The 72,089-nt window shown below is 44.1% G+C and overlaps 1 protein-coding gene across 1 annotated transcript; it reads right to left on the reverse strand.

Moving 5' to 3' along the window:
* Window positions 1-17,594: 17,594 nt before the first annotated feature.
* LOC141147538 (uncharacterized) lies at window positions 17,595-26,771 on the reverse strand. The gene is made up of 4 exons (XM_073634769.1): window positions 26,579-26,771; window positions 23,498-23,523; window positions 20,822-21,089; window positions 17,595-18,395 (listed from the first exon to the last, which is right to left on the reverse strand). The coding sequence occupies exons 1-4, from the start codon at window positions 26,721-26,723 to the stop codon at window positions 18,184-18,186; spliced, it is 651 nt and encodes a 216-aa protein (XP_073490870.1). The 5' UTR covers window positions 26,724-26,771; the 3' UTR covers window positions 17,595-18,183.
* Between the last annotated feature and the right edge of the window lie 45,318 nt (window positions 26,772-72,089).

Genomic DNA, 72,089 nt, shown 5'->3' on the forward strand with positions numbered 1-72,089 from the left:
GGGAGGACTGGAGATCAGGAGGGATTAAGGGGATAGACTTTGCTCTGGGAGGCTGTAGTGGGGGACAGGCCTTGGGGGGTGGGGTGGTTATTGCATGAGGTGGCGTGTTGACAGTGGGAGAGTTGGTAGGGTTCAGGGGACCCCCCTTTAGGGGATAGCGGGCACACACAGTCAATTGTATTTTTATGCCCAGAATAAATGCATTAGTAGCCTTTGAGGTGCTTTATGCTTTTGTTGTTGTTTGTTCTTACTTGAATTTTTTTGATGCACTTCGCCGAATTGGGTATGGCATTCTGCAGAATCACTACTCCCACCCAGGATTCCATCTTTATTTTTAGAATAGGGAAAATCATGACCCCAACCTTTTTTGGCCTTTCTGGGAGATCAGCAGCTACAATTTGTACACTCAGGTCTGTATTCCTGTTTAGGAGGCCCTGTTTGGTACTGTTCATCGATACACTTCAAAGGGGGTGTCTTCACCCTGAAGTCTTATGCCGCGTACACACGGACGGACTTTATGACGGACTAGGTCCGGTGGACTTTTCGACCGGACTTTCCGATGGACTTTCGAATGAACGGACTTGCCTACACACGTTCAACCAAGATCTGACAGATTTGTACGTGATGAAATACGACCGGACTAAAATAAGGAAGTTCATAGCCAGTAGCCAATAGCTGCCCTAGCGTCGGTTTTTGTCCGTCGGACTAGCATGCAGACGAGCGGATTTCTGGGTCCGGCGGAGTTACGACGTAAAGATTTGAAACATGTTTTATTTCTGGGTCCGTCAGACTTTTGGGGAAAAAAAGTCAGCTGGAGCCCACACACGGTCGAATTGTCCGACGGAGTCCGGTCTGCCGGACCTAGTCCGTCAAAAAGTCCGCTCGTGTGTACACGGCATTAGTGCAGAGTTAGGTGTCTTCATTTTCAAGTTTACAGTTATTGGAGTATCCCTAGGCTCCCCCTCACCCTATCCAAGTTCTATCCAAAATTAAAAAAAAATAAAAATGAGCTGCACAGAGCGTTTACTGACTCAAGTGTGTGGGAAATGCTGTGTGCCTGGCTGTCATGTGCCTATCAGGGAATGGAACCCAGAATCAAACCACCAGACCACCTATCCTGTCTGTGTGCTACAATTGTACATTTATATAACTTTGACATATTCTGCAGTGCTGTACAGAGGACACTGAGCTCACATCAGTATCTGTACCAGAGAAGCTTACACTCTAATGTCCCCCCACAGTCACACACTATTATTATTAACCACTTGCCTACAGGGCACTTTCACCCCCTTCCTGCCCAGGCCAATTTTCAGCTTTCATCGCTGTTACACTGTGAATGACAATTACTCTGTCATGCAACACTGTAACCGTATGAAGTTTGTGTCCTACTGAAAATGTTGTGTAAAAATGTTTTTGTTTCTGTCATAAAATTTAGTAATTTTTCTTCATGAATTTTGGCCAAAATGTATACAGCTTGGTAAAAAAAAAAATCAGTGTATATTATTTGGTCTTTGTGAAAGTTATAGAGTCTACAAGCTATGGTGCCAATTATTGAAAATTGATCACACCTGATGTATTGACGGCCGATCTCATTTCTTGAGACCCTAACAAGTCAGGAAAGTACAAATACCCCCCAAATGACCCCTTTTTGGAAAGTAGCCACTCCAAGGTATTTAGTAAGTCACATGGTGAGTCTCTTGAAGTTGTATTTTTTTTCCCCACAATTCTTGCTTTCACACTGAGGTGCTTGGCAAAGTGCTAAAATTAGCGCCTGCAAAGCGCCCTGAAAGAGTCGCTCAATTCACATTGGGGTTAAAACCGCCCCGCTAGCGGCCGAATAGCGCCGCTAAAACGACGGTAAAGCAGCGCTAAATATAGCGCCGCTTTACAGCCAGTGCCCGCCCGCCTCAGTGTGAAAGCAGCCTAAAGATTTTTTTTTTCTTGGAGTCCAATGTATATAAATAGTGTGGCGGCCATTTTTTTGTAGATACAAGTGGCGGTCTACAACCGCAGCCATTATTTTGTAGTCTTATGGTTTAATTTGACCGCAATGGTTATTGAGCAGTTAAAGAAAAATGAGAAAGATTGATCAAATTATTGGAGAAGTTAGGGGAGAATTAGAAGCCCATAAAGAGAAAAAAGGACGCAAATATCGTTTGGGTACAGCATTTCACGACCGCGTAATTGCCAATTAAAGCGGCGCAGTGCCAAATTATAAAAAGTGCTCTGGTCAGGAATGGGGGTAAATCCTTCCGGGGGCTGAAGTGGCTAAACACTGTGCCCAATTCCATAATAGGGATCCTAGAGGAGCTCAATGTTTGGTGATAGATAAATACACTCAACCGTGGCGGGTGGGTCAATTAAGAGAAGTGTTTCACAACTCGAAACTTATTGGATATATGAGCTCAAGTCTTATTATTCTTATGGTGTGAACCTGGAGTGGGACATCAAGGTGTTTATCAATAGGGCTTGATATGCCCACTCCACTTTCATTAGTACACCTTTTTATTGCAATGTCATTTTTGGTAGTGTCATATTTGTCTATGGTTTATTCATATATTCAGGTATGATATATTAATTTTAAAGCAATCCATTTATTTTATTTATAAACATTGCATTTAGTTTTATCTGTGTATAATTTGTATGCTCCCACTAGATGGTGCTCTAACAGTTGTGATGATTTAACATCATCCATTTATCTGTACTACATTGTTTTGTCAATACAATATTTATATAGTTAGGCTGATATTATGCTGATCTATTTCAATGATATTTAAAGCAAAGTTCCGCCGAAAAAAAAATAAAAATGTAAAAGTCAGCAGCTACAAAAAGTGTAGCTGCTGACTTTTAATAATCAGACATTCAACCTGTCCTACGGTCCAGCGATGCAGGCATACGAAGCTCCTCTCCCCCTCCTCTCCGCGGCGCTGGCATCACTACTGTGGGCGCATGGCTGTGGCTTCACAGTCGGGCACGCACTGCACATGCATAGTTGCCAACATTGCAAAAAAAATTTGTGGGACACTTTTTTGGCTGTAGGCGAAGCCGTATAATAATTAGGAGGTGGGGCATGCGTTTGTAGGCGAGACATAGCAAAAAAAAATGGTGGCGTGGTTTACGTGAAATAGTGGGCGTGGCTTAAACGGGCATGGCTCAAAGGGGGTGTGGTTAGAGTCTGAGATGAATGAGGGATGGAGAGGGAAAGGGGGAGAGAGGAATGAAGGGACAGCAGCCCCAGATCCTACACAACAATAGAAATATGTGTATTCTAGAAAGTTTAACAATCAGCAGATAAAGATACTCCAAACACCTGGTGTTAGCACTTCAATGCATTATTTCTATTATTACATTGTAATATAAAATGAAATCAATCAACTCACCATAATGCCGAATCAGTGGGATCCCTGAGCGTGTCACTAGCCACGTCACCTGCCACCAGCAAAGTCCTTCCTTGCATCAGGTGCCCCCAGCAGAGTCCGCCCTTGCATCAGGTGCCCCCAGCAGAGTCCGCCCTTGCATCAGGTGCCCCCAGCAGAGTCCGTCCTTGCATCAGGTGCCCCCAGCAGAGTCCGTCCTTGCATCAGGTGCCCCCAGCAGAGTCTGTCCTTGCATCAGGTGCCACCAGCAGAGCCCATCCTTGCATCAGGTGCTCCCAGCAGAGTCCATCCTTGCATCAGGTGCCCCCAGCAGAGTCCCTCCTTGCATCAGGTGCCCCCAGCAGAGTCCATCCTTGCATCAGGTGCCCCCAGCAGAGTCCGTCCTTGCATCAGGTGCCCCCAGCAAAGTCCGTCCTTGCATCAGGTGCCCCCAGCAAAGTCCCTCCTTGCATCAGGTGCCCCCAGCAGAGTCCCTCCTTGCATCAGGTGCCCCCAGCAGAGTCCCTCCTTGCATCAGGTGCCCCCAGCAGAGTCCCTCCTTGCATCAGGTGCCCCCAGCAGAGTCCCTCCTTGCATCAGGTACCCCCAGCAGAGTCCCTCCTTGCATCAGGTACCCCCAGCAGAGTCCCTCCTTGCATCAGGTGCCCCCAGAAGAGTCCCTCCTTGCATCAGGTGCCCCCAGCAGAGTCCCTCCTTGCATCAGGTGGCCCCAGCAGAGTCCCTCCTTGCATCAGGTGCCCCCAGCAGAGTCAGTCCTTACACCAGTGTTCCCAGCCTCAGTCCTTACATCAGTGTCCCAGGCAGAGCCATAGTTACCCCCCCTGTACATGGTTACCCCCTCCCCCTGTACAAAGTTTCCCCTCTCCCCCTAGTTACCACCCTGTGCATAGTTACCCCCCTGTGCATAGTTCCCCCCTGTGCATAGTTCCCCCCCTGTACATAGTATCCCCCCTGTACATAGTATCCCCCCTGTATATAGTTACCCCATACATAGTAACCCTTCCTGTACATAGTTACCCCCCTCCTGTACATAGTTACCCCTCTCCTGTACATAGTTACCCCCCTCCTGTAAATAGTCATCCCCCCTCCTGTAAATAGTTAACCCCCCCTCCTGTATATAGTTAACCCCCCTCCTGTACATAGTTAACCCTCCCCCTCCTGTATATAGTTAACCCCCCTCCTCCTGTATATAGCTAACCCCCTCCTCCTGTATATAGCTAACCCCCCTCCTCCTGTATATAGCTAACCCCCCTCCTCCTGTATATCGTCAACCCCCCTCCTCCTGTATATAGTTAACCCCCCTCCTCCTGTATATAACTAACACCCCCTCCTGTATATAGTTAATCTCCCCTCCTCCTGTGTATAGTTAACCCCCCTCCTCCTGTATATAGTTAACCCCTCCTTCTCCTGTATATAGCTAACCCCCTCCTCCTGTATATAGCTACCCCCCCTCCTCCTGTATATAGCTAACCCCCCTCCTCCTGTATATAGCTAACCCCCCTCCTCCTGTATATAGTTAACCCCCCTCCTCCTGTATATACAGTGGGGACGAAAAGTATTCAGACCCCCTTCAATTTTTCACTCTTTGTTATATTGCAGCCATTTGCTAAAATCATTTAAGTTCATTTTTTTCCTCATTAATGTACACACAGCACCCCATATTGTACACACAGCACCCCATATTGACAGAAAAACACAGAATTGTTGACATTTTTGCAGATTTATTAAAAAAGAAAAACTGAAATATCACATGGTCCTAAGTATTCAGACCCTTTTCTCAGTATTTAGTAGAAGCACCCTTTTGATCTAATACAGCCATGAGTCTTTTTGGGAAAGATACAACAAGTTTTTCACACCTGGATTTGAGGATCCTCTGCCATTCCTCCTTGCAGATCCTCTCCAGTTCTGTCAGGTTGGATAGTAAACATTGGTGGACAGACATTTTTATGTCTCTCCAGAGATGCTCAATTAGGTTTAAGTCAGGGCTCTGGCTGGGCCATTTAAGAATAGTCACGGAGTTGTTGTGAAGCCACTCCTTTGTTATTTTAGCTGTGTGCTTAGGGTCATTGTCTTGTTGGAAGGTAAACCTTTGGCCCAGTCTGAGGTCCTGAGCACTACACTACAGGAGTACATTAATGAGGAAAAAAATGAACTTGATGATTTTAGCAAATGACTGCAATATAATAAAGAGTGAAAAATTTTAGGGGGTCTGAATACTTTCTGTCCCCACTGTAGTTAACCCCCCTCCTCCTGTATATAGTTAACCCCCCCTCCTCCTGTATATAGCTAACCCCCCTCCTTTATATACTTAACCCCCCCTCCTGTACATTAAAGTTAAATTGCTGCAGAGACAAGAACAGAAGGAACATGGCATGAGCGGCTGGCGCTGTGTGTTCAGTGGAGAGGGGAGGGGCCAATCCGTGCAGCTAACCCCGGCTTCAGTATTGTGAGAGGAGAAGCCGATTTATTGGCTGCACAGATCGAGCCCCCTTCCTCTCTCCACTGAACACAAGGGGGAATGATCTAGCGGCGGCACCAGCGGCCATTTTGCTGAAGCCAGCTGCTCCAAAAATAAAAAAGTAAACATTCCCGATTTTCCCTGGGCAAAATCCCGAATCGGGACAGCCTCCGATCAGGACGAGGGTCCCAAAATCGGGATTGTCCCGGGAAAATCGGGACTGTTGGCAACTATGCACATGCGCGAGCCATGCTGGGATTGGCTGAGCAATCTTCTGGGACCTGTAAAGTGCCGCAGAAGATTGCAGGGAGGGAGGGGGTAGAGGTGATCCTCCTTCCGGTGCCACGAGGCCCGGGAGGAAGTGGGAGCTGGATGCCTCTAAAAAGAGGGTATCCGCTCCCCCCCAAAAAAAATTACATGCCAAATGTGGCATGTCAGGGGGTCACCGTCACTTGAAGCAGAAGTTCTATTTTTTGGGTGGAACTCCGCTTTAAGATCTACATACAGATACTGTTTATACAATGTACAAATGTCTGTGTTTATAATGAGATTCCGATGATATGCTTTATATATTTTTAAACTTTTTCTCTTTTCGTGTTATTCTTTCCTGTGACCAAAGGGGGCCTGTGAATGTTTTGTTTCCGGTTTTATCACAAGCTCCCTTCTGTTGTCTCATAGTTTGATAGCGAGGCTTGGAATGCAGTGTTTAAGGCATTGCTTTTCCTTTTATTGTATTTTAATGGAGAACGGTAGCGAGGCGTGGAATGCACGCCGCCGGCATCTTGCTGTTTCACATTTTGATAGCGAGGCTTGGAGTGCAATGTTTAAGGCATTGTTATTCCTTTCATTGCATTTCAATGGAGAATTACAGCGAGGTGCAGGAAAGCACGCCGGCGCCATCTTGAAACGCCATTTAGTCCCACTTTCAGGGGTCCCCATCAGCTAATTTGAGGCCATTTGTTATTGGTCTGTTTATCTATATATACTGCCATGTCTGCACACGATCCTTACACCCCAGATGATGTCCAATATGACGAAACGCGTTGGGTGGTGCTCGTGAGTTGTTGCAGTCTTTTTTCTGTAAGTGTAAGTGTACACCTGTTTTTACAATAAAACACTTTTATACAGTTTTACACTATGTGTGGGCCTTCCTTTCTGATGTCTGCTGTTCCTTGGGAGTGTTGTTCGTCTAAAGTGGTACCTCCTAATTTGAACTGGTGATGGTGGTGTACCTAGACCATCCATCTGATACAGCACGACAAGGTTGAGGTGTTACCTCACATATACTTGGTTGACTCATTACAAACCAGTATATGAGTCCATTTTTCTTCTTGGTGGTGGATTGCACAAACTAGTGGCCGGTGTTTTTCTATTGTACCTTCACATAGGTATCTCCATCTTCACTTAAGGATTTAAATTTCTTGGTGGACTTTTTTATTCATTCATTTTTCATTTTACGAACTCTCATTTTGGAGTTATTGAACTTTATTTATTCAGTACCATTTTTGCTTTATTGATTATAGCACGTCATTCCCATTTTTTTTGCTGCTGCCTTTTTTGCTCTGTCATTTGTGCACACATCAACTGTTTTTTTATGTCACATTCTGTGACAAACATAGCCGGAAAAGAGGCTTTTGGAGGGGACTGAATGCCAGCCTCCTGCAAACCAATGTTCTATTATGTTTGTCTGCCTTGGATCACAGGATGTGTATTGCATTGGAGGGTTTGTGTCTGTCTGCCTTGGATCACAGGATGTGTATTGCATTGGAGGGAGGGGGGATTCTTCCAACAGCTCTCCCTGCTAACACTGTGTACTGATGAGACGTTAAACACACCTGACCTGTGTGTCCATTGTCATTGGACAGTTTAACCCGCCCTCTTTTCCAAGGGTGGGGGGGAAAGAGTCTCTGAGTTATTTTATCTGTTGTGTCCATGTGTTATAATAAATGAGTTGATTCCTGCTTGGAACCTGAAGACAGAGCTGTGTCTCGTTTTTGGGGTGGATTATTTGTATGGGTTCCTTGTTCGGCTGATTGGAGTGTTCGGTAGCTGCCTTTGTATTTAGGTATGAAATGTCCTAAACGACTTTAACCCCTTTCATACTCGGGGTGTCGTTACACTGGTGGCAAGCAGCGGGATCATTCCCACAGCCCAGAAGGACAGCTACAACTGGAGACCGTCCAACAACCGTAAGAAGAGGGACATTATCGAAGAACTAGTCGAAATGGATAGAGCGGAAAGACCCAGCATAACAGACAGGACACCCGAAGAGGCAAGTTTTGATCGGGCTGTTAAAATAAGACTGGCACATTATGGCCCTAACCTTACAGCGGAGATCATAGACCGAGTTATAGCGGCTGTGGATGCAAATTGGCTACAGCAAAGAGGTGCTGCAGCAGCGGGAGTCACAACAGCACCTACTGAAAGGAGAAAGGTACATTTTGCTGCTTTTAAAAATTTCATTGAAGCAGAAGGGGAGATTGATGGGTACCTTGCCGATTTTGAACGGCAATATGCCCTACACCGGGTGCCCACAGAGGAATGGGTTACCATTTTGTCTGGGAAATTGTCCAGCTGGGCCAGTGAAGCGTTCAGGGCCATCCCAGACAAGGATATTATGAACTATGGGCTGGTAAAAGAAGCACTTTTGGCCAGGTATGCCGTCACACCGGAGGCATACCGGAGGCGGTTTTGAGAGACAAGCAAGCAAACTGGAGACTCATATACTGAGTGAGCATGCCGCCTACACCACACGGCATCCCACTGGGTCGCTGGATGCCAAGCAGTATCTGGGGAAGAGGTGCTGCAGCTGTTCCTGCTGGAGCACTTCTTTGACAAGCTGTTCCCAGAAGTCAGAGAGTGGGTCCGGGACCGAAAACCTTGCACCTTGTCTGAAGCAGCTTGCCTGGCAGACGAATACACAGACGCCCGCAAACTGGATAACCATGTGGTCAAGACAACAGCTCGGGTGGATTATCAATCAGCGGCACCCCCTCCAGCTGGTGCCTACAAACTACAGTTGTACCGCCCTACAGCACCACCTCCAGTGGCCACTTATTCTCGGCAGCCCAGGTTCAACTCCCAGGACTACTCACAACCACTCAGGTGTTTCGGGTGTAAACAGCTAGGGCACAAAAAGCCAGACTGTCCGTTGAATCCAGCCAGGCAGTCCCACTCATGGAGAAAGCCAGCAGGGGGGAATCCTCGCACATCCATGCCTGCGGCTCACTGCATTGAGGAGGAAGAACGTTGGGGCGTCCTGCATGAGGCAGATCTGGTACAAGCAGCTAACCAGGACAACCGGCAGCAACACAGGCAGACCGTCCGGGTTAATGGAAAGGTAGCCAATGGCCTACGTGATACTGGTGCCACCATGACCCTACTACGGAAGAACCTCATCCCAGAGAGCCAACACACCGGGGACACTGTAGTCGTAAGATTAGCGGGAGGCACCATTTTCCGGCTACCCGTTGCCCGTGTTCACCTGGATTGGGGGGTTGATTCGGGACACGTGAATGTGGGGGTGATGAAGGATTTGCCAGCGGATGTACTACTGGGGAATGATTTGGCCCCCCTCATTTCTGCTTACGCCCCGATAGGCCCCACTGAAGCCAACCCAGTGACTACCCGTGCCCAGATCCCCAACAGCATGATGGCGTGAGCCCAGTCACCCTGTCTTCTCTCCAGTGGCTGAAAAGACTACAGGGAGAAGGGCCAGTCCAGGCCTCTCCCCAGCGGCGGGCGTGTTCTCCGAGAGAGGCAGAGGTCGGCTGGGTAAGTAATGATCTGTTTGGAACAATTTTTGTTTGGGGTACGGTGTGGATACCAGCATTAGAGGACTGGAACTACTGACTAACTTCAGAGTCAACCCGCCTGGGGTCTCCTCCTGTGTTAGTCTCCTGCCGGAAGGGGAGAAATGTGACAAACATAGCCGGAAAAGAGGCTTTTGGAGGGGACTGAATGCCAGCCTCCTGCAAACCAATGTTCTATTATGTTTGTCTGCCTTAGATCACAGGATGTGTATTGCATTGGAGGGTTTGTGTTTGTCTGTCTTGGATCACAGGATGTGTATTGCATTGGAGGGAGGGGGGATTCTTCCAACAGCTCTCCCTGCTAACACTGTGTACTGATGAGACGTTAAACACACCTGACCTGTGTGTCCATTGTCATTGGACAGTTTAACCCGCCCTCTTTTCCAAGGGTGGAGGGGAAAGAGTCTCTGAGTTATTTTATCTGTTGTGTCCATGTGTTATAATAAATGAGTTGATTCCTTCTTGGAACCTGAAGACAGAGCCGTGTCTCGTTTTTGGGGTGGATTATTTGTATGGGTTCCTTGTTCGGCTGATTGGAGTGTTCGGTAGCTGCCTTTGTATTTAGGTATGAAATGTCCTAAACGACTTTAACCCCTTTCATACTCGGGGTGTCGTTACACATTCATTTCATCAATATTTGTTTATTTCACAGTATTATCTTTTACAACTTTAGGACTGCACTATTATTTTATTTACATATTTCTAACACATAGCATGTACATACCAAGAATTACAATATAAAATTCTAGTGAGGAAAGGATAAAAAAAAGCATTACCTGTGGTTTTAGTAGTGCCCACAGAGGAGAGAATTGGTCCAGGCAGCAGGCAGGGATGTGCTTAGCAACAGCAATAGTAATTATCCAGGCAGCAGGCAGGAATATTGTTTACAGTCAGCACAAGGATATTGTCAGCACAGCCAAAGCATTTGTCCATAGGAATTGTCCAGGCAGAGACAGCCAGCATGGCCATATTATTGGTCCTGGTACACTGTTACCTGCAGACACTCATTATTGTACCGCTCTCTAGCCCTTCATAAACATACTGCCTCTTGCTACAGCCAATTATTTCCATAGTCCAGGTAGAAGACAGAGGTGTGGTCAGTTCATGCAGCAGGCATAATGGCAGTAAGTCAACAGCAGGCTGAGGGCCTCAGTCAGGTAAGACTGTCAGGAAGACAATTTGAAGCCTTCGGACTCCAGGCCCTAATCCCGAAATGACAAAACCAAAGAATTTGTTTTCTCCATCCTGAAAAACAATTCTGGAGTCCCTCACATATGTGAGACCCCTGTTTACTACAGTATCAGGGCAACAGATCAGTCCAAGCGGTAGGCAAAAGCATAGTCCATAAAACAGGCCAGGGTCAGTTCACGTGCAAGCAGTTCAATCAGTAGGCAGAAGCTTGGTTGATAAAACAGGCCAGGTTCAGTTCACGTGGAAGCAGTCCAAATGGTAGGTAGTGTCGAGGTACTTTCATAATGCTTCCAGTATAATTGCGTCACTCCATTACAATCATTGTTTTCGGGCCACAATAGTAACTCCATTTCAGTAATATTTTTTGATATATATGCCATTTCTGTTTTTGTTTTTCCTTATTAATACCAATCTGGATTTTATCCATTATCTTTTTTAATATTTATTATTTATTTATTTTTATTCCTTAGTTAGGAATACAAACCATTAATTTTTGCCAGGATGTGGTACAATATGTAAAACTGTGCCCTGTTTATGTTTATTCACCACTGTTTTTTATTATGTTATATTTTCCATTTTATATATAGATGAATGCTTTTTGCATTTATTTGCCCCTCTTGCACTCTGTGAGCATCACCTGATCACTTTGTTTTTGTGCTTTTTTTTTGTTTTTTTTGTTTTGTGTGCAGTTTGTTTTCTTAGGACGCACGCAATCTCTCCCAGCATACTGGCGTGCTCTTCAATGTAGATTCACGTCAGGTGTCATATGAGAGATCCTTTCCCGGTCAGGTGACCGCGGCGCAGGCACGCCCACGTTGTTGCGGACTTCCCTGACATGGCATCACCGTTGCTTGGCAGCATGCACGGATTACCCACGTGTGAGCGACGTTAGGCATCACATGGGGGATAATCAGGTGTCACATGACGGCCGCGCTGACACAAGTTCTGGCTTTCGGGACGCGGCGTGCATGGTTGCTAGGTAACCCTTATGTGCGGCACGCACATTTCCAGGTGCTGGCGTCACACGCTCAGGTTTGGCTCTGTTTCCCGGGCTCCCTACACGTGGACGCCAACTCCGAATTATATCCATCTCCATAGATATGGGTGAAATTTGACACTCTTATTGGTAGAGAGACACAGTAAGATTTAAGTCACAGGTACATTGATTGGGCATATGGAGAGGGTGGGTTATACTCCAACAGGTGACGCTCTCCGGGTCCAATAGGATTCATTGTTGTTCGCATGTTTACAGCCCATTGGTCTTGTATTATCTTTTGATTGCATACATTATTTTATAAAGTTAGGCAGTGTTATGAGGGTCCTTTATGCCCCTGTTGAAGGTCATTGGACCGAAACGCGTAGGACGGATTTTACATACCCTGTACACTGCCTTTTATTCGTGATCACTTTTTATATGTATTGTGGTTTTTTTAGCAATAAAATACCCTGAGTTACACTATGTGGAGGCATTCCTCTTTCTTTCCACATATTTCGGGGAACTGAGAAACCACTTTGATTTTGGAATCCATCTTGCCCTGTTTCCGTGGATAAAGAGGTGACATCTCGGCACTGCAGAGGCTCTACCCTGCCTCCAACATTCTACAACTTTGCCCTGGGTGGCACCAAGCTCCATTGATTCTATGCTCATGGCAGTAGAATCCAACATTTCTGGTAAGCGTATTCCATCTAATTGCCAAGTTTGATGACATCCGAGCTGACAGTTGAGAAGCAGATAGAACTGACACACGGATTATTCACATTCACTGTGGACTATCTTTATTTTGACAACACGTCACTTTGGGACACTATGTTCCCATGCACAGAGACTTTTTATTTATATTTATTTACATTGTGTATGTATATTTTAGCGCTACAATTTATTTAATATTTGTTCACATTTTTGTCACATGGTTTGTAGCAGCTTGTTTTGTTTCTTTAGGGTAGCGCATTAATCATCCCCTTTTTATTGCCTTGTTTATATATATGTATATAGATTATTAGTTGGACCTATTACTTTAAAGTATGTAAATTATTAATAGTGTAATAAATATAGGATACAAATGAATGAAAAAGTGTCTAAATGGGGTAGGTGAGTGGTGATGGTAATGGATGTGAAATAATCGTGTGGGAGTGCACTGTGGAGCATAAAGTGGGAAACAAAATGGTGTAAAAAACTATAACAAACCAAACAGTGGTAAAAACTAAAAATGTGTGTTGAGTGCCAGTGAACAAAAAAAGCCATGTCTCAATTATTAAGTTAGATACCATAAGTGTATGGGGTAAGTGTAAAAAGATGAAGTATGGACTAGGACATGTGTGTGAGTGGGGATGGCAAAAGTGAAACAAGTATGGTATATAGGCATACCTAAAGCCAAAAAGTAGTGAGTTAGTAATGTTAGCTGTAGTAGGTATACGAAACATAGCACTTACCTAGTGCTAGATGCTTCTCAATATAGTGGCAGCTTTCCCGAGATACAACTCAGGATCATCCGGGAACTGCCAATTTATGTAATCTCAGGAGGCTAACCTACGACTTCCAGGTGGTAGACTCCTCCCCGACACACCATCCCCCACACGTCCACGCCGCTGACTGGCGGCGTCTGTGTGGCCCCCTTGGCGTTCCGGAAGGCGGAAGCCCCAGCAATCGCTGTCACCTCCGACGCAATTGCGTGACGTCACGATGCCACGCGTGTGCGCGAGAGGACCCACACGCACGTGACGTCACTGACAGTCCGGCGGTGATCACGGGACGCCGCCGGCACGGGAGAAGCAAGACAAGAGCCTTGCCGTGGAGTCCACAAGCGGGAGAATCGCAAATGTTAAATGCGTCTCCCCCCCACGTGCCGGGAAGTCAGATGGAGAAGGGAATGCCAACCCCGGGACACGGAGCGGACACGGCAGCCCATGGGCAATGAACCTTACATGCCAAAACAAAATATTATAACCACATATAATAGTTCATAAATATTTAAGGTGGTAATATTGATCTGATAATATATATCTAGATGTTAAACAATTCATTGGAAAAGCCAGGGACATACTGTAAAACCAAAAAGGTCAAAGGATGGGGGAGGGGGGGAGAATGTTTTCCTTCGTCCCAGGAGTAATGTTCTCCTATGCTTGAATGGTAGATGCAATCTATACCGGGCAACATTCTTAAACCATTGGAATCGACGTGTGCTGGTCGGGAATCGGTTAATTTCTTAGAGGCCATAAAATTGCCTGAGTTTGCCACATTTTAGAGCACATTGTCACTGTAACTACACCAACTTAACGAATACACTGGTATTTAGCATTAAAAAAAGAAGCCACACGTTGTAGTAAAATGTTTTTTACTAAACAAGCACACTCACATGTGCGTTTTAAGGTTTTAGAACAAACCAACATCTTTCTTTGTGTATAACATGTATGTTTGCCATTATTTGGCCTTTTTTGGGGCTAAACAGGCATATTTGAAACCAGAACATACACATCCCCAACTCAGGAACTTACAAAGTTTGACTTTGTTAAAGTGAAGGCTATATGAGACATTAGTATCCCAAGACTGTGTACATGTTGCCTTCCTCAGATAGGGTGATCTCACCCCTCTAAAAGCCAAAATTTAAAGAGGCATAACTGTTAAATGTCCCTTATGATCCCCTGCCTAAAATGTGTGTAGGTGCAAACAGGTTAGTTTCTGAAGCCCCAAAACACAGTGCGTCAACATGTGCTATCTCCTATCATGGGATATCAATGGATGTGTTTTGGGGGTGCAACCCCTTCCTCAAAACTCAAGTAGGTGAGAGGAAGGGGTTGCACCCCCGAAACACGTCCATTGATACCCCATGATGGGAGATAGCACATGTTGACACAGTGGGGGTTATTTACCAAAGGCCAATCCGCTTTGCACTACAAGTGCACTGAAAGTACATATTCCAGTGCACTTTTCAGTGCACTTGTAGTGCAAAATTGATTGGCCTTTCATAAATAACCACCACTGTGTGTTCTGTGGCTTTAGCAAACTTAATGTATGGAAAGACACACATTTTAGGCATGGGATCATGAGGGAAAAACAATTTTTTGTCCCAATTTGTGTGCATCTTCAATTTTTGGCTTCAAGATTATAAAGAACACATAAGATTCCAAATAACATTACTTAGGACAGGGTTTCCCAACTCTCCTTCTCAAGATGCATTCCCAGGTCCTGTTTTCTCTATTTTTTGCTTTTGGCACAGGTGATAAGGTTACTTTCTAGGTTAGTAATTCACACAGTCATTTTTATACTGTGGAAAATAAATAAAACAGGACCTGGTGGTGCACCTAGAGAAGTGGAGTGGAGAGACACTGACCTCAGACACAAAAAAGCCTAGGTTCACATTGGAGCGATTTGTCATGTGATTTGAGAGATAAAAATCGCATGACAAGTCGCAGCCTATTGGAGGCAATGGCACTGTTCCAATCGGTGCGACACAGATTTAGCAGCGCCGCACCATTTGCAAAAGTAGTTCCTGCACTACTTTTTACAATTTCAGGTGCGACTTCAATAGACATCTGAGCATGAAGCCACACAAATGTCTATCAAGTAGCACCTGAAATTGCGCTGACCTTGCTACTACCAAATTGCGGTAGTTCAAGTGAAGTAGCGCAATTTCAAAGTAGCATCAATGTGAACCAGGGCTTCAAAGTAATAAAAACATGTAAAATAGGAAAAACTGTAAATAACAAATTTCTTCATCAGTTTTGGCTAATATGTATTCTACTACATATTTTTGGTAAAAAAATATCGCAATAAGCATATATTGATTGGTTTGTGCAAAATTTATAGCCTCTACAAAATAGGGAATGGATGTATGGCATTTTTATTATTATTATTTTTTACTAGTAATGGCGGTAATCAGCAGTTTTTAGCGGGACTGCGACATTGCGGCAGACAGATCGGACACTTTTGACACTTTTTTGGGGCCAGTGACAATTATACAGCGATCAGTGCTATAAATAGCCACTGATTACTGTATACATGTCACTGGCAGGGAAGGGGTTAACACTAGGGGGTGATCAAGGGGTTAAATGTGTTCCCATGGAGGTGTTTCTAACTGTGGGGGGGATGGAATGACAGGGAGTACAAAGAGATGTACTGATCACTAGGAACAGAAGATCTCGCTATACTTCCCTGACAGATCCCTGTTCTGGCTCTCTGTGGAGTGATCGCGGGTGGCCGGTAGACATCGCGGGTGGCCGGTGGACATCGCGGCCACCGGCCATGCGCATCTGCTCTGGTGTCGCGGCGTGGGCGCCTTCAATAGCTCTTAAAGCGGCCATCGTACAATGCCGACTGTTCGCACAGCCATGACAATCTGCCGCATTTATAACAGCGGCAGCTGGTCGGCAAAGGAGTTAAATAGAAATATGCATAAATGGGAAGCAATTAAAATACTCAAACCATAATATCGTATGTATGTGCAAACAAATGCATGTCACACAATGCATGAGAAAGTGAAATACAAAAAAGTGATGTCCATGAGGCAGATCCAGGCTTTAAGACACCGTGAGCAGGGAGTGCAAATCCAAGCTTCAGGGCACAGTGAGCAGAAAGTGTTCCTCACAATAGTTCACCATACAGACACTCTGCCTCCTACCAAAAGATGTTGATCTCTAATTATCGAGATAAAAAAGCATTTGATGTGTGTATGCCTTGAAGAGCCTCTCCTGTGAGCCAATGCAGTCCTCTGCCCTTCCCATCAACCCAAACACTCCGGGGGTTAATGGATCATGGAACCATGCATATATTCTCAAAGGAAGCTAAAAGAGCCAACATCACATGAAACTGCCACACAGGTTTATTTCAGCAAAGCTCAGGCAAACACAGAATGATGAGTACAGAGCAGGAAAAGCAAAAACACCTCTACACTGTCCAAGCATAGCTGACATGGTGACCGGCTAGGCCCCGCCCAACATATTTTGCTGTCAACGAGCATTCTCAAGGGAATCGACCAAAGTCAGAATTATTTATGCCTATTCCTTCTGAGTATGTGTGGACCAAATTATCGTCCTTAATTAGCTAAAATAAATACAAAAGGGATTACATATAAAGTGTAAATCTGCACGTAAAAGCTTATCATTAAAAATACCTTAAAACAATATCAAACAATATCAAAATTTTGAATAAAACTTTATTCAGTTATAAACATAAAGAGGAGGACTGATCTTGCACTCCATCTGGCGGTCAAAGAACAAATGGCGCCTACGTATACAATAGATCCTCTTCAAGAGACAAAAAAAAAATCTGTACAAAAAATAAACATACAAATGAAATACAAAATATATTTATCAGAAAGGCCTAAACTATCTAGGTGTCAAGAAGATGCCACATCCCAAAAATTGCTAGAACAAATAGAGAAGATGGGATGAGACTTTGGAGGCACCAAAAGACAGTTGGAATTGGAACAATAAGGTTGAATTAAAGAATTTTTTTGATACAAACATTTAAAATCCATATAGCATTGAAACATGATGCATACAAAAAGTAAGCCATACATGTCAACAACAAGGATTATACATGATGTCATTCCTCAGAAAAAGCAGTGCTACAACACATTACCCCTGGGGTAGCACTGCTTTTTTGAGGAATGACATCATGTATAATTCTTGTTGTTGACATGTATGGCTTACTTTTTGTATGTATCATGTTTCAATGCTATGTGGATTTTAAATGTTTGTATAAAAAAAAAATTCTTTAATGCAACCTTATTGTTCCAATTCTAATTGTCTTTTGGTGCCTCCAAAGTCCAGTCCCATCTTCTCTATTTGTTCTTACAAATGAAATACGGATGGAAAGAATAATTCTCCAATATTATAAAAAATGCCAAGAAATACAGCAAATCTTTCTAAAATTATGCAAGAAGGATGAGCTCCCTTACATTATCATTGTGAAGAAGGTTTACAGGAAAAATTGCAAATTTAGAAAGTATGATGCATATCTAAATGTTATCAATAAAACTGTTGAGATCCCACTCTCTATTATAACCAAAGGGTTGGTATGTTTTAAGTGTGTAGATCCATCTGGTCTCTAACCGTGCAATACCCTTGTATTGAATCTGTCAATTCCAACCAATTTAAAGAATTTGTTTAGACATCTTCTTATGTGAAGATTTGCATTCATTTGCTGGAAGAAGTAACTTAATTTACATGATTTGTTTCCAGTGGCTCGCCAGGCTCCACCATGTGTTCATTGGGCCAATTGACTTTGGCTTTAGCATGAAATGGTAGATGTTTGAAATGTGCTAGCAAAATGAAAAATGCTCATGAACAAATGTCAGCAGCACTCTAAATGGGAAGCAAACTGCCAACCAGCAGTCTACATCGATGTTTAGCAAGTACTTTCTTCTTCCACTGCAGGAGACAAAATGGCCTCTATCAGCTTAGTCCGGAGTTTCTCTTCATTCTTCTTCTCTTCCTCTGTGACAAGAAGCAGATTACGGGCATATTTTGAGATGCTGTACTGAAACTTCAGAATCTGATTCTTTGTCCTCCAGCTGCTGTCATGGAGATCATCTATTACCACCAAAATATTGTATCGTCCTGTGCATGATAGAAGGACAACATCCTATTAATATTTATTACACACACCCTCTACTAGGTGCCATTGGCGTGTCCAGTAATTTATATCTGTACAAATAGTTTTAGCTTTTGCCTAACAACAATTTAAAATTGGAGGCCAATATTGGAAAATCCAGTCTGCCAGTTTTTCAGCAGGGTGAACCCCTTTATTCCCTTCTCTGGCTGAATATTCAATTTGCTCAGTGGTGTGAGTTTGCTTACTAGTTATTGGGACTACTTACATATTCACTATATTCAGAGTGCATAGCAACCCCACCACCACGAGGAGGCAGCACTGATAGAAAGCTTGGGCTCTATATCCCAGGATGACCTCTAGTGAGAGTTAAAATAAATCCTGCTTTTAGGATCATAGAAGGTCATGGGGTGAAAATACTTGCTCCCTGTGTAATATTACTGTCCAAATAAATAAATAAAGAAGTACTATAAGATCTTATTAGGACAGCAGCCAAAAAGAAATGTCCTGCTGTCTTACGAGTCATATACATCACATGGGACACTGATTGTTATCCCATAAAAGTGAGATCTCCATTTTAGAATGACTCCAGTTTCAAGAAAAATGAAAAAAAAAAAAAAAAAAAAAAAAAATATATATATATATATATATATATATATATATATATATATATATATATATATATATATATATATATATATATATATATATATATATATATAAAATAGCATATTCAATTGATAGACAAGCCATATCTTCTATTAAAATTATCTTTCTTTTTCAATCTGCTGCGCTGTAATGTTCTATACAATTCAATGCAATATGGCAACCTGAGGGCTTTACGTACACCATTGATGTATGGGAAGCACACATACATGTAATTTCCTGCTTGTTTGATTCATTTTCCCAGAAGTCTGCACTAAGGCACAGTCTGGGCGCAGTGAAGCAAAGGGGAAAAAATGGATACAGGGTGGCACACTAATTCTATGCCATGTATTAATAGTGGGCTGGGGGGAGCAATTCTAGATTCTTGCCCTGGGCGCTGGACAACCCTGTCTCAGAAATGCCGACATTGCAAAGTTTCTCAGCGCACTCGATTATATTGAACCAGACTCTCCTTTTCAGAATCCGTCTGCAATCTGGAAAGAAAAAGTTAGAGCTCTGCAAACAAAGTACAATGATCACCCAAAGGGTTATTTTCTCAACAAAAGGGGAATTACACTTTAATTCCTGCCACAAGATAAGCCTGGCTTGGAGGGAACTGGCTGGATTTGCTAGTCTCTTGTAGTCTCTAAGCTACATCTAAGGCCCCTTTCACATGGGTGCCTCCGTGCAGCGGATTCCGCTTGCTCAGCAGGGGATCACTCCACTGATCCTCACTGAGCAGGCAGATGACAGGTCCTGTCCGCTTTACTGTGCAGAGCAGACACGGACACAGTCCACCTCACCTCTTTGGGGAAATCAGATGTAAACTAACCGCCTGTCCGTTTCCATCCGATCCGATCTGCCAGACAGATGGAAAATAGGACCACTATCCACCTGTTTTTTCTGGGCAGGATCGGATCGGAAAGCGACGGGTGTCAGCGGACATGTGCCCACTGACATCCGCTGCTTCATAGAGGAGACTGCAATTTCCGGCGGAGACTGAAAAACTGATAGGCGGACCTGATCGGACAGCTCGAGTGAAAGGGCCCTAAAGCTCAAACATTTTTTTTTCTTTTTAGTTTTTGCTAAAGGACAGGAGAATTAGACCCAAAAATATAGTTTTTGTTATGCATTATGTGTCCTAATGGGGGGAATTCCCTTCATATTTTCTCCCTGTGACATAACTGAAAGTGAAATAAAATATTTCCAAAATCAGGATTAATCCCCTCTTAGTCAGGTGTCAACTTGTGTCCCCATTGGATAATTTTTTCTCATCTCCTATTCTGGTGAAAACAGTGATGTTGAATTGAATTTCCAATCACTTTATGGGCCAGAGACAATGGTCACTGGGACCATTAGGGTGAAATCAGGCATCCAACGATTCCACATTCAACCTAAAAAAGTTTTGTTTTTGATTATTCATAAAATAAATCTGTACAATAAAAAATACACTGTACAGAGGTTTGTGTTGTTAGAAAGCGTTTGGTGCATTGGATTTGTTCTATATACATTTTAAGATAACTACACTTCAAGCAGAAGGGCGTTTAACTCAACTGGAAGTCAATGAAAAGAAGGTTCTTAGTTGTTCAAAGCTTTCAAAATACATTAATGGCAGGAAGGACCAGTGGTGATCATTTACCATATCAAACTGTATCAAAATGTATTAATAAAATTTGTCCTGTTGATTCTCACATTTGCCTTTATTGTTCTCACAACACACTAATAAAAATAATCAAAAAATGTATTTGTTAATAAAGACTGTAATATTACGTTACACAATACAATTTACCAAGAACCGTAGACAGGTCCTCTATTTCCATGTCATACAGAGAGCTGGTGACATCAGTGATATTGACACTCCCTCTATTCTTAGTGTGATAAAGAATCCCAAAATCACAGTGTGTGATGGCTTCAAAAAACCCTGCATATCCTGTGTTCGATATATAAAATGGTCTGACTTCATCCACAGCAAGAAGCTTTGTAGATTTTAGCAAGCGATACAGCCAATCGTAATCCATTCTTGAAGATCTGGAAAAGATTCCAACTGTCCCAAGTTTCTGAAACAGATCAAAATGATAGTATTTAAAAATGATAATAGTGCAAAGCAGATTAGTGAAAGATCATACATGAAATAATGGTTTATTAAAGCTTAAAGGAGAATTCCAGGTATGGATATCTTTTTACAGCTTGGATCAATGAATCTATACATCTTACCCATGGGATCCCCGTAAAAGCTGGAAATCATTGTAGTAGTCACCATTATTCCAGTGATCTCCATTAGCTTCTGGGTCCCGTGCCAACCAGGTGCCATGTTGCTTATTGAACATAGGAGGATGACTGCTGGGTATGGGTGTGATTCATGGAATGCTTTGCATTTTCTCAAAGGATTCAAAGCATTCTCTGATAGGTCAGGAAGAGCGCATGGTGTCCCCACCGTGCCTATCCACCTTGTCCAATCAAAGAATGCTTTGCATTCATGCGTATCTGAATGGCAAAGTCCTGATTGGCCGACCTACCTGTTTTCACAGGACCCAGAAGGTAGTGGAGATCACTGCAAAAGCAGGGTCTACTTCAGTGATTTAAAGCTAGAGGAATACCACAGGCATGGTTACATTTATCCAAGCTGGACCAATGTAGCTATTAGGAATGGTTGGTTCAAGCCTAAGTTTGGACTGAACTTTTGGCTATTCAGGTATTTGGACAATTGTCAAACTTTTATGTATTCAGCCCTCTGCTTGGAGGAGGCCAAAAATCATAAAAAAATTGAAGCGATATTATCAGTGTCATTCATTTCTAAGGAGGCAAGCAACCAGTGTGTTCCTTGGAACCACCGACATCACTGTGGAATCCACTTAAAGTGGTTGTAAACCCCATTTATGAAATCTGACCTGGGCACATATATATATGTAGTGTTTACTAATCTCGCTCCAAAGTACAAAGTCCCGTGTCTTTCTTTTTGATGCTCTGTTATCCTCTGTTATCAGCATGATAACTTCTGACAAGCTCTCCGACACATGAGATACGGTAAATGCAGCTGGAAATTTGTGACTGGGAGGGAGCTTAGAGATAGATTAGCAGAGAGCTTGTCTGTTCAGACTGCATGTCTGCAAGTTTTTTTGTTTCTCTACCTATGTGGAGGGGGGGGGGGGTGCACCTTTCCTCCAATCAGCTCTCACACAGTGTATGCCCAGACTCCCTTCCTACTGCTGAAACAGGAAGAAAGATTTGTAACATGATATGCACTTTCTAAAGACTATAGAAAGGGAAAGAGTAGCAGGGGCTTGTGTGTGTGTGGGGCAGTGTTACTGAGTCTAGCCTGCAGAAGAAGACCCCTGTTGAGGAGGCTTGCCCTCCTGGGAAGAAGCCTGTGGAGGAAGCCAGCCTGAAGACACTGAGGTCCCAGCTAGGCTTAGCCGAGGGGCCTATTCACAAAGCCAGCCCAAGAACCCAGTGAGGTAAGGTGAGAGTCCACAGGTGAGAGCTGGGAGGAATCTGTGTGAGGAATCCCAAACTGTCCAGAGGCAGTGTGAGCCTACATCTCCATCACTAGGAAAAGCCTGAAGGGATATGAACAGCAGGCATCTGATGATCCTGCTGGCTGAGTGAGTACAAGACTCTTGAGGTTCTGGAGGGATTTTGCTGGGAAAGTGCAGCCAGAATTTGGGCAGTACAGCCAAGTTGTAATTGTGCCGGGAGTTGTGTGGAGCAGCCAGAAGTTTAGCAGTCATCAAGTTGTTTAAGTTAAAGGTTTTTTTTTCAGTTCCAGGGTATCCCATTCTCCCCATAACTATCCAAATTCATCTTTCCACAATAAAAACAACAAACAACAAAAAACAAAAAATGAAATCTCTAGACTGATTCTTGCGCCAGAGGAACAATGCCAAAATGCTTTGTGCCTGGCTGCGTGTGCTCTAAGGGGGGGGCATTCTCCAACAGCTCTTTTAGGAGTGCGTTACACCATGTAAGATTTTAATGGGGCTTAATAAAAACTATACTATGTCCTCCTGTACATTCTCCTGGTGATGTGTACCCTTGGTTCATAAAATAAATTGAGAATCTGTCAACTATTACTGATTTTTCTATACTTGATGGATCTAATGGCAGTAGTCATATCTGTAGAATGATGGAACTATAAGTCAAGTAAGCATTTAGATGAACAAATACATAATAAGGATATGCAGCACCCTTTTTGTGGTTTTAAGTAGGTTTATTACAAAAAAAACTATATACACTTTAACAAACAAATCTGTGAAGACATTATTGATTGATATCTCTAAAATTCTGTACTTCTTTGCCTTTTTTTGTACTTTTATGTTGGAATGCTGGTACGCCCCTTTTTGTGGAAATTATAGAGAGTCCATAGACAATATATTTATAGATGTACAATTAACAACAAATAATAATTTACACCTATTGTTCTGCTAAGGCTTCCTAATACTGTCAATAATTATATACAATATCTTACCGGTCCTGGAGGATCTGGAAGTTTCACTGCAAAATACAGACAGAAAAGAAGTAGCATGAATAATATTAAAATGTATTCTGTATTAATTAATTTTTGGTGCTTCTGACACAGAACAAAGAGCAATAAATCAATTTTGTATCATCTCTTATTTAGGGATGAGCTCAGTGTTTGAATGTTTAGAGTGTTTGGCATGAGTGAACGCCACACCTTCTGGCTGCCAATGGTTGCTATGGAAGCAGCAGCTGCTTGCACAAACTGCATCCTTACCAACCACTGACATCAGCAGGCCCATTCACTTACATGGCCAGAAGCCACATAAGCAGATGGGTGGGAATGGACCAGGTTACATCATTGCTTAAATATAACCACATGGCCATACAATTGTCCAAATATGCCCATGGCCATATTGGGCATTGATGTCATCACTATCCCCATCCCTTCCTTTACATAACCAATGACAGCTCAGGGAGCTGTCATTTGGCTCTATGTAGAATGGGGTCAGTCGCGTGCGGCACATTATCGGGTTGTTTTTTCAGAGTCGTGGTGATGGGCATCGAGATTAACAATGGATTTTCAGTGAGGGACTTTTTGGGAATTTTTATTGTTTTAATAAACAACTTGTAAGATTGGGTGTCTTTATTTCTAGGTGACATGTAGAAATACTCATTCACATGCCAGCATAGGTGTAAATGGATGCAATAATAACCTCCAGCGTTGGTGTCGGCAACTGCAGTAATAACCACCAACATTGATGTCAGTGGATGCAATACTAAACCCCTAATATGGAATAGGGGAGTGAAGTGGCGCTGCTAAGTCAAATATAAATTATGAGTAAATAAATGTGATGTCACTAAAAGGGACACAACAAATACACAGGTGTGTGAAAATGTAACTCTCATATGCAATAATATCCAATGATAACAATAAATCAATAAATGAATAAAGCGCTCAAGTGCTATAAGTGTCCATTTCTGTGAAAAATAAATGTGCAATCTGTAAACAAAATGATTCCATAAAAAGTTCCAACATCCATATATGAATAGTCCTCTTCAAAAAAGTGACTGATGCTTATGATATGTGAATCAAAAAAATCGGTGACTCTTCACACAAGCTCCCCCCTCAGGTCCGCACTCACCAAATGGATGTACTTCTGCAGGGATGAAAAGCCTCACAATGGTGTCAGATCTGAGTTGCATCTTGATATAGCGTGGTCATTTACCCTGTAGGATCTTGACATGCTTACAAACACATGCTAGGGTAAATTTTTTGGACAGGATCTGGAGTACCCAGAGGAAACCCACACAGGCACAGGGAGAACATGCAAACTCCAGGCAGAGGGTGTCGCAGTCGGGATTTGAACCAGCAACCCCATTGCTGCTAGGCTAAAGTGCTAACCACTACAGCACTGTACTGCCCAGTGGCAGCTCTCTCTTATATCCCCCCCTTTGGCATCCACAATCAAAGAACTGTGATCACATGTAGGTAGGTAAAATAAGAGGACATCCCAACATTTAAATCCGTTTAAATGTATTTTTTAAAAGTTCATGAAAAACACTTCCAATAATGCTAGAGGGTATAATACAGCTGTATACGTATTTGTCTGGGATGCCTTGCATTCCACAGACCAGATGTTCCAAACCAAAAGTGACGAAATGACGCTGTAAGCCCCGCCCCTACGCGTTTCATCATGCAGACGTCCTCAGGACTACATCCATTTGGTGAGTGTGGACCTGAGGGGGAAGCATGTGAAGAGTCACCGATTTTTTTTTAATTTGCATATCATAAGCACCAGTCACTTTTTTGAAGAGGACCATTCATATATGGATGTTGGATGTTTTTATGGAATCATTTTGTTTACAGATTGCACATTTATCTTTCACAGAAATGGACACTTATAGCACTTGAGCATTTTATTAATTTATTGATTTATTGTTATCATTGGATATTATTACATATGAGAGTTGTGCTTGCACATTGCTACATTTTCACACACCTGTGTGTTTGTTGATTCACTTTTAGTGACATCACATTTATTTACTTATATTTTATATTTGGTTTAGCAGCGCCACTTCAGCCCTCTATCCCATATTGCCTTTTTCTAATTCCACACCTGTGGTTTTAGCTTGGGTGGGCAGCAGCTAATTTGTCTTCCAATGCGCGGAACATAATATTTATTCATTTTTCAATAATAAACCCCTAGCCTCGGTGTCAGTGGATGCAATAATAACCTTCAGAAATGGTGTCAGTGGATGCAATAATAACCCCCAGCACTGGCGATCAGTAGCAGTGCAATTTTACCCGTTGGTGGTCAGTTGCAGTATTTTTTTAACCTCCCCATTGGTGATCAGTGCAGTACTATTCAACCTACCCCCATCGGCAGTCAGTGCAGTAGCAGTGAAATATACCACTCTCAGTATTAGTGTTGATGAAAACAATAATAACACCCAGCATTAGTGTTGGTGGATGCAATAATAACCTCCAGCATTGGTGGTCAATGAAGTGCTATTTAACCTCCCCCACTGATGGTCAGTGCAGTGACAGTAACATTTAACACCCACCATTGGTAGACAGTGCAATGGCAGTAAAATGTAACCTCCCCCTCAAAGGTGGTCAGTGCAATGCCAGTGAATTTACCCCCTCCCTCCTTCAGCACCTGGTTAGGTGCTGTTTTCTCTCTCTCTCCCCCAAAAGGGGGGTTGTTGTACTGTCAAGGGAAGATCGCTCCAATCACACCACCTGACGCTACTGTCTATATTTGTGCCGAAACAAATCACTTTAACACAGTGAGTGTTTTAACACCAAGCACCCTGCTGCCCCTCTGCAAAGTGCACAGCTGCCTACAAAATTGAAAACTTTGCCCAATGTTGAGCCATACACAGTGGCCACATGGTGGTAATCAGGACCTTCTGCAGCATTTATCCCACGTGATTTATAAGACTATGTAATAGTATATTTATGGTAATATATTTGTTTCTATATCATTTATGTTTTTGAAGCAGTTATCTCATCCCTGCTGAAACATTATTATAAATAGAGAATGGAAAGACATTAATGGGTAAAGGTAGAACCGAGAACTCTTACTACTTCTATTGATGGCATCTTGGAAAAGCTTCTGTTTTTTCCTGGCCTCTTTGTTGTCTGGTTCATCCTCTCTGGGATGCATCAAGTAGTTCATCTCCTTCTCCTCTTTCTGGAACAGGTACAAATCTGTGGACATGTTCTCCATATTGGACTTTTTATAGAGTTCTTTAATTGCCGTCTCTGAACTTTTCCCATCCATGTCATCAATCACCAAGATGATCTTCTTCTTCCCTGTCAAAAACACAATTATGCTATTGATATCAAATTAAATCTTAAAATCTACATATATTTCGTCTTCATTATTTCCTTCCCTGATCTAAGCAGTGGGCTGGCTCTTGGGAGGAGTTATGCAAATATCAAAATATCTTGATGAGTTTGTGTCAGCCTGGAGGAGCAGACATTCCTAAGCAGACTGCATTTGCATTTGCTTTGGCCTCAGTACCCCAATACCTCAATAATGGCCTCAATACCTCAATGCCCCTTTCCCTCATGTTCCCAGAGCCTCAATAGCTCCTTCTCCAGCTAACCAACACTGCAATAAATCTTCTTCTAACCCCCAGTGCTTCAACACCTCAACTGTTAACCTCTCAGTGCTTCAGTTTTGCCATGCCATTCCTCCTAGTACTTGAAGACATCCCTCTCTAGCCCACAATGGCTCAACACTCCTCCTCCAACTCACATTGTCATCCCCAGATAAGTCATTCTCAATCAGGGTTCCCTCAGAGGTTGCTATATGTTCTTTGAGTTGATTACCTTCAATTTAATGGTGCTTGCATAGTTACAGGGTCAATACCACTTGACAGAGCCAGCTGCATGGCACCAATTATCATTGTAGCTATCTGTGAGGGTGACATTCTAACCACTACTGTATGGGGGGCATTTTTCCTACTGGCTACCAATGTAATGCACATTTTTAGCACTGACCCCAATTAATGGGGTTTACAAAGGTTTCCTGAAACCTCAAAATTATTTTTAGTGTTTTTCTGGGGTAAAAAGTTTGAGAAAGACTCTTACCACAATAAAGCCGTAATTTCCTGCTGAAATCGGGCTGAGAACAAATAGTACAGAAGCTTTTCTGGGTAAAGTACAGAATTAGTAATGGGACATTGAAGATCTGCTCCATGATTTTCTCATTCCCATTTTTGTCTACATCAATATATATAAAGTCCCCCACTGTGTCCTGGAAGTGTGGAAGTCTTAGGAGTTTCAGCAGAAATTGACTATCATCCTTTGGTGACCAGGAAAGAAAACCGGCAGCTTGTTTTGGTGTTTGAGGTTTCCTCATCTAATAGGATGTAAAGAAAAATGTAGATGAAGGTGATAATGACACTGATGTTAATTTTTTTATATTTTATTAATGTTTTATATTTCTTCTGTTTCTGGTTCACAAGTCAACCATAACATTTAAAGCTCAGTTTTGAGCAGAAAGCTTAAAGCAGAACTAAAGCCAAAACATAGTTTTGGTTTCCATCCCATTAGGGAGATTTCTAGGGTTGTCCCGATACCACTTTTTTAGGACCGAGTACAAGTACCGATACTTTTTTTCAAGTACTCGCCGATATCGAATACTGATACTTTTTTTTTATGTCACGTGACAGTGTTTTTTTTTTTGTTTTTTTTTTTAACAGTGCTTTTTTTTGGGGGGGGGTGAATGGTGTATGTGTGTGTGTGTGTGTGTTTTTTTTTTTTAATTTACAATTTTTTTTTTTTATCAGCCCTGTTGGGGGCTTTGGTGAGATATCAGGGGTCTTAACAGACCTCTAAAATCTCCCCCTTGAGACAGAGAAAGAGACAGAGGATAGAGATTCCCCAGTCCCTTTCTCTGCAGCCTCAGCTGCACTGAGAATGAATGGAGAGAAGACAGCGGCTCCTCTCTATTCATAAACTGACACATCGTAATCACAGGAGATTACAATGTTTCAGTTATGTGAATGGACAGAGTCAGCTGACTCTATCCATACACAAAGGAAGGAGGAGGAGGACGGCAGAACGGAGGGGGAGAACGGAGGGGGACAGAGAAGGAGAGGGGAACGGAGGGGACAGCGGAGGGGGACAGAGAAGGAGAGGGGAACGGAGGGGACAGCGGAGGGGGACAGAGAAGGAGAGCAGAACGGAGGGGACAGCGGAGAGGCACAGCAGAATGGAGGGGACAGCGGAAAGGCACAGCAGAACGGAGGGGACAGCTGAGAGGCACAGCAGAACGGAGGGGACAGCGGAAAGGCACAGCAGAACGGAGGGGACAACGGAGAGGCACAGCAGAACGGAGGGGACAGTGGAGAGGCACAGCAGAATGGAGGGGACAGCGGAGAGGCACAGCAGAATGGAGGGGACAGCGGAGAGGCACAGCAGAACGGAGGGGACAGCGGAGAGGCACAGCAGAACGGAGGGGACAGCGGAGAGGCACAGCAGAACAGAGGGGACAGCGGAGAGGCACAGCAGAACGGAGGGGACAGCGGAGGGGGACAGAGAAGGAGAGCAGAACGGAGGGGACAGCGGAGAGGCACAGCAGAATGGAGGGGACAGCGGAAAGGCACAGCAGAACGGAGGGGACAGCTGAGAGGCACAGCAGAACGGAGGGGACAGCGGAAAGGCACAGCAGAACGGAGGGGACAACGGAGAGGCACAGCAGAACGGAGGGGACAGTGGAGAGGCACAGCAGAATGGAGGGGACAGCGGAGAGGCACAGCAGAATGGAGGGGACAGCGGAGAGGCACAGCAGAATGGAGGGGACAGCGGAGAGGCACAGCAGAACGGAGGGGACAGCGGAGAGGCACAGCAGAACAGAGGGGACAGCGGAGAGGCACAGCAGAACGGAGGGGACAGCGGAGAGGCACAACAGAACGGAGGGGACAGCTGAGAGGCACAGCAGAACGGAGGGGACAGCGGATAGGCAAAGCAGAACGGAGGGGACAGCGGAGGGGGACAGAAAAGGAGAGAGGAACGGAGGGGACAGTGGAGAGGCACAGAGGAGGAGAGAGGAACAGAGGGGGACAGCGGAGTGGCACAGAGGAAAGGAGGAGGATGCAGTGATAGTCAGCGGTGACCGATCACCGCTGTATGTCACTAAAGCAGCTGAAAGCCGCGGGGGGAGAATCTTGTAACTCCCCCACGCGCTGATCACAGCTGACTTTCAGGTATCGGGGGAAGCATCGGGAGCATTTGCCCGAGTACAAGTACTTGGGCAAATGCTCGGTATCGGTGCCGATACAGATACTAGTAATCTCTGCTTGTCACCAAACTCACTTTCATTTTCCCTCTTGGTGATAATAGTAAACAGTATGAATCTAACTGGGGCACAGACAGCATGTCAGGACCCAGGTCTGAACCTGTGACCTATACTGTGTTAGGCAAAATCTCTTTTTGCTGAGCCACCTGGAATGCTGAATTATGGAAAAAAATCTTGCGAGCCACAATTATCCAGTGCCTTAATGGAAATTCAACCAAACAGCTACCCGGCTGCAGGCGCAGATCACGTATTCATGACCGTGCGATAAATGATATATGAAAAAAATGCGCCGCGCCTAGGGGTGTAACTGAATAACTGTAAATCTAAGTACAAATCATAGATAATAAAGCGTGCAAATCAAATAGAGCCTAAAGCTCTGATCACTTACTAAGATCACCTGCTGTGTGAATCCTAAAGCTCTGATCACTTACTAAGATCACCTGCTGTGTGAATCCTATGACCAAACACACTAAAAAATATCTAGTGCACTAAATCACAAAGTGCAATGTGCATAGAAAAACGTAATAAGATAAATATACAATCCACAGTGATTAAAATATAATCATTCCTAATAAGGTGTATATGCTAAAAAATGTTACACATATGTAGATCCACTGTGATTAAAATGAAAAAGAAAAAAAAATGAAATAAAACAATATATATATTCGTAAAACACAAACAGAGTAAATCAATCACATGCGTGGGCGAATTGAAACTATAATCACCCTAATAAAGGTGTTCAAATCACATCCGTGAAAAAATCTTCCAATCCAGTAACATAAAGTGACCAAGTTCAAATAAAAGTCAGTGTAATGGTGATGGTTCAAAGAAAAAGTTACGGTTTTGAATCAAACGTGCCCAAAGAAAAACATGCTGTGAAGTGCCTTGGTGACCCCCAATGTGATTGCGCTCACCTTGGAGCGTGTGACACAGGTTTTAATTGTGTCAATACACGCTTTTGTAGCCACCCCTGGGCTCAGTATTAGGTACAGCTGATTCCCACACTGGATTCTTTATGGCTCCACTCACATCAGACATTTATAAGGTGCTCATGTGCACCAAACATAACATAGGAAAAAACGGCTGTGCGGCGTGCTGCGGGGTGTGAGAGCTCCACAACCCAGCTCTGTGCTGATCGCTCCGTCCTGGCCCCTCCCCTACGCGTCTTCGACACAGGGAGTCACGTGTCTTCATCAGGGGGATCCACCTGGAATGCTGGACAGCTCCCTGGACAATTCCTTGAATGATCTTGCCTTGAAACTTGTTTGTCTTGAACCCTGAACTCTTTGCTCCTCCCATGAACTTCCTGATTTAAGCTATGTCTCTGAACTTTGCCAGATTATTGTGCTCTCTGCAGCCAATATCTCCCGCTTGTCACTCCTGCTGCATCCGTATATTCATTACCACTCGTTGTTGACCTTTGGCTTGATTACTGACTACGCTTCTTCTTATCCCAAACATGTTATATCTGCTACTAGACCCCAGGCCTGCTCACCTCCTGATGGGGTAGTCCTGAGGACCGTGGCCTAATGCTAACATGCAGCAAAACCCATCTCCATCATCGTTAGCTCTGGTGAACACCAGTTAATACTTAGACTCTGCACCTTAGATGAGCCTGTGTCATCCACCAGCGTGACCTGTTTCTGTGCTTCTGTGCTGGTTGGTGGGAGCTTCTCTACTGCTATAGCTGCTGGCCTCTGAGCCTGACTCTAGAACATGACACAGCAATAAAAACTTGAAAGGTGTTATAATCCCTTTCCACTCTATGCAAAAAAAAAAAAGTTTTTCCTTTAGTTATACTTTAGTAAATAGTCGAAATAAATGAACAGATTGAAAAATTCTGTTCAGTCAGTCTTATCATCTAAGCACTGCAAGCTTGTTGACCCCACTTTTCTCTACTGCAGTTTAGCATAACAACTTGGTCATCAACCTTCCCCCTGCCTGCTGACCGATCAGTAAAAGAGCATCACCATGCCAATTAAGTTATCTCTCTGCTCACTTTGTTCTCTGATGTCAGCAAGTTCCCAATATGTATCACAGCACGTTCAATGCAACAGAGTCTCTTGTATTGCCAACGCAATCCAAATCCTTCTTTACACTAAAGCTAATATATAAGTAGATTCAGATACTTATACTGTATTAGCACTATTTAAAAATGTAGTTATTTTAATAGATGCATAACTAGCTAGAATGGCGGTGTTCTTAAGGTACCTAAAGTTGGGCTTGATGCAATCTGAACTACAATATTTTTGCTTTTATGAGAAGTACAGATTTTATCTGCCTACCAAAACCAGTGCATAAAATAATAATCTGCTGCTGTGCAGACTGTAGTTTGGCCTAAAAATTAAATATAAAAATTGGGTGAAAAAAAAAATAATTTGGTAATAAATGTCTTACCAGACTTCCAGCTGGAGGATTTGTTGTAGGACCTGCTGAGAGAGAGTATACCTGGGTGTCAGGAGATGTTTCTGAATTTGCATAAAATATGAAAAGAAACCAATAAGAGTACATCATGGGGTCTCACTGCCCCCTCAGTACAATGTGAAGATGCTCAAGAAAATGCTTCTGTTTTATTAAAACCAGTTAGATTTCCAGTCCATAGCCATATACTGTACAACAAAATCACATCAACCACCCCTCACACAAGATTGTCCATACCTGTGTGAATGATCAGGGATTTTCGAATCTCTTCTATTTTTCTATGCACCTCCCTCCTGACGATCCAGTCCAGCTCTGCCCGTGATATATGGAACTGTTGAAGAGTTTTGGAAAATTGATTTTCTTTCCACTTAGTTGTCCATTTCTCCTCCAGATTATCAGTGTCCCCGATTACCACAATAACCTTCTCTGCTCCTAAAAAGTCATGTTTAACACAATTCTCATTAAAATCCATTATAACCACCTGGAGAAATCTACAAACTACTGAGGGTACAGTTGTAGTGCAGAGAACACATAGAGGGACACCTGCTGAATGTGGCCTCTGTATGTTACATGCAATGAAAGTTTTATTCTGATGGTAAAGCCTGAGATTGTTCTCCATTTTGTGTTCTTGTGCATGCCGTGTGCTCAACTGGTGAAGTAACCTGTCCCAATATCTAATGCCGCGTACACACGGTCGGACTTTACGGCAGACTTTGCCCGGCGGACTTTTCGACGTACTTTACGACGGACTTTCTGAATGAACGGACTTGCCTACACACAATCCACCAAAGTCCGTCGAATTTGTACGTGATGACGTACGACCGGACTAAAACAAGGAGGTTCATAGCCAGTAGCCAATAGTTGCCCCAGCGTGGCTTTTTGTCCGTCGAACTAGCATACAGACGAGCTGACTTTTCGACTGGACTCGATTTCGACGGATTGATTTAAAACATGTTTTAAATCTAAGTCCGTCCAACTTTTGAGCAAACAAAGTCCGCTGGAGCCCACACACGATCGAATTGTCCGACGAAATCCAGTACGCCAGACCAAGTCTGCCGTAAAGTCCGCTCGTGTGTACGCAGCATTAGATATAAATGGCTGTACAATTTGCCTTCATTTTTGATATTTGATGAGGAGTCATGGGTCATTAAGACATTGACATCTCCACCCTGCAATATTTATTTCAGAGAAAAGTGACCAGAAACTTGGTCTCTTCCTTTCTCACCAATGGTTCAAGAAAGGTTGAACGCACTCCCAGACATGAAGCAGTAATGATTACTTTATTGAAGATAAAAATCCATCAAGAAACATCATAAGACATCATGAGACCTCTATGCAGGCATGGCAAGATTAACGCGTTTCACGAATCAAGGTTTGCTTAGTTGTAATCTGTAACAGTTTCTCCCTTTCTCGCCTCTCATCCATGATGCATAACTATTAGACATGTGCACTGCTGAAATTTTTTTGTTTTTGTTTTCCTTTCATTCGTTTTTTGTTTCTTTTTTCATTTATCAGATCATTCGTTATGATCGACATTCCTTATTTCAATAATTCGTAACTTTGAAAGCATTTGTATTCATTGCATTCTATTTGTTTAGATGTGGCATTCATTATTTTGGATAATTTGTAACTTCGGATAAATTTGTATTCGTTACATTCACTGACAGACAAATTTTAAAGGAAATTACAATACCTATAATTTAATAGTTTATAACTATTATTATCATTGTTTTTATTATTATTATTATTATTATGCATTACATAGTTACATAGTTAGTCAGGTTGAAAAGGTAATTATAATTTATTAATAAATAATAATAATAATAATAATAATAATAATAATACAAACCTATAATAATGGTTAATAATTTAATTATAATAGAAAATACGAAAAATGAAATTATCCGAATGTTTTATGTTCTTTCACATTTTTTAGGCTTTCCTTCTTATTTTTGAATTTCCGTTCTTTCTGATTTTCGAATTTTCGTTCTTTTGAATTTTCGTTCCTTTAGAAAATTTGTTTTAGAAAAAAATTGTCAAATAGTCTTTTATTTATTCAGATGCTTCCCAATGAACGAATAGGCTGCATTTTGACAAAAAACAAATTTGGAACTAAACTAATTGCACTCTAATAACTATCATGAATAACCTCACTGTCAGAAAGTAAGGTGTGAAAAGGCTGGAGATTGTAGGTCCAACCTTGGAACTAAAGTTTAATCTTGTATATTTTGCATTTCCTGGTTCCTCCCTCTCCCCTCATCAACATACTAACTAAACTTATCAATAAAACCTTTCCGTTTTACTAATTTACCTTATTATAGACCCAGTTGATGGGGTGCTGTACATAGCTTATGAAAACCTAACAGCACCCTGCCTCAGTACTTCTCTCAAGAAGGGGAGTTATGCAAATATCAAAATGCATTGACAGGGTGGGTGTCAGTCTGGAGGAGTGGTATTCCTATCCTAGATAGGCTGCATTTGCATGCAGTATATCCCAGGCAATGCCCACACTTGTTGCTGAGGCTCTATGACTGAAAGTAGATATGTGCGGTTCGTTTCGTTACGAAATTTATATTCGGACAAGCTTTTCGTTATTCGGATATATCCGAATCTCCGAATTACAATATAAACAAATTTTCCCAAAAGCTCCGAATAACGTAACGAAATTCAGACTGAGATTCAAATCGAATTTTATATTGAACTCCAGTCGAATTCTAACTACACATATTGCTGAAATCAAAGACTGTGTGTGTTGTTAGAGTACCATTTGGAAATAATGCTGTTTTTGTTAAGTCAAAGGTGATTTAACCACTTCAGCCCCAGAAGATTTTACCCCCTTCCTGACCAGAGCACTTTTTGCGATTCGGCACTGCGTCGCTTTAACTGACAATTGCGCCGTCGTGCGACGTTGCACCCAAACAAAATTGAAAAAGTTATAGCGTCTACAAAATAGGGGATAGTTTTATTTTTTACTAGTAATGGCGGTGATCTGCGATTTTTATCTGGACTGCGACATTATGGCGGACACGTCGGACAATTTTGGCACATTTTTGGGACCATTGGCATTTTTACAGCGATCAGTGCTATAAAAATGCATTAATTACTGTAAAAATGTCACTGGCAGTAAAGGGGTTAACCACTAGGGGGTGATCAAGGGGTTAATTGTGTTCCCTCAGTGTGTGTTCTAACTGAAGGGGGGAAGGGACTGTCTAGGGGAAGAGATAGATCGCTGTTCATACTCTGTATGAACAGACGATCTGTCACTTCTCCCATCAGAGAACCGGAAACTGTGTGTTTACACACACAGATCCCGGTTCTCCGTGTGGCACTCGCATCGGCTCCGTGAGCAAGCAGGGGGCGCGCGCGCGCCCCTAGTGGCCGCAGGAGAAGCAACGTTACATAACGTTCTTTCGCCCAGCCGTGCCAATCTGCCGCAGTACAACTATGGCAGCTGGTCGGCAAGTGGTTAGTCATTGTAATCATTTGATGAAGATTTTTCTTTTGTTTGTTCACTTTGCTGCATGTGAATCGAAAACAATATAACATTTTCAAACATGATATAAAGGTCGGCATTAATTAAAAAATATATACATCAATAAAGTCATAAACATAAACCATAAATATATAAATACATAAATTAAAAAGGAAAGTCCTTAGAAAAAGTTAACACACCAAATGAAGTAGTGCAAAAAAATTAATCGCTCTTGATTATCTTTGCTCCACCATCACTCGTTAAAAAAAAAAAAAAAAAAAAAAAAAAAAAAAAAAAAACCTCACCAAATAGCATGAATAAAAAACTTTTTAAGGATCAATTCCTTTTAGGAGAGGTATGAAACCTGTTTCTCGATTGGCCAAAACATCAGTCGATTCTATTGGACGCCTAGCGCTGGGAGCAGGAGAGAGGAGACAAGACGAAAGCTGCTCCAAGAGAGGACACCGGTCACCGGAGCAGCTTTCCCCGAGCCCGCTACGCTCTCATCGCCCACACCAGGTGGTGGTGGAGGGGGCTGTGTTAGTGTCGGGAGCAGGAGAGAGGAGACACCGTGGAAGCTGCTCCAAAAGAGGACACCGGTCACCGGAGCAGCTTTCCCCGAGCCTGCTACGCTCTCATTGCCCACATCCAAGGTAAGGACAACGGGTGGTGGTGGAGGGGGCTGTGTTAGTGTCGGGAGCAGGAGAGAGGACACACAGCGAAAGCTGCTCCAAGAGAGGACACCGGTCACCGGAGCAGCTTTCCCTGAGCCCGCTATGCTCTCATCGCCCGCATCCAAGGTAAGGACAATGGGTGGTGGTGGGGGGGTTGTGTTAGTGCCGGGAGCAGCATATACAGAAACCGATTCTCTCCATTTTCCTCCTGCAATCACTGAAACCTGGCCTCTCCTTCTCTCCCTTCTTTCCTGATATTGAGATAGCAGTTGTAATCTCACCTTTGTTTCGAATGCAGTACTCTAGGTAGCGTCCCATCTTGTGTAGCAGTTTCTGAGATTTTGGTGTTGAATAGAAGATGACAATCGAGGATTGGTCCACTAAAGATGTCCACTCTGAGTCTTTTGTGAGAGCAGAAGGGGCAACAATTGGGCAGTCACAGTTTTGATTACCCATCAAGTAGGCACTTACATTTGTGGCTTCATGGCTCAAATCCCACGACAGAACCAGCACCCTGAAATTGAAGGACAAACAGAGAGATGAATATACATCACAACCAAGAGATATACAGTATATCTACAGTGTGAGATCATCTAAGGCAGGGGTAGGCAACCTCGGCCCTCCAGCTGTTTTGAAACTACAAGTCCCATGAGACAGTGCAAGACCCTATCAATCACAGGCATGACTCCTAAAGGCAGAGGCATGATGGGATTTGTAGTTTCACCACAGCTGGAGGGCCGAGGTTGCCTACCCCTGATCTAAGGCATTGCTGCCTATGCTAGTCTCACCAGATTTGGAGTCAGATTAAAGTAATATAATTAATGTTCTAATTGCTATACTCCTTGCTGGAGAGGAAGCTGTACCCGTGAATCTGTTGTGCAAACATCTCCATGCTTCTACTCATCCCTGCACCTCCCATGGTCATCAGATAACCATTCATCAGAGGGCAGCAAAGGCCTGCCTCTATCAAGATGGCCCCATCCATACAGAGACAGTGTAATAGCTGTCACTTCAATCATTCTGTTGGCAGGCTTCAAATAGAACTAAAGGCAAAGCTTTTTTTTTTTTTTTTTTTTTGGATAGAGTAAGATAGGGTTGTAACTCCTGTCAGCTTTTTGCTTTTTGTGTTTTACTATCTGTGTCCCATTGGGGATTTTTTCCTTAATTTCCTGTCCCATAGCCAAAACAGGAAATGATAGAAAATACCTAAAACTTAGGGGATTCCTGGTTGTCACCAGAACTAGTTTACCCCTTGGGAATATTTTGCCTTTTACTGTTCTGGGGACAACCCAAAATTTGGGATTTTCTTTTACTTCCATGCTCTATGATAAAGGTAAATATGACAGAGATGGTAAATCTTTCTAATTAAGGCACTAACAGCAAATTAAAAAAAAAAACAAAAAAAAAAACTGACTCTTATGGTTATAATTCCTTTCCACTCAATCCAAAACAAAAGAAAAGTTTTGCCTGTAGTTATACTTTTTGCACTACTTGAAGCTCATTGAAAACCTGCAGAAGCCTAATGCCGCGTACACACGGTCGGACTTTTCGTCTACAAAAGTCCAACGGACGCTGACGGACTAAAGCTGGCTGGTAATCCGATCGTGTGTGGGCTTCTCCGGACTTTCAACGGACTTTTTCAGCCTCAAATCCGACGGACTTTAGATTTGAAACATGCTTCAAATCTTTCCGACGGACTCGAGTCCGGTCGAAAAATCCGCTCGTCTGTATGCTAGTCTGACGGACAAAAACCCACGCTAGGGCAGCTATTGGCTACTGGCTATCAACTTCCTTATTTTAGTCCGGTGTACGTCATCACGTAAGAATTCGACGGACTTTTGTGTGATCGTGTGTAGGCAAGTCTGTTCGTTAGAAAGTCCGCCGCAAGTCCGTCGAAAGTCCGTTGAAAGTCTGTCGGACAGGCTGTCGGACTTTTGTAGCTGAAAAGTCCGACCGTGTGTACGCCCCATTAGAGCAGTATGTTTAAAGCCCAACTCTGGGAATACTGGTCCCACAAAGCTTTCTCTTTAAGGCCCTTCCATCCATGGTCACACATCTGACTCCTCCACATACAATGAGGTGTAAAAAGCCAACAGGCCAAATCTTTTGAGAGAAGAGGACCAACTGGAACGGGGTTAAGGTAAGTAATACTGCTTGTTCTTCTACCCCTCCTTCTCCCTAAACATAATAAAGCGACAATGTCTACCACCTGACCCTTATATCCTTACCTTTTCAAATATCTCAAACAAGCTCCTTACTCTGGAGTAGGGATGAGCCGAACACCCCCCGGTTCGGTTCGCACCAGAACCTGCGAACGGAGCGAAAGTTCGCACGAACGTTAGAACCCCATTGACGTCTATGGGACTCGAACGTTCGAAATCAAAAGTGCTCATTTTTAAAGGCTAATTTGCATGGTATTGTCCTAAAAAGGGTTTGGGGACCCGGGTCCTACCCCAGGGGACATGTATCAATGCAAAAAAAACTTTTAAAAACGGCCGTTTTTTCGGGAGCAGTGATTTTAATGATGCTTAAAGTAAAAAAAAAAAAAGTGAAATATTCCTTTAAATATCGTACCTGGGGGGTGTCTATAGTATGCCTGTAAAGTGACGCGTGTTTCCCGTGTTTAGAACAGTCCCTGCACCAAATGTCATTTTCAAAGGAAAAAATCTCATTTAAAACTGCTTGCGGGTTTAATGTAATGTCGGGTCCTGGCAATATGGATGAAAATCAGTGAGACAAACGGCATGGGTACCCCCCAGTCCATTTACCAGGCCCTTTGGGTCTTGTATGGATATTAAGGGGAACCCCGCACCCAAATTAAAATAAGGAAAGGTGTGGGGCCATAAGGCCCTATATACTCTGAACAGCAGTATACAGGCGGTGCAAACAAGACAGGGACTGTAGGTTTGTTGTTAAGTAGAATCTCTTTGTGATTTTGAACGGGTACATTTTTAACGTGTTTAGCTCCAGCCAAAAAATCTTTTTTAAGCTTTTTGGAAAACATAGGGAAGGGTTATCACCCCTGTGACATTTGTTTTGCTGTCTTTCCTCCTCTTCAGAAGATTTCACCTCACTTTTTGTCCCAATGAAAAATGTTTTTTGAAAATTTGGGTTTTTTTGTGGAACAAGGATTGGAAAGCATCAGTGGAAAGGAGAAATTGTTTTCCCATATTAACTCTTACAGGAAAGAATTTCCCTTCCTAGGGGTAGATTTCATCTCACTTCCTGTTGTCTCCTTCCGTTTGCAAGTAGGAGTCGTTTGTAAGTTAGATGTTTGAAAGTAGGGTCCTGCCCTATATACTCAGCAGAAATTTGGGCCTTAGGTGTTGCTGTGGCCACAACACTGTAAGCCCGCACTGAATGTGCGTTCCGAAAGAATGCTGGATGCAGGACAGGCCAGTAGCTCAATTGCATACTGTGCAAGCTCTGGCCAGTGATCCATCCTCAAGACCCAGTAACCCAGAGGATTTTCGGTGGGAAAGGTGTCCAAGTCTGATCTTGCCCCTAGGTATTCCTGCACCATGTAAAACAGACGCTGGCGATGGTTGCTGGAACCGATCATACCTTGGGGCTGCGGACCAAAAAATTGTCTGAACGCATCGGTCAGACGGCCACCTTCTCCACCGCTCCTTCTTTGACTGACCGAAGCCTCAGCAACACGTTGTCCAGAAACAGGAGTTTGTAACCTCCCAGTCTCTGGGAACGCGTTGCACAGACCTTTCTGCAAGGCCTCCCGAAGATGTTTCATCCTCTGCGCCCTCTGCGATGGCAGGATAAGGTCCGCAACCTTACCCTTGTAACGTGGATCAAGGAGGGTTGCCAGCCAGTATTGGTCCTTCTCCTTGATACCACGAATACGAGGATCCTTACGCAGGCTTTGCAGGATCAGGGAGGCCATGTAGCGTAGGTTTGCTGAGGCATTCAGTCCGGAGTCTTCTGGGTCACTAAGGACGACATGGTCCGGAGCCACCTCCTCCCAGCCACGTACAAGTCCATGTGTTTCTTGGGACTGATCCCTTAAAGACTGCTGCTGATGCTGAGTGCCAGGCTCCACCTCTATACTGACACAATCTTCCTCCTCCTCCTCCTCCTCCTCCTCGTCCTCTTCCTGTGTGATCGGCGGGCACGCAGGAACACTGTCTGGATAAAGGGGGCCTTGAGAGCTAAGGAAGTCCTCCTCTTCCTGCCTCTGTTCTGCCTCAAGTGCCCTGTCCATTATTCCACGCAGCGTGTGCTCCAACAGGTGGATAAGGGGGACAGTGTCACTGATGCATGCACTGTCACTGCTCACCATCCTCGTGGCCTCCTCGAATGGTGACAGGACAGTGCATGCATCCCTGATCATGGCCCACTGGCGTGGGGAAAAAAAACCAAGCTCCCCTGACCCTGTCCTGGTGCCATAGTCGCACAGGTACTCATTGATGGCCCTCTGCTGCGTGTGCAGCCGCTGCAGCATGGCCAACGTTGAGTTCCACCTGGTGGGCATGTCACAGATTAGGCGGTTCTTGGGCAGGTTAAACTCCTTTTGGAGGTCCGTCAGCCGAGCACTGGCATTATATGACCGGCGGAAATGCACACAGACTTTCCTGGCCTGCCTCAGGACATCCTGTAAGCCCGGGTACCTGCCCAAGAACCGCTGCAACACCAAGTTAAGGACGTCTGTCGGAGGGCAGAGAGGAGGTTGGTGCCATTGTCGCAAACCACCATTCCTGCCTTAAGTTGGCGTGGCGTCAACCACCTCTGAACCTGCCCCTGCAGAGCTGACAGAACCTCTGCCCCAGTGTGGCTCCTGTCCCCCAAGCACACCAGCTCAAGCACCGCATGGCATCTTTTGGCCTGCGTACTTGCGTAGCCCCTTGAACGACTACGGAGTACCGCTGGTTCCGAGGAAGAGGCCATGGAGGAAGAAGAAGAGGAGGGGGTGGAGGAGAGAGGTGTGTCACAATCATTAGCATTTTGGAGGCGTGGTGGCGGAACAACCTCCAACACTACTGCACCTTGTCCTGCATCCTTCCCAGCTGCCAGCAGAGTCACCCAATGCGCTGTGAAACTTAGGTAACGTCCCTGTCCATGCCTGCTGGACCATGAGTCAGCGGTAATATGCACCTTACCGCTGACCGCCCTGTCCAGCGAGGCATGGACATTGCCTTCCACATGCCGGTAGAGAGCCGGAATCGCCTTCCGTGAGAAAAAGTGGCGTTTGGGTACCTGCCACTGAGGAACCGCACATTCCACAAACTGACGGAAGGGGGCAGAGTCTACCAACTGAAAAGGCAGCAGTTGAAGTGCTAGCAATTTTGCCAAGCTAGCATTCAACCGCTGGGCATGTGGATGGCTGGGAGCAAACTTCTTTCGGCGGTGCAGCAGCTGGGGCAGGGAAATTTGCCTGGTACAATCTGACGTCGGTGTACCAAAAGCAGATTGCCCACAAGTACTTGGCTGTGACACACCTAATTCTACACCTTCATTCCTCTCAGTGCAGGTCTCAGAGAGGACTGGAGGTCTAGTGGGGTTGGAAATCTCAGCTGATGAGGAGCAAGGAGAGGTCCTCTTTGTTCTTTGGTGTGGGTCTTTTAGATACGCTTGCCAAGGAACTGCATGGCAGGTCAACATATGTCTGGTCAAGCATGTGGTACCCAAGCGGGAGATGTTTTGGCCACGTGAGATACGCTTGAGACATATGTTGCAAATAGCAGCGGTGCGATCTGATGCACTCGTCTCAAAAAAGGCCCACACCAAAGAACTTTTTGAATAACGCGCAGAGACTGTAGCGCCCTGCACATGTGGAGCTTTGGGGTGTGATGCAGTCAATGTGCTGCCCTTAGGCTGGCCCCTGGAGGGCATTCTGCCTCGTTGGTGATGTGCCGCCTCCTCCTCCTCCTCCTCCTCCTCTCTCCTATCAGGCACCCACGTTGAGTCAGTGACCTCATCATCCCCTCCCTCCTCATCACTGGAGCAAACCTGGCAGTATGCTGCAGCAGGGGGAGCATGACTGCCAGATTGCTGTCCTTCTTGGGCACCCCCTCTGTCCATGCTCATGTTACTGCCTTCATCGAGCTCAGTATCATCATCAGAGCCTTCCAAACGCTGGGCATCCTCCTGGAGCATGTACCCAACACTGTGGTCAAACAGTTCGAGGGACTCCTCAGGAGGACATGGTGGAGCTAGGGAAGGAGTCACTGATGACATTGAGCCGAGGGAAGAGGCCGCTGCTTTGCCAGACAAAGCACCCTGGGCATGGGTGAGAGAGGATGAGGAGGATGAGGACGGCTTGGTCATCCACTCGACCAAGTCTTCCGCATGTTGCGGCTCCACACGGCCAGCTGCCGAAAAAAAGGCCAAGCGTGTCCCATGGCCACGTGCTGATGAGGATGCAATGTCTCCATGACCAGCACTAGACACAGAGCCTGCTTGCCCTCTCTTATTGGCTTGTGACTGTCTGCCTCTCCTTCTTGGCCTTCCAGACATACTAATGGCCTGTAGCTGCACTAAGCTGGGATATATATATATATATATATATATATATATATATATATGTACTGATACTGCAGCTAGCAAAATCAACTGCTTGCCTGTAGTATGAGAACACCACCAACCTTCTACAGGTAGCTTTAGCTGAACACTGTGAGGTGGACGCACCCAACTAACTTGTAGGTTTAGCTGAACACTGTGAGCAGGACGCACTGCACTAACTGTAAATAGTCTAGCTGCCTGACCGTGGTACTAATAGGATCAAAAGAACACCAGTAATTTTCTTCAGGTAGCTTTATATACTGTAACAAGACAAGCCTGCCTGTCAGTAGGAAGATAACAGGAACGGATCTAGCTGAAAACTGTGAGCAGGATGCACTGTACTAAATGTAAATAGTCTAGCTGCCTGACCGTGGTACTAATAGGATCAAAAGAACACCAGTAATTTTCTTCAGGTAGCTTTATATACTGTAACAAGACAAGCCTGCCTGTCAGTAGGAAGATAACAGGAACGGATCTAGCTGAACACTGTGAGCAGGATGCACTGCACTAAATGTAAATAGTCTAGCTGCCTGACCGTGGTACTAATAGGATCAAAAGAACACCAGTAATTTTCTTTAGGTAGCTTTATATACTGTAACAAGACAAGCCTGCCTGTCAGTAGGAAGATAACAGGAACGGATCTAGCTGAACACTGTGAGCAGGACGCACTGCACTAACTGTAAATAGTCTAGAAGATAACAGGAACGGATCTAGCTAAACTGAATACAGTGTATATATATATATATATGCAACACCTGGGATGCATATATATACACAATACACTTTAAGTGCAGCTAACTGACTGACTGTCCTGCCTAATCTAGCTAACTCAAATGAAATGACACTGTCTCTCTCTCTCTCTAAGCACACCGGAACACACTGCACAGGGCCGCCGTGCAGGCGGCCTTATATAGTGTGGGGCGTGTACTAAATCCCCTGAGCCATAATTGGCCAAAGCCTCCTTGGCTTTGGCCAATTACGGCTCTCTGTTCAGGCGGCGCTGTGATTGGCCAAGCATGCGGGTCATAGTGCATGCTTGGCCAATCATCAGCAAGCAATGCACTGCGATGCTGCAGTGAATTATGGGCCGTGACGCGCCACACGAATTTGGCACGAACGGCCCATATCGTTCGCAATTCGACGAACGACCGAACAGCTGATGTTCGAGTCGAACATGGGTTCGACTCGAACACGAAGCTCATCCCTACTCTGGAGCTGATGCAAAATACTCCGGTATGGAAGGGAGCAAGTGACCTCCTCCTATGGTGCTCTCCCGTGACATAGGAAGTGATGATACAACTCCCGGTTATAGGTTCCCAGACAAGGTATTGATCATTCTCCCTGTCGAGGATCTAACCCCCCGCAGCAGCGGCTTCTTCTCTGCTCTCTGCACATAGGGGGATAGTCTCAGGATAGGGGTAAGGATTGGTAAATATGTCCTATTTACTAACCCCTTCCTTTTCTCTTTCTTCAGTGAACATAGTGAGTGATCGGTACCAATGACTCACCGTGTTCAATTCATAACACTTCCTGTTCATTCATCTGTTCAACTGCATTATTAAAAATGTTTAAAAGCAGTAAAAAAATACAAAAATTGGATAAATAAAAACAAGAGTACTCATTCACACAGGTTCTCTGGCCATGTGGATAAGTAGTTTGCTCATGCGGCCGGAGCCACCTGCTACTCTATGGGGACACAGCAGTTATATGAACACAGCTGCAGGTTTTAATCTGGTAGGTGTGGGTGAGGGGCCCCAAATGTCCACTGTTTATGTTGGGGACTTTATACCTGCACCCACACACCTTTCAAAGTAGGACCTGCAGATGTGTTAATACAGCCACATAGTGTAACATAGGTTGCCTGCGCATAACTCCAGGTGGCTCCAGTCATATAAACAACCCACTGATTCATACTGTACAGGCCACATGGCCCACATGAATGAGCCCCAGGACCCCATTCACTTATAAAGCTTTAATTATTACCTTAATACAGTTTTACTTAGCAGGAATGTTGTAAGTTATGTTGTGTTTGTGTCAGCTAATAATGCTTTAAGCCCGGGTTCACACCTATGCGAATTAGATGCGGCTTACACCGCATCTAATTCGCAGGACATTTTAAAATACATTCATATGAATGTATCTGGTTCACATATGTGCGTTGCATTCGCACTGCGCATTGCACAAAAAACGTGTGCGTTTTTTGGGCATTGCGGTGCGAACTACAAGCCTATTATCTCCTATGGGAACGCATCTGATTCGCAGATGCATTGCGTTCTGAACAAGGATTTTCTCTTTCTCCTCACTACACCTCCCCCTCTCCCCCCCCCCTCCCTCCCCCTCTCCCTGCTCTCTAATCCTGAGCAAAAACGCAATGAATCCGTTGAACAGGAGATTGTTATCTCCCCAGTGAAACCTGAGCTTCAATTCGCACCGCACAAGTGTGAAACAGGGCTTAATGTTTTTTTGCAAAATATTGCTTCAATATTTTCTGTGGGGGGATCCATCTGATGCTGCCATTCTTGCCTCAGCTCTAAAATCAAGATTTTAGAAGATAAGCGTGCTATGTTTAACCACTTCAGCCCCGGATGATTTGGCAGCTCAATGACCGGAGGACGTTTTACAATTTGGCACTGCGCTGCTTTAACTGGTAATTGCACGGTCATACGATGTTGTACCCAAACAAAATTTGTGCCCTTTTTTTCCCACAAATAGAGCTTTATTTTGATGGTATTTGTTTGCCTCTGCGATTTTTATTTTTTGCGATATAAACGGGAAAGAACCAAACACACAGGACCTCGAAAACAAAGCACGGTCTTTAGGATTTCTAAGGGTGTAAATTTTTGATTTCACTCCTCACTACCTATCACAGTTTTGAAGGCCATAAAATGCCAAGATAGCACAAACCCCCCCAAATGACCCCATTTTGGAAAGTAGACACCCCAAGCTATTTGATGAGAGGCATGTTGAGTCCATGGAATATTTTATATTTTGCCACAAGTTGCGGGAATATGATTTTTTTTTTTTTGCACAAAGTTGCCACTAAATGATCTATTGCTCAAACATGCCATGGGCATATGTGAAATGACACCCCAAAATACATTCTGCTGCTTCTCCCGAGTACGGGGATACCACATGTGTGGGACTTTTTGGGAGCCTAGCTGCATACAGGACCCTGAAAACCAATCACCACCTTCAGGCTTTCTAAGGGCGTAAAATGGTTATTTCACTTCCTCACTACATATCACAGTTATGGAGGCCATGAAATGCCAACATAGCACAAAACCCAGCCAAATGACCCCATTTTGGAAAGAAGACACTTCAAGCTATTTGATGAGAGGCATGTTGAGTCCATGGAATAATTTTATATTTTGCCACAAGGTTTGGGAAAATTACAATGATTTTTTATTTTAATTTTTTTCCATAAAGTTGTCACTAAATGATATATTGCTCACACAGGCCATGGGCATATGTGGAATTACACCCCAAAATACATTCTGCTGCTTCTCCTGAGTACGGGGATACCACATGTGTGAAACTTTTTGGCAGTCTAACCGCGTACAGGACCCCGAAAACCAATCACCGCCTTCAGGCTTTCTATGGGCAAATTTTTTATTTCACTCTTCACTGCCTATCACAGTTTCGGAGGCCATGAAATGTCCAGTTAGCACAAACCCCCCCCAAATGAACCCATTTTGGAAAGTAGACACCCCAAGCTATAAGGTATAAAATGATTCCGCGCAAAGGAAGTGAGTTAAATAATTAAAGAAAAATAAACCAAAATATAAAAATAAATAAACAAATAATTATTATAAAAAAAATAAATTTGAAAAAGAACTGCTGCCTCTACCAATTACTACCACCAGGTGGAGTATGAGATTAAAAAGAAATTAAAGGAGTTATGGCGCCGTTCAATACCGTGTAAAACTTTATCCAAAAATAAATAAATATTGGTGCAATTATTCTAAGGAATACACATACAATAAGTTATCAAACTGTGCAGGCGCATGCGCGGTAGCTTCCAAGATGGCCGCTAGCCACTGAAGCTCCGCTCCACCCCGGCCCCTTTCGTTCCTCTAGCGCAGACAGAGCGCTTCATTCAGCCTAAAAACAACGCCATCGGGTGCGAGACACCTCCAGGAGCCGATTGATGCTGGTGGGGGCCGCCAGAAGGAGCTTGACGAGCCAGATGACGGCCGCGCCCGGACCGCTCAGCTACGCCAAGATGGCCGCCGCTCCTCCAAGACACAGAGCGGCGTCAGCTGCTGACGAATCCATAGCAGATCAAGACTATGCCCCACCGCAGTCGCCTGGTACCCTGAACTCCCCTCTACCTCAGGCCTATTCACCTGCTTCCACAGAATCCCTCCTGTTCAGCTTGCAGGCAGGCCTCCCATCCACCCCTATGATGGACCCTCACACAGGCCTCCTGCTTTCTGTTAGTGAAGCCCAAGAAGTCTCCCCCATACCCACTGACTTTCCCTCCATGATGGAGGCCTTTGCTCAGCTGCTCTCTAAAAGCCTGGCACAAAACGCAGCCCAGATAACAGCATCCATACATGCTGATATGCAGCAATTTGGGATCAGACTGAACAACATGGAGAAAAAAGCAGATCAAGCAGGGGCTTGGATCAATCAGAATACAGCTAGATTGCAAGACATGCAGGATCAACTTGAGACAGCTTTTGCTAAGATCGATGATCTGGAGAACAGATCGAGACGATATAACTTCAGAGTGAGGGGGGCTCTGGAAGCAGAAAAGGAGGTTCACTCTGTCATCAAAACCCTCATTAAAGACCTTATCCCTGAGATCCTGGAGCACCACTTGGAGCTTGACAGGGCCCATAGAGCTCTACAACCTCCCCGTAAAGATGGACTCCAGAGGGACACAATTGTGAAGCCCCATTATTACGCTGTGAAGGAGGAAGTCATGAGAAAAGCCAGAAATTTGAATGACCTATCTTTTCTGGGCCACAAAATTCAGATCTTTGCTGACCTGTCCCCCTATACAGTTCAGAAGAGACGGGCTCTGAAACCTTTACTACAACTCCTGCAGGAAAAAGAGATCCCTTATAGATGGTCGTTCCCGGTGAGACTTAATTTTTCATACAAGAGCAGAAACTGCAGCTTCTCCACCTTCGCGGAGGGTGAACGGATTCTTCTTCAGCTGGGTCTCATCCCTCAGGAGCCATCGGCATCACAGTCAAGCAGGGGTACTCCATCTTCCACCAAAAGACCCCCTCCAGCAAGCCCTCTACAGCCTTCCTGGCTAAAACAAAGCTCCAAGAGGTTGAAGGAAAATTTCCCAACATGAATTTCTACCTCTACCACATGGTTCAAGGTTTTTTGAAGGGTGTTGGGCGCCTGCTTTAGGCCCTGTGGTAGAACGATTCTGTTCTCCCTTGGTCCACTGGCTCCGAGACTTACTTTTGTTGGCTTAGGCCTCTCTTTATTTTTGGTTTTTATGTCTTATATTTTTTATGATGATGTTTGATTAGTTTGAACACAGAGCAAGGCTAAGTTTAAAGAGCTTCTCTCGATGGGCTCTGGGGGTGGGGGGCTCTTCATAAAGTTCCCCGGTCAAAGACTCATTGTCCCTGAGTTCTCCCGGGGAGGGTGGGCCCTGGATTTGGGACCCCCACCTTCTCCCGGGCACCGATAGGCTCGGCCTTCTGATTCCCTTAGAAAGGGATTAATAATTACCCCTGTAGAAGGGTTTTTTTTCCATAGTCATATTTCTACTGATTAGATTACAAAAGGGGTCTATAATGAAAATGTTTTTTTCCACGTTCACCCCCTTTTTTCTTTTATTTTTGATCGCTCTGTCTTTTGTATTTAATAGACCTGACTGCAGTCTTTGGTTAGATAATTGCGAGGAACTGTGGCTGTGGTGGACCCAGTGCACCTACACTTACTCTCAGGTGTTCCTTTGGTTCCCCTGGGCTCTTATTTGGTCTCCCCGTTATAGGGAGGCCCTGGCCCGAGTGGCCGTAAGGGTAGGAACGACAGTCCTTCCTACTCTTTGGGCTGGGTGAGGTTGGTTTTCCTACCTCCTCAGTACATTTATCAGTTTTGATTAATGTTTTCTTGATGTTTTTTATTGATTGCACAAATTTAATCGCTCTTCTCTTTATTCTTCTCTCTGCTCTCTCCCCGCTCTCTCCCCCCCTCTTCCTTTACCCTCCTGTACTCCTTTATAGGTTCTACCGGACTCAGGGGACGTTCTGGTCTCCTCTTCCCAGGCCCGAGCAGACATCATGCATCTCAGACAGATTACGGAAAGCTTTCACGTTCCATGGGAAACGGTAAGCCGCGGTATGTAAAGTTTACTCCCCTCTGGACTATGGCTAGTTTAAAAGATCGGAAACTTCCTCTTAGAATCATATCATACAACACCCAAGGCTTAAACTCCCCAATTAAACGTAGAAAGATTTTTCAGTCCTACCACTCTATGCACACTGATGTCCTGCTTTTACAAGAAACACATTTCCCAGTGAACTACAAACCCTCATTTTTCCACCAAAACTATCCCCAATTCTTCTTGGCCTCAGCTGAAAACAAAACCAAAGGGGTGGCCATCTGCTTTGCCATACATTTGAATGTCTCTCAACCAGAGACGATAGTCGATCCCCAGGGGCGTTTCCTGCTAGTATCGGGATACATTGACGGTGAACTTTATACATTTGTTTTGTATTATGCGCCTAACAGAGGTCAAAGAAAGTTTTTCGACCTGTTACTCAAAAAATTACAACCCCACCTTAAAGGTACAATATTTATTGGAGGGGACTCGAACATCGCCTTCGACTCCGCACTTGATAGACTAGCAAATGGTAACTCTAAATCTAAACGCCCGTCCAAACAGAGTACTAGAATAGCGGCTCTTCTGTTTGAGGAGGGTTTGGCCGATATTTGGAGGGAAGCGAATCCACACAAAAAAGATTACACCCACTTTTCAGGCCCCTCATAACTCCTTCGCCAGGATAGACCACATCTTTACACACTCGCGCACTATCCCGCTTGTCCTTAACTCTAGGATTATTGATTCCCCGTTGTCAGATCACGCGTTGGTCTTGGTAGTGGCCCAGAAAGGAGGACCCTCTAAGGGCCCGCCACGCTGGAGATTACAAGAATCTCTCCTTAGTGATCCCATCAATTGTCTGGGCAAAGCAGAGGCCATCAAAGACTACTTCCGAACTAACCAAACGGGGGAGGTTTCCCCCTCCACCGTTTGGGCAGCCCATAAACCGGTAATTAGGGGCCACATAATTAGCTTATCCTCACATCTCAGAGCAGCCCACAAGGCTGACATTCTCAAACTCACAGCGGACTACAGGGCAGCGGCTAAAGCACATAAGAGACTACCCACATCAGACTCCTTAGAGACCCTTGACCACACTAGGACTACCCTTAACCTAGCCTTGACTTCTGCAGCAGAAAAACACTTAAGATGGACAGGAGCTAAATTCTATTACCAATCAGACCGGATGGGCTCCAGACTAGCAGCCAAACTCAACCCAAAACAACGATCTTTACCGTTCCCCAAAATCAAAACGCTATCAGGAGACCTGACACAGAACCCTACTAAAATTATGGAAGCCTTTTCCCAATTTTATACTGACCTATATAAATCCTCTGAGTCTCCATCACCACAACAAAGGGATCGCTTCCTCAGGGACTTACCTCTTCCAGTTTTGACCAAGGAACATAGGGAACTTCTTGAGGACAAGATCTCAGAGGAGGAAGTATTGGATACGATTGGTTCTCTTAAAACGGGTTCTGCCCCAGGTCCAGATGGTCTATCTACTGGGTATTACAAAAAATTTGCCCCTAACCTTGCCCCCCACCTAACTAAGTTTTTTAACTCCCTCAGGGATGGAGCCCCTCTGGGTCCTGATCTTAACTCGGCATATATCTTGGTGATCCCGAAGCCGGGGAAAGATTCAAGTGAGTTAGGTAACTATAGGCCCATATCGCTTATTAACAACGATATCAAAATCCTGACAAAAATTTGGCGAGCTTCATCTCTAAATATTTTCATAACGATCAGGTGGGCTTCATCCCTGGCAGACAGGGACCGGACCAAATACGTGGGACGATAGACATCATATCTCTTCTCAAATCGGGTTGGGACGGGGGCTCACCGCAGCGGGGCTTCCTCCTTTCCATCGAACTACACAAGGCATTTGACTATGTTGACTGGGAATACTTATCTGACATTTTACAGCGATGGGAATTTGGTCCCTTCTTTCTGAACTACATTAAGTCCCTATACTCGACCCCATCTGCTCAGGTCCGTCTCCTAGGAAGGTATTCAGACTCGTTCCCTATTGGGCGGGGAACCAGGCAGGGTTGCCCACTCTCCCCCCTCCTCTTTGCGATAGCAATTGAGTCACTGGCTATAGCGATTACAGCCAACCCAGATGTCAAAGGGGTCCAATGCGGCGATCAGGAGCATAAATGTGCTCTTTATGCGGATGACCTGCTCCTTTATATCACTTCCCCTCTCATTTCCACCCCTATGATCTATAAGATCCTCCAAGATTTCAGCATAGTCTCTGGCCTAAAGGTTAATATGACTAAATCCAAAGCGTTGAACATTACAGTCCCACAGAGTCTAATTAATCAGATTTCCTCTAATTTTAAATTCCCCTGGGCGTCCACAGAAATTCCCTACTTAGGCATCAACTTAACCCCAGACATCCAAAAGCTGTTTGGCGCTAATTACCCCCCATGTTCCGTAAATGTAAGGAAGACCTGGATAAGTGGGCCAGATGTGGGCTGTCCTGGCTAGGCAGAATTCATGCCGTCAAGATGACCCTCCTCCCCCGTCTCTTATATCTTCGCTCACTCCCTATTCCGATTAAGAAATCGACCCTCCTCAAATTTTAATCAGGAAATTATTCGCTTCATCTGGGGTCGAAGAGGGTATAGATGTCCCTCCAGTATGCTTTCCCGTCTTAAAAGTCAGGGAGGACTTGGCCTCCCTGACTTATGGCGCTACTATCAGGCAGCACAACTCTCCCAAATTTCGTTGGCGTTTGTAAGAGACCCGAAACCAAGCTGGCTATCAATGGAAAGACATGCTACCCCTCGGAACATGATCGACTATCTTCTCTGGTGTAACCCTACGGATAGACCAGCCATACTATCACCTACCCTTTCCCATTCGATGGCCTTGTGTACAAAACTCTTTTCACATCGTAACCTAATCTCACCTATCAGACCACTAGCTCACCTATTCCATAACCCTGCTTTCCCGCCAGGGATGGTAATCAGGGCCTTCAAATGGTGGACGGACAAAGGCCTATATAGGATTGGCCATTTTCTCTCCCCCAGAGGTTCGATCACATTGAACCACTGTCGGAACGAGTTAGACATGCCCGAATCTGAGATTTTCAGATTCTCCCAAATCTACCACTACCTTCGCTCCATTCGACAGCAAAATCAAGAAAGGTCCTCTTTGACTCCATTTGAACAATGGTGCTCCAATACAGAAGTCCGAGGGGAGGAATTTCTATAATCTATACTGCCTTAAAATCCTCAGCAGAGAAATCGGGATACGCCCGGGCCTGGGAGGAGGACTTAGACAACTCCTTGACGTTACAGGACTGGTATATCAGGTTTGAAAAATCATTCAAAGGTTTACAAAACATATCATTGATAGAAGCCAGTGTAAAAGTCATAACAAGATGGTACTATGTTCCTGCTCGCTTATCTGAATTTTTACAGGATCTTCCCCCTGTGCTTCAGGGGCTGTGAGATGAAAGGGACTATGATACACATATGGTGAACTTGCCCCCGTATCGGATCATTCTGGGGAAGGGTGTTCTGCACAATCAGTACTGTTTTACAGCAAACAATCTCCCCTGATCCTTCCATTGCTCTGCTTAATGGGAAGATCGGGACTTTTTCTAAATTTTCACAACAGCTAATTTTCTTTATCCTCTTGGGAGCTAAGGCTTCTTTAGCAAAGTCCTGGAAGAAACCTAGCGTTTCGCTCCAGGGTTTTAAAAGGAAGGTGTCGTGGATAATGGCACAGGAACAAATCATAGCTAAAATAAATGACAAAAACGAAACATTCTTCGCTATTTGGGAACCATGGGCCAAATATAGTAATGTTCCCTTGTTTCCGGTTATACTAAAAGCTCCTTTGTGAGTTAGAATCTTCTTCAGAGTATTTCCCCCCCCCTACCTACCCCTCCTCTCTACATCTTCTTCCTCTCTCTTTTCCGAAGACTCTCTTGTCTCCTCTACTGGATAACAAGGGTCAAGTTCTCTCAGAAGTTGCCTGGCACCGGGTGGTTGTTTCTCATTAATAATTTTTTTGATATCATAATTTAACTTTTAATGTAGTAGTCTTTCCTGTAAACACTAGGCCATGAGGCTTGTTTTCAGTCAAGACACTTGTACGCAAAAACCATAGACAGTTCTCAAGGGGCGAATGACTTAGTATGGTTCAGTGGTAGTATTGGGGCAATGACACAGGAACCTGGAACCCGGGCCTACTGGGCAGGCCACAGTATGCTCCCATTGGGGTGGTCTGTCCATAGGACCGGGGTCTGAGTTTGAATCCCTCGTTCCTGTGGTCGTCTCTTGATTTCTACACCACTCTGGAAAGCTTATTAGCCATATCAAGCCCCTAACCCATTCTTTAACGCACGCCTAGGCTACCATGCTTCCTTTTATGTTACTATTCTATACTTTGTTTCCTTATTTTTGGTTTTTAACGATCCCTGTAAAGGAAAGTCAATGATTGTCACTTTGAAGTATGTAACTTCTGAGACTGTATGAGATTTATGTACTGAATTGGTTGTTAATCTGTATGAAACTTTCATTTACAAAATAAAAATTATTTGAAAGTTATCAAACTGTGGTGAAGAGAATAATTCCTGTGTTAATATCTTAAATCAATGAATTCCCACTAAGAGTTACTATAAAACTATACATAATTTCATTGGTGATTTAAAGTGCTTTAGTGCAAAACTTGTGAATAAAATTTCTAATCTGAATGTAAAATACTATTATTACCGATATAGAGTTCATTTGGTATCCAAAAAATAATAAAGTGCTTCTGTGTTGGTGGAAAACAATATAATCTGTTTTTTAAGAGTGATCACAGCATGCGTGCTCTTTCTGTGCTCTTATAATGACCGCACTCACCGGAGCTCCCCCCCTCTTGGGGTATGGAACGTTCACAGTATTTGCCACTGTGCAGCAATCTGAGAGTTGGATGTTCCTGGTGTTTTAATAGTTGTCCCTCTTGTCCCAAGTTTCATGAAAGGTATAGGAGAAAAAGGTGCCAATAGTGTGATATTGCTTCAACAAATTTATTGTTTAAAATCACGAAAAGGTACTCACATTCAGCAAGGTAAAAAAAGGCATTTGTTGCTGACACTAAGATCCGTGACCGGAAGTGATGCAAAAGCATGTGCTGACGCGCCCTACGCGTTTCATCACTCTGACGTCATCTGGACGCTCCAATATAAAATATTCCATGGACTCCACATGCCTCTCAGCAAAAAGCTTGGGGTATCTACTTTCCAAAAAGGGGTCATTTGGGGGGGGTTTGAACTGTCCTGACATTTTATGCGCAACATTTAGAAGCTTATGTCACACATCACCCACTCTTCTAACCACTTGAAGACAAAGCCCTTTCTGACACTTTTTGTTTACTACAAAAAAATATATTTTTTTTTTCAAGAAAATTACTTTGAACATTATATATTTTTTTTTTAAAGCAAAGGCCCTACAGATTAAAATGGTGGATATTTTTTCACACAGTATTTGCATAACGAATTTTTCAAACGCAATTTTTTTTGAAAAAACACACTTTTTTTCATTTTAATGCACTAAAACACTATATTGCCCAAATGTTTGATGAAATAAAAAAGGTGATCTTATGCCAAATACATGGATACCAAACACGACATGCTTTAAAATTGCGCACAAATGTGCAGCGGCGACAAACTACATACATTTTTAAAAGCCTTTACAGGTTACCATTCGAGCTGCCCTCGATCTGACCTTTGCGGTGATACCTCACATGCATGGTGCAATTGCTGTTTACAACAACTGCTTATGTCACCAGACCGATGCTTGCGTCTGCCTTTGCGCCTGAGCACGGGGGGACAGAGGTGCTTGTTTTTTTGGCTGGGCTGGGCTGGGCGGAGGGGCTAAACGCAAGGGCTAGCAGGTATCTGGGCTGATCCCGCTAACACTGCGTTTTTGGGAACCCTAAACTGCTGGGGACACAAATTCTGTTTCTGACGTCACAGTCCCGTCATGCCCCGGAACATCACCCGGTGAACCCACCCTATGCCTATATAAGTCGTTGCGCACCGCAACATATATTACAGCGGGAGAGAATGTCAAGGTAACATCAGAAGAAGAGCAGATGGAAGAAGACAATGGAGAAGACCGGGCAACCGATAGCAAAAGAGCGGGCAAACAAGCAGAATATAGCGGAGGAGCCCGGCAGAAGACACCGGAGAGTGCAGAGAAGTCAGAAGAGACCCCCGGAGCTGCCTAATAAATTACTTTAAAAACCTGTGTAGTGTGTTTTTTTATTGACACTTTTTTCCCCAGGTGAGTGTGTACCCCATTCTCATTCACATAGTGTGGGGGGCAGGGATCTGGGGGCCCCCTTATAATAGGGGGCTCCCAGATTCCGATAAGCCCCCCCACCCGCAAACCCCGACAACCAACGGCCAGGGTTGTCGGGAAGAGGCCCTTGTCCTTATCAACATGGGGACAAGGTGCTTTGGGGTGGGGGTGAGCAGGGCCCCCCCTGCCCCAAAGCACCAACCCCCCATTTTGAGGGCATGTGGCTTGGTATGGTCCAGGAGAGGGGGGCTCTCGCCCCTTTTCCTGACCTGCCGGGCTGCATGCTCGGATAAGGGTCTGGTATGGATCTTGGGGGGGACCCCCACGCCATTTTTTTTGGTGTAGGGGTTCCCCTTAAGATATCGTCTTGGGGAGGACCTCACACAATTTTTTTTTACATTTTCACTGGGTTCCCCCTCAAGATTCTCAGCACACAAGTGATCCTCTTGATCCGACTTCTGGTGAAAACTCTATTCAAATCAATGGGCTCCCATAACAGCTATAGCGCCTACAAACGATGGGATATATACAGAATATTTATTTTTATACCAGTAATGGTGACAATCAGCAACTTATAGTGGGACTGTGATAGTGACACAACTGACTAACTGCCACTGTGGCACCAATACAGTGATTAGTGTTAAAACTATACACTGACACTGTACTAATGACACTGGCTGGGAAGGGGTAAAAATCTAGGCACAATCAAGAGGTTAATTGTGGGCCTAACAATGTGTAATGTGTGCTGCTTTTTTACTATTGATCAGTCTAGTGCAGGGGTCTCAAACTAGCGGCCCTCCAGCTGTTGCGGAACTACAAGTCCCATCATGCCTCTGCCTATGGGAGTCATGCTTGTAACTGTCAGCCTTGCAATGCCTCATGGGAATTGTAGTTCTGCAACAGCTGGAGGGCCATCAGTTTGAGACCTCTGGTCTAATATATATATATAGATATATATATATATATATATCTATATATATATATATATATATATCTATATATATATATACAGTGGAACCTCGGATTGCGAGTAACACGGTTAACAATTGTTTTGTAATACGAGTAATTATTTTTTTTAAATCCTGACTCGGTTTGCGAGTGTTGTCTCGCAAAACGAGCAGGATTCAAGCCTCTGCAGTGTGCAGTACCGCATTGGCCAGATGTGCGGGGGTGCCGGAGCCGATCAGAGCCATTCGGAAATACTCGGAAGCACTCAAAAATACTCGGAAATACTCTGTTTTCGAGTGTTTCTGAGCCTTTCCGAGGGATTCCGAATGCAGCCAAACAGTCTCCGAGTATTTCAGAATCTCTCCGGCGCTCCCCCACCTCTGGCCACATGCGGTATTGCATGTCATAAAAGTCAATGTGGAACAAATTATTTTAGTTTCCATTGACTTCTATGGGGAAACTCGCTTTGATATGCGAGTGCTTTGGATTATAAGCAGTCTCCTGGAACGGATTATGGACCCCAAAGCATCCTCCCTATGTTGAGGGCAAGAGGCCAGGTATGCTTCAGGAGAGTGGGGTGGAGCGCTCGCTCATCCCCCCCTTTCTTGGCCTGCCATGGCTGCATGCTCAGATAAGGGTCTGATATGGTATTTCGGGGGGACCCCACGCCATTTTAAAAAAAAATGCTGTGGAGTTCCCCTTAATATCCATACCAGCCCCAAAGGGGATCCGGCAATACATTACAGCTGCAAGCAATTTTAAATGACATTTTTTTCTTTGGAAATGTCATTTTGCTGTGGCACAGTAAAACACAAGATGCACCACTTTACAGGCAGACTAAGGGGACCCCCAGGCACAATATTTAAAGGAATATTTCATTTTTATTGTTTACTTTAAGCATTATTAAAATCACTGCTCCCGAAAAAACGTTCATTTTAAAAACTTTTTTTTGCATTGATACATGTCCCCTGGGGTAGGACCCGGGTCCCCAAACACTTTTTTTATGGCAATAACTTGCATATAAGCCTTAAAAAAAAATACACTTTTGATTTTTCACATTCTGTCCCATAGACTTTAACAGTGTTCACACAAATTTTTTGTCTGTTTGCATGTTCTGGTGTGAAGCGCACTGAACCGGGGGGAGGGGTGTTCGGCTCATCCCTAATACATAATAGCCTCTCTGGTAGGCAGGGAAACCCAAAACTAGCCAGCAGCTCTATTTTGGGTTGCTCACAATGTTCTAAGAAAGACTAGACTTCTGCTTTAATAAAACTAATTTTTATAGGAGGTCATGGTCCATACATGGAAACAATAAACAGGCCAAGAGGATAAAAAGGCCATAGACAGTTTTGATTAAATTGATTAGACTCTGGTCCGGCCGCACCTGGAGTATGCCGTCCAGTTCTGGGCTCCAGTCATCAGGAAGGATGTACTGGAAATGGAGAGAGTACAGAGAAGGGCAACAAAACGAATAAAGTGACTGGAGGATATTAGTTATGAGGAAAGGTTGCGAGCACTGAACTTATTCCCTCTGGAGAAGAGACGCTTGGGAGGGGATATGATTTCAATGTACAAATACTGTACTGGTGACCCCACAATAGGGATAAAACCTTTCAGCTAAAGGGAAATTTAAAAGGACAAGTGGCCATTTACTAAAATTAGAAGAGAAGCGGTTTAACCTTAAACTGCGTAGAGGGTTCTTTACTGTAAGAGTGGTAAGGATGTGGAATTCTCTTCCACAGGCTGTGGTCTCAGCGGTGGGGAATCGATAATTTCAAAAACTATTAGATAAGCACCTGAACGACCACAACATACAGGAGTATCCAATGTAATACTGACATAAAAGCACACACACAGGTTGGACTTGATGGACTTGTGTCTTTTTTCAACCTCGCCTACTATGTAACTCTGTAAATAGGGATCTAATATCTTTTGGGCAGACCCACCACCATATTGATACTGGGTCCACTAGGATGAGCCAACACAAAGCCATCTGCACATGACCCTATACACACGTACACGCATATTTCTATTTTGGATCATTTTTTTTTTTTGCAAAGAATGTTTTTTTTTGGTCCTAATATTTTGACAATTTGTAAATAAGCTTTTATAAGACAACCTTTTTTATGATGGTAAATGATGTGTGGCTTTCCCACTGCCAACCATACGTACGGACTTAGTGTGTCTAGTAATAGGTCTTTTAGTAGCCTCTCCATGTGAAAAAAACTAAGACCCCTTTCACACTGGGCCGCCCCGCCATCGCGGTAAAGCACCACTCGTTTTAGCGGCGATTTACCGGTGCAGGAGCGCCGCTTTTCGGCGGTAGTGGAGCGCTTTTAACCCCAAAGAAGGGGTTAACAAACAGGGCCAGACTGGGCATAAAAACCAGCCCTGGAAAAAATTTCATACCAGCCCCATAGCATTATTATACCAGCCCAACAGCATAACTTTCTTGTTCATGAAAGGGAAAACCACATAGTTTAAAACACATAGGGCAGATATGAAAGCACATAGGGCTTTATATATACATAAAAGCATTCCAGTTGAAAGTGGTCAATCATCAAGGGGGACACCATGAACTCGAAAACGTGTGGGGGGGGACTCTGTTGACCAGAGACCACCTTCTGCAGAAAGAATACACTAAGGTAAGGAGGGGTTACTGATATAAGGAGGAAACCTTTATATCAGATCAGTGCCCCCTTAGATTATTGCATTCACGCCCCCCTTACATCAGTGACCCCCCTCAGACTGTCCTGGCGATTCTGTCACTGACCTCCTCTTAGGTGCACCATGCAGGGCTCAGTCAGTCTGCTCCAGCTCGGTGGCTCTGGTTTTATTCTATAGTCTCCTCACCACAGTCCACACATGTCTGACTTCTCCCACGACCCCCATCCTGCTCCCATTCTTGACTTCTCTCCAGACTCCCTCAGAGACTGCAGACATGATACAGGAGATGTCAGAGGTTGCGGACATAATACAAGAGATGGTTAGACTGAGGACATGATACCAAAGATGGTAAGAGAATGCAGACATGCTACAAGAGATGGTCAGAGACTGCAGACATGATACAGGAGAATAATGCAGCCTCACCAGTTCTGAACAAATGCAGCCTCACTGTGCCCATCAAATGCAGCCTTATTGTGCCCATCAAATGCAGCCTTATTGTGCCCATCAATGCAGCCTCACTGTGCTTATTAATTGCAGCCTCACTGTGCCTGTGAATTCAGCCTCACTGTGCCCGTGAATGCAGCCTCACTGTGCCCATCATTGCAGCCTCACTGCCCATCAATGCAGCATCACTGTGCCCATCAAATGCAGCTTTACTGTGCCCATGAATTCAGCCTCACTGTTCCCACCATTGCATCCTCACTGTGCCCATGAATGCAGCCTCACTGTGCCCACCATTGCAGCCTGTGCCCTTGCATTCAGCCTCACTGTGCCCACCATTGCATCCTCACTGTGCCCACCATTGCAGCCTATGCCCGTGCCTTCAGCCTCACTGTGCCCACCATTGCAGCCTGTGCCCGTGAATTCAGCCTCACTTTTCCCAGCATTGCATCCTCACTGTGCCCATCATTTCAGCCTATGCCCGTGCATTCAGCCTCACTGTACCCACCATTGCAGCCTGTGCCCTTGCATTCAGCCTCACTGTGCCCACCATTGCAGCCTGTGCCCGGGACTTCAGCCTCACTGTGCCCACCATTGCATCCTTACTGTGCCCACCATTGCAGCCTGTGCCCGTGAATTCAGCCTCACTTTTCCCAGCATTGCATCCTCACTGTGCCCACCATTTCAGCCTATGCCCGTGCATTCAGCCTCACTGTGCCCTCCATTGCAGGCTCACCATTGTAGGACACACAGCACAGAGCACTAGAGGGAGAGAGCAGGAAGCAGCCTTTTTTTTTTACTAAGAGAGAGAGAGGTATTTTAAGATACTTCCAAGCAAAGACCAGTATCAAGTCATAACACACGGGACTATAAAGTGATAAAAAAGGTGCAAGCATTCACTTAAAGCAGCTGACAGGTTTCCTCATATCTCTTTTCTTCCTCTACATTTACTCACTTTTAGATCACTTATGGAGACTGTAGAAATACATTTGCTATTTAAAACCCAACTCTACTTTTTTTGTAACAGTCGGCTCACCATTGTAGGACACACAGAGACATCTCCCACGATGTATCACGGAGCAGGGTATGTGTTCGGCAGCCGCGCTGTTACAAGGCCCCGCCCCCCTAGATCGACTCATGTGATAGTAGATTGAAGGTTCCACCTATCACACGAGCCGATCTAGGGGGGCGGGGCCTTGTAACAGCGCGGCCCCTGAACACATACCCTGCTCCGTGATACATCGTGGGAGATGTCTCTGTGTGTCCTACAATGGTGAGCCGACTGTTACAAAAAAAGTAGAGTTGGGTTTTAAATAGCAAATGTATTTCTACAGTCTCCATAAGTGATCTAAAAGTGAGTAAATGTAGAGGAAGAAAAGAGATATGAGGAAACCTGTCAGCTGCTTTAAGTGAATGCTTGCACCTTTTTTATCACTTTATAGTCCCGTGTGTTATGACTTGATACTGGTCTTTGCTTGGAAGTATCTTAAAATACCTCTCTCTCTCTTAGTAAAAAAAAAGGCTGCTTCCTGCTCTCTCCCTCTAGTGCTTTGTGCTGTGTGTCCTACAATGGTGAGCCTGCAATGGAGGGCACAGTGAGGCTGAATGCACGGGCATAGGCTGAAATGGTGGGCACAGTGAGGATGCAATGCTGGGAAAAGTGAGGCTGAATTCAAGGGCACAGGCTGCAATGGTGGGCACAGTGAGGTTGAAGGCACGGGCATAGGCTGCAGTGGTGGGCACAGTGAGGATGCAATGGTGGGCACAGTGAGGCTGAATGCAAGGGCACAGGCTGCAATGGTGGGCACAGTGAGGCTGCATTCATGGGCACAGTGAGGATGCAATGGTGGGAACAGTGAGGCTGAATTCATGGGCACAGTAAAGCTGCATTTGATGGGCACAAAGATGCTGCATTGATGGGCAGTGAGGCTGCAATGATGGCACACTGAGGCTGCATTCAGGGGCACAGTGAGGCTGAATTCACAGGCACAGTGAGGCTGCAATTAATAACCACAGTGAGGCTGCATTGATGGGCACAATAAGGCTGCATTTGATGGGCACAATAAGGCTGCATTTGATGGGCACAGTGAGGCTGCATTTGTTCAGAACTGGTGAGGCTGCATTATTTTCCTGTATCATGTCTGCAGTCTCTGACCATCTCTTGTAGCATGTCTGCATTCTCTTACCATCTTTGGTATCGTGTCCTCAGTCTCTAACCAACTCTTGTATTATGTCCGCAACCTCTGACATCTCCTGTATCATGTCTGCAGTCTCTGAGGGAGTCTGGAGAGAAGTCAAGAATGGGAGCAGGATGGGGGTCGTGGGAGAAGTCAGACGTGTGTGGACTGTGGTGAGGAGACTATAGAATAAAACCAGAGCCACTGATCTGATATAAAGGTTTCCCCCTTATATCAGTAACCCCCCCTTACCTTAGTGTAATTTTTTCTGCAGAAGGTGGTCTCTGGTCAACAGAGTCCCCCCCCCCACACGTTTTCGAGTTCATGGTGTCCCCCTTGATGATTGACCACTTTCAACTGGAATTTGCTCTTATATATATATATATATAAAGCCCTATGTGCTTTCATATCTTTCATATACAGCGCTCCCAAACAGGGCCAGACTGGGCATAAAAACCAGCCCTGGAAAAAATTTCATACCAGCCCCATAGCATTATTATACCAGCCCAACAGCATAACTTTCTTGTTCATGAAAGGGTAAACTACATGGTTTTCCCTTTCATGAACAAGAAAGTTATGCTGTTGGGCTGGTATAATAATGCTATGGGGCTGGTATGAAATTTTTTCCAGGTCTGGCCCTGTTTGGGAGCGCTGTATATAGCGCTCCCGAACTGCCCCAAAGATGCTGCTTGCAGGACTTTACAGAAGGTCCCCCAAGCGCACTTCCCCAGTGTGAAAAGTTACACTGAAATTAATGGGAGGCGGTTTTCAGGAGTTATTTAGAGGCTATTTCTAGCACAAAAACGCCTGAAAACCACCTCAGTGTGAAATGAGTCTAAAGAAAAATCTAAAGAATGGAGAAACAGGTGTGATTCTCATCTTAGAACATGTATTCCCTTGTATATGCAATCTGGTCTACTTTCTTTGCCTTATGCCGCGTACACACGGTCGGACTTGCCAATGGGATAAGCTCCGTCTGCATTTCCGACTGAAAAATTTAGAACATGTTCTCTATCTAAGTCCGTCGGAAATTCCGACAGAGAAAGCACATACACACGGTTGGAATATCTGTCCGAAAGCTCCTATCAGACTTTTTCTGCCGGAAATTCCGACCGTGTGTACGCGGCATTAGTGTTTTTACTTGAGTGGATTACAAATAGTACCACCATGAATATTCATGCAAAGTCCACTTTAACCTTTTCCAATACGCAAAACTTAAAATACTTTGTAATCATCACACAAAAGTTTAAAAACAGAAATAATTGCTGGAAATAAAATTCTGGAACATCTTACTGAGCTGCTTCATGTGAGGAAGACTGTAGGGTGTGTTTAGGGTGACTGTCTTCTGTCCCTCGCCATGTGCCACCTCTGACTGTCTGTGTGGCATTCATAAGATTGTCTGTTGACGTCGCCCTTTTCACTGGGGTTTGTGAAGGTCTTGGTGGTTTTGTCTTTCCTAAGTATTGGGGACTTTCTTTAGGTCCATGTGGAGAAGATTGTAGGGTGTGTTTAGTTGGATCATCCTCTGTCCAGGATGTAACACTTTTGGCCATTGGTATGGTATTCATAGGTTTGTCTTTTGATGTCCCCCTCACTGGTGGGTGTGGTGGTGGTGGTGGGGGTGGAGCTCTTGATGGTACCTTAGGTTTTTCCTTCTGGGAGCTTTCCTTAGGTTCATTTAAGTGTGCACCTCCAGTTGTAGATGCATTATTTGCATCCCTTGACTGCTGTGCCTCCACCAATGGAATTTTTCTTTTTGTACTATTTTCCATTTCCTCTGCACAAGATAGCAGGCTCAGTTTATATGCAATGTCCTCCATCCCTGTGGATTTGTCATTAATGACAACCTGTGTTGCATTCATAAATTTATCTCTTGGTGTCACATTCTCCGGTGGGTGTAGGGGTGGGGGTGGGTTTCTCATTGCTGGCCTAGGTTTTGCCATTTCTGGGAGCTGCTGAGAGCTGTCTTTAGGTTTGTGTGAGTGTGAAGCTTCACTTGTAGTTGCATTATTTGCATTCATTGACTGGTGCAGCACTGCCAAAGGAAATTTTCTGGTTGTACTATTTTCCTCTAGAGACAAAGACTGTAGGCTCTGTTTAGGTGTAATGTCTTCTGTTCCTTTGGATGTGTCACCTACGTCCATCAGTGGGACATTTATATATTTATCTCTTGATGTCACCCTCTCTGGTGGCGGTGGTCTCTGTGCTACTTTAGGTTTTTTCTTTTCTGGGAGCTGCTGAGAGCTTTCTTTAGGTTCATATGAGTGTGAAGCTGCAGTTGTAATTGCATTATTTACATCCCTTGACTTCTGGTATTCCTCCACCAAAGGAAATTCTTCAGTTGTACCATTTTCATTTTCTCCTGGAGTTATCCTTTGCCTATTCCTCGGTAAAATATTGATGTTTCCCATGTTCTCAAAGTTCTCTGGACTTGCCTTTGTGATATTTGCTCTGGGTCTTTGTTCTTTTCTACCTTGTAGTTCAGAGCTCGTATCTGGTTGGTGGTCCTTGTTGGGATACTTGATTGTCCCCACAGGCATTGTATTTACAGTTGGATCTTCACTATCTCCTCTCCTCTTTATTCCAAGTCGATCAAATGAATAAACATTATTATGCTTTAACTTTTGAATAAACTGTGTTGCTTTCCTGTCAGGGTCTTTCATTTCACTTGCAGTAGTTGGCTTTGCAGTAGGTGATCCATAGGCTCCATCACTAGAAGACTTTCCAGTCGTGGTATTTGGTGGCTGTGTCCCCCTGACATTGCCTTGTGACATGGTTTCAGATTTGGGATCCTTCCTAAATTCTAGAGAATCCTTTAGAGTTTTCTAAAGGACCTTCTGCTCCATTCAGTGTCTCTTTAAAGAAATCTGCTGCAGGATCAGTACATAGTAGTTATCCAGGGAAATTGATGAGCTCTGAGCCTCCTGTGAGATCTGTCCCCGCTCGGAGTGTGTACAGAACTCTGAACGCTGTCATAAAAATCTGAGAACCTGTTCAAGGCTTATCAGGGGTGTGGAGTTCAGATACAAAGGTTGTGTAAAATGATATCCTTATTGGACTAATACTGAACTACACAAACACTCCAGACTCCTGTACTATCTATGGACGGGTTAAAGGTTTCCTGGATACTGGACAATTTTGTATGAGGATGAAAAATAATAATAATAGTAAACCACCTGTGTTCCAAAGAGGGACACTTTTAAGTACAAAATATGAAGGCTGAGGACACATGCACACTATTATCATTATACATTTATATAGCTCTGACATGTACCACAGTGTTGTACAGAGAAAACTAAGCCAGCCACATCAGTCTCTGCACCAGAGGAGCTTACACTCTAATGCCCCCCCCCCCCCCCCCACAGTCACACACTATTGGTATTATTATTATTATGTAGTGACCCATGCAGCTACAGTTGTTGTAATGTAGTTTTTGCCCCCCTCTGTAGGTAGGGAGAGCGTTAATTGATTAGTTAGGTCTGCTGTGGGTTCTGTTGGTATGAGCTCAATTTCTTCCCCCTGTCTCCTAGAGGACCCTGGGACATAGTGGGTAAGAAAATCATGACCGAACAAATGACACCAAAAGGATAAAGCACCTCTAAGGCTACTACTGCATTTATTCTAGACATAAAAATACAATTGACTGTGTGTGCCCGCCACCTGCGGAGGGGAGGACTGGAGATCAGGAGGGATTAAGGGGACAGACTTTGCTCTGGGAGGCTGTAGTGGGGGACAGGCCTTGGGGGTGGGGCGGTTATTGCATGAGGTGGCGTGTTGATGGCGGAAGAGTTGGTAGGGTTCAGGGGACCCCCCTTTAGGGGATAGCGGGCACACACAGTCAATTGTATTTTTATGCCCAGAATAAATGCATTAGTAGTCTTAGAGGTGCTTTATGCTTTTGGTGTTGTTTGTTCTGACTTGAATTTTTTGGATGCACTTCGCCGAATCGGGTATGGCAATCTGCATAATCACCACTCCCACCCAGGATTCCATCTTTATTTTTAGAATAGGGAAAATCATGACCCCTGCCTGCATGTTAATATCTTCCCAGGCAATCCCTGATCAATATGGCAGGTGACCAGCAGGGGGCTGGGGGGGTATAAATAGGCTGGAACCCAGAGCAGAGGTCTCTTGTTCTTGGGGGAGTAGGACCTAGCCTGAGGGCTGTGGCATCCCTGGGAAATCTACCTGGAACTGCAAGCGCCCCTTTTGTGGGGTCCCGGCTACTGTCTGGCTGGGTGACCTCTGTTCTATCTTCCTGGAACATTTACAGAAAGCCTCCAAAGCATCCAGGACACAGGAAACTGGAGTATAGAAGTTGACTGCCCTTGCACATGGCTTCACAGAGATCAGGAAACAGTGAGTATCAGCCTTCTGGACCTAGAGACTTTTTTGGCCTTTCTGGGAGATCAGCAGCTACAATTTGTACACTCAGGTCTATATTCCTGTTTAGGAGGCCCTGTTTGGTACTGTTCATCGATACACTTCAAAGGGGGTGTCTTCACCCTGAAGTCTTATGCCGCGTACACACGGGCGGACTTTACGACGGACTAGGTCCGGCGGACTTTTCGACGGACTTTCCGACGGACTTTCGAATGAACGGACTTGCCTACACACGTTCAACCAAAATCTGACAGATTCGTACGTGATGACGTAAGACCGGACTAAAATAAGGAAGTTCATAGCCAGTAGCCAATAGCTGCCCTAGCGTCGGTTTTTGTCCGTCGGACCAGCATACAGACGAGCGGATTTCTGGGTCCGGCGGAGTTACGACGTAAAGATTTGAAACATGTTTTATTTCTAGGTCCGTCGGACTTTTGGGGAAAAAAAGTCAGCTGGAGCCCACACACGGTCGAATTGTCCGACGGAGTCCGGTCTGCCGGACCTAGTCCGTCAAAAAGTCCGCTCGGCATTAGTGCAGAGTTAGGTGTCTTCATTTTCAAGTTTACAGTTATTGGAGTATCCCTAGGCTCCCCCTCACCCTATCCAAGTTCTATCCAAAATAAAAAATAAATAAAAATGAGCTGCACAGAGCGTTTACTGACTCAAGTGTGTGGGAAATGCTGCGTGCCTGGCTGTCATGTGCCTATCAGGGAATGGTGCCCAGAATCAAACCACCAGACCACCTATCCTGTCTGTGTGCTACAATTATACATTTATATAACTTTGACATATTCTGCAGTGCTGTACAGAGGACACTGAGCTCACATCAGTCTCTGAACCAGAGAAGCTTACATTCTAATGTCCCCCCACAGTCAGACACTATTATTATTAACCACTTGCCTACAGGGTACTTTCACCCCCTTCCTGCCCAGGCCAATTTTCAGCTTTCATCGCTGTCACACTGTGAATGACAATTACTCTGTCATGCAACACTGTACCCTTATGAAGTTTGTGTCCTACTGAAAATGTTGTGTAAAAATGTCTTTGTTTCTGTCATAAAATTTAGTAATTTTTCTTCATAAATTTTGGCCAAAATGTATACAGCTACATATCTTTGGTAAAAAAAAAAAAAAATCAGTGTATATTATTTGGTCTTTGTGAAAGTTATAGAGTCTACAAGCTATGGCGCCAATTATTGAAAATTGATCACACCTGATGTACTGACGGCCGATCTCATTTCTTGAGACCCTAACAAGTCAGGAAAGTACAAATACCCCCCAAATGACCCCTTTTTGGAAAGTAGTCACTCCAAGGTATTTAGTAAGTTACATGGTGAGTCTCTTGAAGTTGTATTTTTTTTCCCACAATTCTTTTGCAAAATTAGGCTGCTTTCACACTGAGGCGCTTTGCAGGCGCTAAAGTGCTAAAAATAGCACCTGCAAAGCGCCCTGAAAGAGACGCTCAATTCACTCCAATGTGAAAGCCCCAAGGGGGCTTTCACATTGGGGTTAAAACCGCCCCGCTAGCGGCCGAATAGCACAGCTAAAACGACGGTAAAGCGGCGCTAAATATAGCGCCGCTTTACCGCCAGCACCCGCCCGCCCGCCTCAGTGTGAAAGCAGCCGTAAGATTTTTTTTTTACTTGGAGTCCAATGTATATAAATAGTGTGGCGGCCATTTTTTTGTAGATATAAGTGATGGTCTACAACCGCAGCCATTATTTTGTAGTCTTATGGTTTAACTTGACCGCAATGGTTATTGAGCAGTTAAAGAAAAATGAGAAAGATTGATCAAATTATTGGAGAAGCTAGGGGAGAATTAGAAGCCCATAAAGAGAAAAAAGGATGCAAATTTAGTTTGGGTACAGCATTTCATGACCGCGCAATTACCAGTTAAAGCGGCGCAGTGCCAAATTATAAAAAGTGCTCTGGTCAGGAATGGGGGTAAATCCTTCCGGGGGCTGTAGTGGCTAAACACTGTGCCCAATTCCATAATAGGGATCCTAGAGGAGCTCAATGTTTGGTGATAGATAAATACACTCCACCATGGCGGGGTGGGTCAGTTAAGAGAAGTGTTTCACAACTCGAAACTTATTGGATATATGAGCTCAAGTCTTATTATTCTTATGGTGTGAACCTGGAGTGGGACATCAAGGCGTTTATCAATAGGGCTTGATATGCCCACTCCACTTTCATTAGTACACCTTTTTATTGCAATGTCATTTTTGGTAGTGTCATATTTGTCTATGGTTTATTCATATATTCAGGTATGATATATTAATTTTAAAGCCATCCATTTATTTTATTTACAAACATTGCATTTCGTTTTATCTGTGTATAATTTGTATGCTCCCACTAGATGGTGCTCTAACAGTTGTGATGTTTTAACATCATCCATTTATCTGTACTACATTGTTTTGTCAATACAATATTTATATAGTTAGGCTGATATTATGCTGATCTATTTCAATGATATTTAACCACTTCAGCCCCGGAAGGTTTTACCCCCTTCCTGACCAGAGCACTTTTTACAATTCGGCACTGCGTCGGTTTAACTGCTAATTGCGCGGTCATGCAATGCTATACCCAAACGAAATTTGCGTCCTTTTCTTCCCACAAATAGAGCTTTCTTTTGATGGTATTTGATCACCTCTGCCGTTTTTATTTTTTGCGCTATAAACGGAAAAAGACCGAAAATTTTGAAAAAAAATGATATTTTCTACTTTTTGTTATAAAAAAAATCCAATAAACTCACTTTTAGTCATACATTTAGGCCAAAATGTATTCGGCCACATGTCTTTGGTAAAAAAAATGTCAATAAGCGTATATTTATTGGTTTGCGCAAAAGTTATAGCGTCTACAAACTAGGGTACATTTTCTGGAATTTGCACAGCTTTTAGTTTATGACTGCCTATGTCATTTCTTGAGGTGCTAAAATGGCAGGGCAGTACAAAACCCCCCAAATAACCCCATTTTGGAAAGTAGACACCCCAAGGAAATTGCTGAGAAGCATGTTGAGCCCATTGAATATTTATTTTTTTTGTTCCAAGTGAATGAATAATGACAAAAAAAAAAAAAATGTACAAAAAGTTGTCACTAAATGATATATTGCTCACACAGGCCATGGGCATATGTGGAATTGCACCCCAAAATACATTCAGCTGCTTCTCCTGAGTACGGGGATACCACATGTGTGGGACTTTTTGGGAGCCTAGCCGCGTACGGGACCCCGAAAACCAATCACCGCCTTCAGGATTTCTAAGGGCATACATTTTTGATTTCACTCCTCGCTGCCTATCACAGTTTTGAAGGCCATAAAATGCCATGATGGCACAAACCCCCCCCAAATGACCCCATTTTGGAAAGTAGACACCCCAAGCTATTTGCTAAGAGGCATGGTGAGTATTTTGCAGCTCTCATTTGTTTTTGAAAATGAAGAAAGACCAGAAAAATTTTTTTTTTTTCTTTTTTCAATTTTCAAAACTGTGTGACAAAAAGTGAGGTCTGCAAAATACTCACTATACCTCTCAGCAAATAGCTTGGGGTGTCTACTTTCCAAAATGGGGTCATTTGGGGGGGTTTTGTGCCACCTGGGCATTCCATGGCCTCCGAAACTGTGATAGGCAGTGAAGAATGAAATCAAAAATTTACGCCCTTAGAAAGCCTGAAGGCGGTGCTTGGTTTTCGGGGTCCCGTACGCGGCTAGGCTCCCAAAAAGTCCCACACATGTGGTATCCCCGTACTCAGGAGAAGCAACATAATTTATTTTGGGGTGTAATTTCACATATCCCCATGGCATGTTTGAGCAATATACCATTTAGTGACAACTTTGTGCAAAAAAAAAAAAAAAAAAATTGTCTCTTTCCCGCAACTTGTGTCGCAATATAAAATATTCCATGGACTCGACATGCCTCTCAGCAAATAGCTTGGGGTGTCTACTTTCCAAAATGGGGTCATTTGGGGGGGGTTTGAACTGTCCTGGCATTTTATGCACAACATTTAGAAGCTTATGTCACACATCACCCACTCTTCTAACCACTTGAAGACAAAGACCTTTCTGACACTTTTTGTTTACATGAAAAAATTATTTTTTTTTGCAAGAAAATTACTTTGAACCCCCAAACATTATATATTTTTTTAAAGCAAATGCCCTACAGATTAAAATGGTGGGTGTTTCATTTTTTTTTTTTCACACAGTATTTGCGCAGCGATTTTTCAAACGCATTTTTTGTGGAAAAAACACACTTTTTTAAATTTTAATGCACTAAAACACACTATATTGCCCAAATGTTTGATGAAATAAAAAAGATGATCTTAGGCCGAGTTCATGGATACCAAACATGACATGCTTTAAAATTGCACACAAACGTGCAGTGGCAACAAAATTAATACATTTTTAAAAGCCTTTAAAAGCCTTTACAGGTTACCACTTTAGATTTACAGAGGAGGTCTACTGCAAAAATTACTGCCCTCGATCTGACCTTCGCGGTGATACCTCACATGCATGGTGCAATTGCTGTTTACATTTGACGCCAGACCGAGGCTTGCGTTCGCCTTAGCGCGAGAGCAGGGGGGACAGGGGGGCTTTTTTTTTTTTTTTTTCTTTATTATTTTTTTGCTTTTTTATCTTATTTTTAAACTGTTCCTTTCATTTTTTTTTTTTTTATCATTTTTATTGTTATCTCAGGGAATGTAAATATCCCCTATGATAGCAATAGGTAGTGACAGGTACTCTTTTTTGAAAAAATTGGGGTCCGGACCCTAGATCTCTCCTCTGCCCTCAAAGCATCTGACCACACCAAGATCGGTGTGATAAAATGCTTCCCCAATTTCCCAATGGCGCTGTTTACATCCGGCGAAATCTAAGTCATAAAATGCTCATAGCTTCCGGTTTCTTAGGCCATAGAGATGTTTGGAGCCACTCTGGTCTCTGATCAGCTCTATGGTCAGCTGGCTGAATCACCGGCTGCATTCTCAGGTTCCCTGTTGAGACAGGAGAGCCAGAGAAAAACACGGAAGACGGTGGGGGGGGGTCATTCCCTCCCACTGCTTGTAAAAGCAGTCTAGAGGCTAATTAGCCGCTAGGATTGCTTTTACATGAAAGCCGACCGCTGGCTGAAAAGAATGATACCAAGATGATACCTAAACCTGCAGGCATCATTCTGGTATAACCACTCAAAGTCGTGAATGGCGTACCTGAAGACAAAAAAATGGTTAACAATAAAGCACAGTAAACGGTAAAGTATAAAAAATTGCATACCTGAAAAGCAAACATGATAAAACATAATAACAATAAAACATTGCAGAATAGAATACAGTAAAAAAGAGCAGAACAATAGAGAGAGAGAATAGAGAGAGAAAGAACAATAAAACGACAACTATTTTTTTTATTTTTGTTTGTGTTTTTTTTTTTTTTTTTACACTTTTTTTTGTAACTGTAACTTTTATAACGGTAACCGGTTCCAGGTTCGGGTCTCTCAAAATGCGATGGCATCTTGGGAGACCCTGTGAAAGTGTGCCTAGTCTGTGGAATGCTGTACCCTACGCTAATACTCAACTAGTGAATGGTAGCGTTCAAAACATTCACCAATGCAAAGACCAGGATTGTCAGGACAGGAGGGACAATAATAGCGGGTGTCACGCCTATATCCGTGCTTGCTGCAGACACGACATCTTTTTTGGGGGGGTTCGTTGGGTAGGGGTACTCGGGAGGACATAAAGAAAATGCCTCTCATGCAGCTGACTGCATTTGGTTGGGGATGTGAATGGGGGAAGTACGGGCGCTGCAGAAGCGGTGGGTTCCCAATTAGGATTGGCGAATGCAGCAGGAAGGGCATTATGGGCACGACGGGCCTGTGTTTGTCTTTTTGGTGGCAGCGGGACACTACTTGTGCTTGCCACCTCACCAGCTTGAACTGCACTTATGGGACTCGCCACGTCACCAAGTGTTACTGCAGTGCTGGTTTGACTACGACCGGGGTGTACTAGGC

The sequence above is a fragment of the Aquarana catesbeiana genome, linkage group LG06 (genome assembly GCF_042186555.1).
Source record: "Aquarana catesbeiana isolate 2022-GZ linkage group LG06, ASM4218655v1, whole genome shotgun sequence".
In the NCBI taxonomy this organism is placed as follows: domain Eukaryota; kingdom Metazoa; phylum Chordata; class Amphibia; order Anura; family Ranidae; genus Aquarana; species Aquarana catesbeiana.

Excerpts from the sequence above, each read along its gene's own strand:
- LOC141147538 (XM_073634769.1), bottom strand. The coding sequence starts at position 26,723 with ATGGAGAACATGTCCACAGATTTGTACCTGTTCCAGAAAGAGGAGAAG. Across the intron at positions 21,090-23,497 it reads TTCCAGATCCTCCAGGACCG|AAACTTGGGACAGTTGGAAT; the intron begins GTAAGATATTGT and ends GATCTGTTTCAG. Across the intron at positions 18,396-20,821 it reads GGACCTGTCTACGGTTCTTG|GACGATACAATATTTTGGTG; the intron begins GTAAATTGTATT and ends TATCATGCACAG.